This window comes from Pongo pygmaeus, chromosome 16 (genome assembly GCF_028885625.2).
Source record: "Pongo pygmaeus isolate AG05252 chromosome 16, NHGRI_mPonPyg2-v2.0_pri, whole genome shotgun sequence".
Lineage (NCBI taxonomy): Eukaryota > Metazoa > Chordata > Mammalia > Primates > Hominidae > Pongo > Pongo pygmaeus.
In genome coordinates, this window is record NC_072389.2 from 44,391,096 (window position 1) to 44,463,184 (window position 72,089).

The 72,089-nt window shown below is 38.2% G+C and overlaps 1 long non-coding RNA gene and 1 pseudogene across 1 annotated transcript; both read left to right on the forward strand.

Moving 5' to 3' along the window:
- The first annotated feature begins 19,220 nt into the window (after nt 1-19,220).
- LOC134738282 (uncharacterized) lies at nt 19,221-47,248 on the forward strand. The gene is made up of 4 exons (XR_010123944.1): nt 19,221-19,614; nt 19,913-20,028; nt 34,026-34,286; nt 41,938-47,248. It is a non-coding gene; the product is annotated as an uncharacterized LOC134738282 (long non-coding RNA).
- Nucleotides 47,249-55,517: 8,269 nt separating this feature from the next.
- LOC129013957 (putative uncharacterized protein encoded by LINC02915) lies at nt 55,518-56,074 on the forward strand (annotated as a pseudogene).
- The last annotated feature ends 16,015 nt before the right edge of the window (nt 56,075-72,089 follow it).

The following is a 72,089-nucleotide window of genomic DNA, read 5'->3' on the forward strand; positions in this document are numbered from 1 at the left end:
GACAAGATTCAGCATAAACATTATCCTGGACCTTGCTGGGCATTCTTCTCTTAACAGAGTTCACCTGAGCCTTCAAAGCATTCATATTGCTGGAAAGTTGCCATTGTAGCATCCTGTAAGCCTTCTCATAATGAACCAGACAGCCATCTGGAAGAGAGTGGGTCATCAAGGTGGAGTGACAAGCATGGATTTCATCATCAAAGATCCACCTGGGCCTTTGCTCAGTGCTCAATGAAAATGTAGGATTTGGATCCCAAAGTGCACCAGATGGCAAGGACTGGGGGTTCTGAATAATAGGTCTTGCTCTAGACAAGCCCAAGGGAGCAGGCGTGGTCTCTACCATAAGCTCTCAGCTTGGCTCAGACTTATAGACCTAACTTCACCCTGACTTCTTCATCTTCCTTCTCCACCCTCTTCTTAACTCCAAACACAATGATCGCCTTCTCCTCTCCAACACTTAATGTTTTTTCCCATTTTAGTGCTAGAGGTCTTTGACAGGTTCTGTCAAGTACTAGCCCTGCTTGTCTGCAGATCCTGAGAGCCTTAATTGACAGATTCAACTGTGCCTATTCCTGAACCAATTCTGATCAAGAAAGTGGTCCCACCAGTCAGTGCTGACAGGAATTAGTCTTTTGCTGTCAACTAATGGTTTTCAATTAGGGCAACTTTTTCCACCCAGAGATATTCATCAACGTCTGGAGACATCTATGGTTGTCACAGCTGAGGGAGTATTAATTAATAGCACCTAGTGGGTAAAGGTGAGGAATCTCATTAAACACCCTACAATGCAGAGGGTAACCCCCCCACAACAAAGAACTGTCCAGCCCCAACTGTTCATAGTGCCGAGTTTGAGGAGCCCTACTCTACCTAGTCCCAGGGATGAGGCATGGGAACCCATGCACAAACTGAGTCAAGCTTTCCTTTACTGCCCTATTGTGTTCTCCTTGTCGGTTTGATTTCAGCCTCATGTACCTGCTTCAGGCTCTGGTTTTCCCTGCTGAGTCCAGAGTCTCGCCTAGGGCCTTGCCTGTTTGTCAGATACCTTGGTTTATGGCAGACCCCTCACCTGGATCTCCAATTGGAGTTCTATCTATATACATCCACAAAGCCATAATTCATCTAATTTTCAGTATTCTTGCTGCAAGAACCCTTTCCACCAATCCCTACTTACCTGACCGTAGCCCAGGAACAAAAACAGTGAAGTCAGCCTGATTTCCAGTGCTTTTGGATATAGTATTCTGGACTTCTGACTGCTTTTCTCAGGGGTCATCCTACACCCAACCTGGTTGCCATTTCTTACCACACCCCAAAATCTGTCCCTGAGGTCCCAGAGTGACTTGAGGCTGAGCTGACCCCCAGGATGCTTTGAGGGAAGAATTTCTAAGGGAACAACACTAAGCACTATGCTTAGGGTAGCACTATGCTGGGCAGACACTTTAACCCAACCTCTAAAGCCATGATGAGTCAGTCTAAGACACTATTCTCGAATAATAATGGCAACTTCTTATAAGCCACCCAAAGTAATGTCTCTCTCTTTAGTAATTATTTCAAATTTTTATGTGATTAGCCATCCTCCAACCCTGGGTGTAGAGAACAAACCCATAGCTATTTCCCTGGAAGGGACAGCCACACACCCTGCCAGGATATCACGCTGCCCCCAGGCACTATATGAAGACATATCCATTCCTCCCTGCCATGGCAGAGAAAGTCCTTTCCAGAGAAGAACTTTGGTTTCTTGGCCTTGCTCCAGACTGAACCAAAAGAGGAAATGAAATAGACAAAGCACCAGATGGAGAGTAACTAGTCAGAATGATTCAGTCCACAAACATCTCCATATCTAAGAAATAAGCGCAGGTTTCCAGCACTCTAAGGTACATCTGGGTGGGGTGACAGCAGTAGGTGCTCATTTGAAGCAGCTGGAGATCATGGTATACAAAACCAGGCCTGGAAGTAGTATGTTACTGCAAGAGCCATGGCCACTTTGAAGTAAAATCAAATCGTCATTGGTGGGATGAGGAGGCTGTGGAATTTCAACCTGGTTGGTTTCAGCCTTTGCTCTTACATTTGCACTGCTGTTTAAAATGCTAGTTCTATTGGATTCTGAAGATACTATACAAAAAAATCCCCAAGAATAAATAAAGTAGTAGTACCCCAAGTACAGGAAATGATCATCAAAACTCATCCTTTCCTAATATAGTGAAATCAATAATTTTCACAAGGAATCTGCATCACCAGCAATCCTCCCTGGGGAATAAAATGGAAGTGAATAAACAGAGAGATAAAACCTAAAATAGGGGCCGGGCGCGGTGGCTCACGCCTGTAATCCCAGCACTTTGGGAGGCGGAGGCGGGTGGATCACGAGGTCAGGAGGTGAAGACCATCCTGGCTAACACGGTGAAACCCTGTCTCTACTAAAAAAAATACAAAAAATTAGCCCGGCGTAGTGGCGGGTGCCTGTAGTCCCAGCTACTCGGGAGGCTGAGGCAGGAGAACTGCGTGAACCTGGGAGGTGGAGCTTGCAGTGAGCCGAGATCACGACACTGCACTCCAGCCTGGGTGACAGAGCGAGACTCCCTCTCAAAAAAAAAAAAAAACCTAAAATAAGCCAACCATTTCGAATAATGTAATAATAAAATCTAAAATATTACACCCATTTGAAAGAACACAAAAATATAACCTAAAATATTGCAACAATTTTAAAGGTTTTGTAGATCTAAAGTAATGGCTTCATGCTTTTTAAATATAATTCTAAATAGCACAATGCCTCCTTTTAATTCTTTTGGATTCCTGGAGAGACAGCTCCTGGCTGAGTATCAGCTGAACACACAGGTTGTCTAGGCTTTTCAATGATGGTGATGGATTTCTTTTAAGCTATCCAAATTTTTTCTTCGAAATCAACATCCTTGATTTATGTCAGTAAAAAAGCAGCTTTCTGGGGTTTCAGTTACACCTGAGCTCTGTCCATTGCTGAGCCCATATGTACCAAGGAGTTTCAGATGCAGGAAGCCCAACAGCATGAATTTTTCTGAGACATCACCAGAGAACACAAATAGGCTAGGGCATCAGATCAGCAAGTCATAACTAAGCTTTCAAGCCATACTTGACAATGAAAATAACCCCAGAAGTCTTAAGAAGCACAACCTATAAAGCAGAGGAGTGTGCTTTTCTGGAGTGAGCATGATCCAGATTTACCAGAGGAAGCATGTCAGCTGTAAACACACTCTTAGCAGCTCCATCCTAACCAGTTCCAGGCTCTTTGGGGACTGACAATCTCATCACCTGCATAGCTTGCCACAAACTTCCACACTAAGGCATTTGCATGTAAACTGACCTTCACACTTCAGCTAATATCTTCACTGCACAATGAAATGAATGTGAACCAGAAAATCGAATTCTGTGTAAAAATAGGCAAGTCTCTTCCTGAATAAGAACAAAAGCCAAAAGTTCACCTTATAAATGAGCTTTAGGAATGAGTTTTATGCTATTTTATTTTTGTAGTTCATGAGGGTTCTGCAAATACTATAGCTAATCCAGTGTCACCTCCAACAGGATCTTCCAGGTAGTTGTGATTTATGTCTCTATTAGTCACGTTAATTACATAACAATATCTAAAGGGCTGCTTCTTGCATTCATTGCTTGTTCACACCATAGTAAAAAATAATCATCACCTGACTGGTATCACAAAGCTTTATTTCCACTACACTGGAACATTTTTACCCATCTCACAAGATGATTTCAGAAGGACTGGAAGTTCACCGGATGGGTGCTTAGCCATTTGAAGTGGTCTGTGTGTCAGTCAAAACCATTGCACCTAATCCACCTGAACAGTGTATGTAACTTCTTGCCTGAGTTGAGTTTTCTTTACCACAGCAGACTAAGCCAGGCTTTTATCCCCGTCATGGGTAAAAGCTTTAGCAACTGCTACTCTCTTTCCATGTGGAGGATCATACATTATCACTGCACTTCCGGCCTCTCACCAGAGTCCTGTTCATTCACCCCTTGACAGCATATATAAGCCACATCCTGTAACTTCAGCTTTATCGGCAATAAAGATGATGTTTTGGTGTATGATTACCTTATTCCTTTGTCTTATTTCTCAATTGTGTTTGAATTTGGCCACAAAAAAAGGACTTTCCTTAGAATAGTCTAACATTTGGTGGATTGGTTGGAAACACTGAGAAATATAACAAATGGCTGAAGTGGGAAAAATAAAACAAACATTAAAAGATCTTGAGGGGTTCTGGGCTTTGGATTTTTTTGTGTGCATGAGAGAGATGTTTTGACCTTAGTGGATTGTGGAGGCTTTTATTAGCTCATGAGGTTGCTTTCTATAATTTCACACTTGGCTTTTTAAAAATTCTATGACTTGGAAAAGGGGCCTTAGGCTTTAGGCCATAATATTTCAACCCCGACAGATAATTACAGCTTGTCCAGTGGTAGCTTTATATGGACTGTTTTTTATATGTAGTTGTTTGTTTTATAGATTGTGACAGCCTAAAGCAAGATTCCATTGCCCTCAACAAAGACGTAACACTCAGGGAAAATACCAGGACAATTCAGCTTTGACAATGTAGTGGCTGGGGGACTCAGAAAGCCCGGGGCTCAGCCAAGTCACATGTGCGGGAATGACATCAGCAGACACCAGTAGCACGAGACTTAGAAAAGGCCTGCCTTTAGTGGACGCAGGGAATCTCATGGTGAAGTCTTTCCCCTAAACAGTACAAGCCACTTGTCTTACCACACACATGCTAATGATTCAGGGACCTCAGCCTATGCTAGTAGGCAGCAAGGCCACATATTTAGTTAGTGGCTGAGCAGGGATCCGAATGCAGGCTGGATTTGCTCCAGAATACATGCTCTCAACCAACTGTATTAGTTTTCTTTTGCTGCTGTATCAAGTTGCCAGGAACTTAGTGACCTAAAACAGCACAAATTTATTATCTTACAGTTCTGGAGGTCAGAAGTCCCAAGTGGGATTTACCAGGCTAAAATCAAGGTGTTCATAGGGCTGCATGCCTTCTGAAGCATCTAGGAGAAAATCCATCTCCTTGATTTTTCCAGCTTCTAGAGGCCACCTGTATTCCTTGATTCATCCTTAAGGAAGTAGCGTAGCATCTGTAAATCTCTCTGACTCTGACCCTTTTGTCTTCCTCTTATAAGGACCCTTGTGATTATATGGAGCCTTTCTAGATAATCCAGGATAATCTGCCCATCTCAAATCCTTAATGATGTCTGAAAAGTCAAAGTAACGTATCACAGGGTCCATGGGATTAGGACGTGGATATGTTTGGGAGGGCGGTTCTTCCATCTACCATGCCAGGACTCATTCAGCCTCCCCTTCATGTTGACATTGCATCTGGGGCCATAGTTTCTGACAATATACTAAGCCCCATATTCTGAGAATGTAATTTTTTCTGGGATAATTGCTTTAGAGAGTGAGGTTTGGCTTCTTTTCTCAATATGGTGGGTGTGGCCCACCAGTGAAAATAATAACTGCTTGAAACTTTTCATCAGTAAAGTCATCAGAAACCCAGCATATATTTTCTGCAGTCCTGCAGGAACCACACCAGCCTTAAGAAGAGCGAGCCCCAGCTACAAGCCCTGGCAGGACCCCTCACTCTGCTAACACTGTGCAGACCCCTCATCCCAACCCTTAATGGGAAGTCAGTATATCATTAGTCACGTTGGGCTTTTAATTCATCAAAGCAGTAGAGTTTGATTCAGACTTTAACTCACTTGGGTTTTGTCAACATTAGACTTAAACTTGCGAAGGGACTAGTGTATCGATTTTAATTCTTCTGAGAGAATTTCACAGAGGGAGGAACTATATTCAAATCTGGGGCATCCTCGCTTTCTTGGCATTTTATTCGTGGAGTTTCTCTCTGCATTTTCACTTAATTTTATTTCATAACTTCCAGTAGGTTATATTGGACAGTTACTTCCAATAGATTATATTGAACAGTTGTAGCAGGACAGCACTGAGCAAGGGAAACAGAATAGAGAGAATATTTTTGGCCTTGGAGTCCATTTAATTACTGCATTGTTCTGACCCATTTCAAAGCCTCCTGCAGAAAAATCTCATCTCAGCAGGAGGAAGCCTGCCCAAACCAGCCCTGCTGGGTAAGTTGCTTTAAGTCCAGCAGGAATCAGTGTCTGTAGTGGTGGAGATGAAGCAGGCTGCAGCATGCTATTGCTGAATGGGTTAAAGCTACAGGACTCCAGGAGGCGTCTTCACTTTACAGTCCTCTCACCTCTCTCACCTAGGGCCCCTAGAGTTGTGACAGCCAAGAAATAAGCCACATTCTCTAATATCAGGTTTGTTCATTGAAACGGTGATACTTTGAACTCTAGCTGACCTATTATTTGTCTTTTCTTTTTTCAGTTGGATCCAAATTTAAATGAAAAATGGGGCTGTTATTTATTGGGATCCCATGGAATTCCCCCTAATTTTTTTTCTCTAGATTGTTATACTGTCCTTCTAGTGGGTCTCTTTTTCCAGTCAGTTCTTGAGGCCTGTGCTGTAGGCATTTGAGTTTGTCATCTTTTGCTTACAGCGGAAGAGCTTAACCCTTTTTCTGACAGGAACCCCTTTGAAAGTCTGGCAGACCCTGAGGACCCCTTTCAGAAATAATATCTTTAAATATGTAACATAAAATACACAAGATTACAAAGTAAAATAATCACACTGAAATACAGTTCTCAAAAATGTTTAAGAACAAAATTTACTCTCATCAGGTGATGATAATTAAGGTAGGAATTAGTGTAGCTTCAAAGAGGATATAAAACATAATTAGTTCTGTAGCTGTGAATGCTATAATTTAAAAAAATCTGCAGGGAAATCAATATAGAAATATAGAGCTTTTTTCGTGGGGGTGTGCAAATATACAATTCATATAATTTATATGGATCCTTATTATTACATTAATATGATTTAGTACTTAACCTATAAGCACCATAATTTAAATATGCTGATGAGCACAAACAATATTTCAAGATATCTCTAGCCACCATAACAGAATATGGAAAGATCTATGATCTGTATTTGTAACAAAGTCATAGGAAATAATTCAAATGCGATGTGTTGCCGACATTTATAAATGAAGAAAATGGCAAATTTCAGTTAGAGGTTAGTGAAACAAATGATTCTTTCTAAACTCATGAACTCCCTCCATGGAAACCCAAGTTTTAAGCCCCAGTCTTAGAGTGGCTGTCTATTGTTTATCTGCCATAGGAACACCCGCTATTCTACTGTCCATTATACCACCTATCTATCAGATATCACTCCAGTCTTTAACAGTTCACCAGTTTCATTCTTCATCATTCCTCAGTGCTGAGCCACTTTTATCCAAAGTAAATCACATTTTTAACTGTAATACACCAAATATTCAGATTTGCCCACATGCAATTCCTTCATCTTAAGTGATTGCTCCAAGTTCTGAGGCTTATTCAATATACATTAAATTGTACATGGTTTTGTTAATATTTCTTAGTCTATATGTGTGTATGAAAATGAAGAGTGGGTGCTAAACACTGAGCACACATGGACATAAACATGGGTTAATAGATACTGTGGACTACTAGAGAAGGGAGGGAGGGGGAGGTTGAAAAACTACCTATTGGGCACCAAGCTCATTACCTGGGTGCAGCATACCCATGTAACAGATCTGCACAGGTATCCCTGCATCTAAAATAAAAATTGGAATAAAAAAATGCCATAGCAACTTATCTTATTGAAAAGATGTGAAGACTCACTGAGTCTTCATAAAAATGTAAGCTTAGTGAAAGCAGAAATTTCACCAGTACTATTTATCTTGTATCCCCAGTTTTGGGCAGACAGAAGGAGCTCAAGAAACACTGTGGAATGGGTAACTGATCCAGTATTCAATGATAAACTCAGATTTCTTAGTGATGCAAACACATATTAAAGAGTATAAAAGTTACTTGAGAAACAAGAGTATACTCTTGAAGAAATTGGCTTTAATTCTTGGAATGTCTATTTTCATATTATTAGAAATATAAAGTTTTCTTCTTACAAATGTTGTGCAAGTATATAGGGAATGAATGATTACTTCCTTTTTTTTAAATAAAAGATGTAGTGAAAGAGTCCATCAATTCTTTTATTGCCATTAATAATGACAAATGTTTAAGTCCTGTACTATAAAACACTGTGTTCCATACACTTTATAGCCACCTCCTGTTATGATGCTTCACATACCTTAATAAGCATATTTGCTCAATGAATAATGTTGACTTTTGTTCCTTTTGTATTACTCAATAGCTCAGAGTTTCACTATTTTTCCCTGAAATATATAGATCATTTTTCAAACATAGAAAACATCAGTTAAATTTTATCTCTAGTTTTTTGAACATATATAAATAGAGCAGTTATTTCCATTGGTGGTTTCTTGGAGTGAGGATTGGCATAAATGGGTTTGTTTTTTGAGTGATAATAAAATACAAGATTAATATACTATCATTTGTTTTTAAGAGCTAAAAGCATTTGTTAAAGTTCAAGATGAGATCCCTCAGTGGGTTGTAAAATCGTTTTAGTGGGTCACAAACATGATTTTTAAAGGTGAAATAGAACAAAGTAGAAAATACCAGAATGCATTGTACATAGTAAGTAAGGAGTGTTTGGTAAAACTTTCGGTGAGAGAGCGGGAGAAAGAGAGAGAAAGAGAGAGAGAGTGTGTGCGTATTTTAATGAGTTGCAATATAAAATGTATTTATGACTATAGATCATGGTCAAAACATTTAAAATACAATAATTATGGCCATTATATTGAGTTTATAGATAGAGAAAAAAACTGTGGCTCCATACAACACACAGAGCTGGTCACAGAGTTGAGGTACTATTATATTTCTTGACTCTCATTCCAGTCCAATGATCTCCCATATAGAGAAGACTTTATTTTTATTTGTTCAGATTTCTTGCTCCATTTTCTTTTAAAATGAACCAATCATGAAGACAGAATTGTCTGTCTAAGTCACACAAGAGTCTTTATCACTCTTTAAGACCTTTTGTTTTTGTGTTTGCATTTCTTGGCATAAAATTCTTCAGCTAGCTAGACTTTAAGGTGGGCATCGAAGTTCTGTATGGAATATGCCTATAAAATGGCATTGGCAATTCTTGTATCACATGAATATTATAGAAATTAAGTGATATAATACGTGAAAATAATCAGTACAATGGCCCACTGAAAATGCTACATATATATTCAAAGCTAGATTTACATATTCTTAAGTTTGCCTTTCATGGACACTTAATAAGACAGCCAATAGCATAAGAACATAAACTTATTTCGAAGAATGAAATACCCTTTACTCATCAAATGTGACCAGTCAAGCAAAAATATGCGACTATAAAGAATGCTATTCTTCTAATATTGCATTTTAATACAATCAAGCCTATGTGTGTGGCAATATACACAACTGTATGTTATGTTTAATTACATTATACATAAACATGATTTTTTGACCATTTATTGGAGAAAAACACATTTAAAATATAGAATACTGGGCTTGTGTTTAGGTATGAGTAAGAGTTTCCTGATACAATTGTTGTTAAGCAACTATGGCATCTTCTTCCTCGAATTTTGTTTTAAGAATTGCTATTTAAAATTGACTCAATCTGCGCTGATTAGAGACTGGGGGACAAAGTATATAACTAGCATATTATTTGTCCAAGTCCATATTCTATAATTCATTTTAAAATATTTTGAAATTAAGCTCTATCTTTCAGTGTATTTTCTAAAAGGACATATTTATAAATTAATCACATTTAAATTAGAGAATTATGAATTTCTGCAACAGATTCAACAGCATCCTCCTTCAACCACCTCAATTGTCTCAAGATGAAATAGCAGTTAATCCTCCAAGAAAATGATTTTCTCTCTTAAATTGCTACACCTGGTGACTTAAAACCTCATACTGTAGCCTACTTTCACGTTTAATATCTGTTTCTGTGAATAACATGTTTCACAAGTTTAACCAAACTCTCCCTTTTTAAATTCTAATACAGATTCTTTCATTAATAAACATTCACATAAAACACCTATTGTTTGCTCTGAAGACAAATGAGAATGCTTTATAGTTCTGAGTATATAGAAATGTCACACACAGATGTAGGGTGAACCACAGAGAAAGAACTAGAAGTCTTGCAGTCCAGCAGCACTGTTCTGGGACATTATGTCAAGGGAAAAAAAAAACCCTGGAAGTCAGGGTAAGAATTTGAATCCTACATTCAGCTTTAGCTTCCAAAGTACAAATATCAACTGTAGACACCAGAAGAAGCTAGGGTCTGGCCATAGGAGGTCTCTAGTTTGTAGCTACCAGAATCTATGGAGGGCATCTCTGAATCAGGTATCTGTGTTCCGATCATATTCTGTTGCATGCCACTTGCTATCTCAAAACAAAGAGGAAGAATCGGCACCCCAAGACTGTATTTTCACAAGAGCTAAAAAGCTCATCCTTTCCCTTGAACTCAAAGATGATTTATTGTATCATTCTTTGATGAGCAGCAGACTGTGGAAATAGAGCAGTGTTTTCCCAGAGATAAACAAGGTTAATGGATATTCCATGATGAAAAGCTGCCAGTTCTAGATTCTGCCAGCTCCCATCCAAAGGAACTTATAGAAAGGTTGTCTGACTTGTATTCATTTCACCCCAAGGCATCAGATTACCCAACACAGGCAATAAACATACCTCTTCCTTTTTTTCCTGACTGCCTAACCTCTTTAGTGGGGACCCCTGAGCTGGAGGGCAGCTCCTGCCACAGCCTTAGAGCCCTGTGGGGTCATATGATATGATTTAGTCAAAGGCACCACCAGGTCCCAACAACTTAAAATCAAAGGGAAATAGAATAATTGATAAGCACCTCCCCCACACACACATCTTTTTTAAAATAGTACTTGAAAATAGCAATAATTGTAGCCAAGAAACATGAAGACTTCATCAAAAATCACTGAGGATGTGCATAAGTCCTTTATTGCTAAAGAATAAGCATTCGACAAGTTGCAACAAATTTATTCCATCAGAATGAATTACGTACTCAAACTAACACACTTCAGCCAGCCAGAGGGTTAGTGGGAGACCCTCAGGGTGATTTTACTTAATGCCTAAAAAACAACCAATGCCTTTGAGCTTTTCATAAAAACTGAGGTCCAACTCTCCAAATGAATCAGATCTCTGATAAGAAAACTAAGATTCCAAGTGCCTTCAAACCACAATCATGAACATAAACAGAAGAAAGAGAAACACCACAATTAGGCCAAGTCAGCTATAAGAGTTATCCCTTGCCTGTAGACCTTGCATAAGTTTCATTGCTTTGAATTAAAATTGGCCTATAAGTTCAAAGATGAAGGAGGATGAACAAAAATTCTAATTAATCTTGCTTGTGTAGCCATTTTATAGTAGCCCTGAGTAAGTGCTCACTAAATAGATGATGAACAAATGAATGACCTCATGCTGATGACAACTGGCACAGATCCACAGGCAATTGTGTGAGCCAAACACTCAGTTTGCAGACTGGCTAAACTTTAGGCAAGATTGTTTGCTACAGCTCTTTGCAAGGCATAAACAATTAATATGCCAGTGTTAACATGCAACCCACACTTAACCCCAGGGAGATTTTGCTTTGCTTTATTTTTATAACCTTCTTATAATTTAACCAGGAGACAGTACAACTTGCATGTTTTGTAGTTACTCAGGTCAGAGGACTAAGCAGAAGAACCTTTACACTTCTAAACACTGCCTAATACACTAGGGCTTCACCATAATTGTTTTCAAAAGGCCACACAACTCTAAACTATTGAGTATGAAACAAAATTTGGTGCCATGATCCATATGTCAGTGAGGTCAGTCTTAATGCCATGGGTAATGGTGTTACCTATTATTTCATTCAACAGTAATTGAATGCTTGCATTAGTCTGTGATTATTAATATTACGTTTCAACTTGACTGGACCACAGAGTGTCCACATATTCAGCTAAACATTATTTCTGGATGTTCTGTGAGGATGTTTCAGGTGAGAATAGCATTTGGATCAGTAGACTGAGTAAAGTAGATTGCCCTCCCAGTGTGGTTGGGAATAATTCAATCCTTGAGGGTCTGAATAGAACAAAAAAAGTGGAGGAAGGGAGAATTTGTTCTCTCTGCCTGACCGCTTGAGCTGGGACATTGGACTTCTCTTGCTCTTGGACTGGGACTTAGGCCATCAGCAATCTTGTTGTCAGGCCTTCAGAATTGGACTGAAATCACACTCTTGGCTTTCCTGAGCCACCATCTTTATAGACAGCCAATCTTGGGATCTCATCCTCCATAATCATGTGAATTAATTCCTTGTAATAAATTTTGTACACTTGTAATTTATATAATATAATTTATTATAAGGAATTATACACACACACACATCCTATTGGTTCTGTTTCTCTGGAGAACTCTGACTACAGAAGTTAGTACCAAGAAATAGAGTGCTGCTATAACAAATACTTAAAATATAGTAGAGGCTTTGGAACTAGGTAATGGGTAGAGGCTGGAAGAGTTTTTTTGAGACGCATGATAGAAAAACCAATATTGCTATGAAGGAGCTGTTAAATGTGATTCTGGTGAGGACTCAAAGAAAAGAGGAGAAAGATTTCATTTTCTTAGAGAATACATTAATATTGTACGGAATGTTCGTACAAATATGGACATTAGGTGCAATTCTGATGAGGTCTGTGGTGAAAACAAGGAACATGTTATTGGATAATGGAGAAAAGGTGATTCTTGTTATAAAGTGACAAAGAACTTGACTGAATTATATTTGTGTTTTAGTGTTTTGTGGAAGATATAACTTGGAGTGATGAAATTGGATATTTAGGTGAAGAGATTTCCAAGCAAAGTGTTGAAGGACTGGCTTGGTTCTTCCTAAATGCTTATAGTAAAATTGTAGATGCTTATAGAATTCTATAGTAAATGCTTATAGAAAAATTGAAGGCTGCAAATATGTGCTATTTCTCAAAAAAGAGAAGAATGATGTGAAGGCTACTCAGAGGTAATCAGGGCTGCCACTTCCATCACCGGCCCAGGGGTAGGGCTAGTTCCTCCACAGTCTCAAAGAGTGAGCTTGCCTCTTCCGATTCAGCAAGCATGTCCCTACCCAGTGCCTCCTCTTTACCTAAGCCAAAAGTGACACATTCCACTTCATTTACTGCCGGAACTAGTCATGTACCCCTAAAAAACCTGAAAAGAATCACAAGGATCTTTGAAAGTCCTACAGGCCTCTCTCAGAGCTACTATACACAAGAAAATGAGATAAATGCTCAGAGATGTTTAGTGTACACACTGACACTGTTTGGATTTCTGACCATGCTAGCGCTCATCTCTAAGATCCTTTCCTCTCAGTCATCCATTCATTGACTCATTTATTCTCCAAGTCACTCATATGTTTAGTATACATTTACTGAATACTTATCTGCCAAGATTTGTGCAGGATGATGGCATAAAATAGGATTAAAACTGATCTTTTTCCTCAAGAAGTTCATAGTCTAACATATAAATAAATGTATAAACATTACCATATTCATAATTCAATGTAAGATCAACTATGATATAAATGAATATTAAGTGTGATAGAAATACATTTATTCACTTCCCATTCGCTAATACTCTCCCTTAGTATGTACCACACCCCATGTTAAGAAGATAAACAAAATAATTCTCACTCGACACAGCAGGGAAGGTATTTAAAAAGATAATACTTGGGTTGGTCACTGAAGCCTGAGTATGTATTCTCCTTGAACATGAAAAATCTTTATTTAGCTCTTCAAGTGATAAAATGTACCCAACCACTCCTTACTGCAGAATCTAGTAGGTAAGAGCGCAGGCAAGTGGGATGACTGGTTGTAAATGTTAATTCATGTATTTATTAGCCATTTATTAGCTATTGACTTAACTTCTATGAGCTTCAGATTGTCTCACTTGTAAAATAACAACAACAATAAAATCTACTATCCAGACCTGTTCTGAAGCTAAAAGAAAAAAATACATATATAAAGCCTTAGCAATAAATAACAAGTGTGAGTTTGCATCACTGTGATTAGTATTGTCCCAGGAGAGGAAGGGGTCTACTAAGACAATAGTGTCTGTAATTAATATTGCAAGCTGGATCACTTTCCAAATAGATTCCACCGTGTCTCTGAACTCTATCTTAGCAGCAGTTGAAACAGATAAGCAAGACTTCCCACTAGCCTGTGAGTGTCAGAATTTACAATTTTTATTCTGTTACAGTGCCATGAGATTCCTGTAGTGCAAACTGCAGGGCCTTGTGAGTGCACGGTGATTGGTGAAGTATCAGACTCTGGATCAGGAAATGAAAAATCCTCTGCCTAGAACAACTTCTTGCCAACCCCCTACCAGTGATTCTTTCTCTTCCTCATCTAGGTCTTAGCTTTTGAATCAGTAGACTGAGTTAAGTAGATTGCCCTCCCAATGTGGTTGGGAATAATTCAATCCCTGAGGGTCTGAATAGAACAAAAAAGTGGAGGAAGGGAGAATTTGTTCTCTCTGCCTGACTGCTTGAGCTGGGACATTGGACTTCTCCTGCTCTTGGACTGGGACTTAGTTATTGCCTCCTCTAGAGAGCCTTGCTTTTCTTACCACCCCACCAAGCCCTTCATATGTTTCCTTCTGACTACCTGGGCCTCCCTACAGAAACACTTAAGAATATATACAGAGGGAAGCCCAGGGGGATATGTATATATGTATGTATGTATGTGTGTATGAATATATGTGTGTATGTACATACACACACATGTATGATATATATCCATATATATAAAAAATGTACATAGGATATGTATATATGGATGTATAAAAGGATATATATACACACATATATAAATACACATATTTTTATATATGTGTGTTATCTTTATATCCTTATATGTGTATGTGTGTAGATATATATGAGGATATAAGAATAACACACACATATATAAAAATGTGAATATATATACATATATAAAAATGTGTATATATATACATATATATCCTTATATACATCTTTATATATACACATATATATTTTTATATATGTGTGTGGGTTATATATAAGTAACACTATAGATAAAATACTGATTTGTCTGTTCCTCCCACTGGACTCTGGGCTCTGTCATAAAAAGGACACTAGTTTTAAGTCCACTACTATGCTCACAGTACTTAGAAGAGGGCCTGGTGTAGAGTAGGTGCTCAATATATTTTGAGGTCAGAAAACACAGTTACGTTAGGAATGGGAGACTATGAAATAGTTAAGAAGCTTATTATCAGATCTTAAATGAGTCTAGAGCCTCAATAAAATGAGGAGCTCTTAGGTGGGGCTCATGATAGTTGAAGTAGAGAAGAACATATGGCATAGGAATCAGGAGGCAAAGAGATTTCATGACTGAGCATCATAAATATCAAAGTTGAAGTTATTGAGTCATGGTTATATGATTTCTCCTACAAATGTGGCAGCTCAGTCATGTTTATGGGTTTGATAATTTTTTAAGCCTTTGAAGAAAATTCTTCAGGTAAGAAATTTCACCTGACTTCTTGGCCCTGCATTCAAAGATTTGACACACACTATACATATACATATACATATACACATACACATACACATACATATACATATACATACACATACACATACACATACGCATATACATGGAAGTTGTCAAGGCCAGAATTGTACTCTTTGAGACAGAAGTGTAAGTCTAAAAAACCAATTTGAATTGAATGTCAAAGTTCACTCAAGTAGACCTTGGGCTACAATTTATAGAAAATATGCTCCTGCATCTGTAATTCTGCAGTTCAGTTGGGTGTAGAGGACCATCCACACCAGCTTCTCGGGAGATGCTAATCATGAATTGTAATAGCATTACTGCATTCAGCACATAGACAGCTCTACCCCATTATAAAAGTGAAGTTCACCTCCGTCTCATCCCTCTAGCAACTTCCATCTTTTCAGTCTCTCAATTCCCCTACCTGAACTTCTCTCATACAATTCCCAGGCCTATCATCATTCCACACACAGGGAAACACCATAAACCATTGACCATTTTTCTAGAGTCACTTTAAATCAAAGTAATAATTTTCAGTGTATATTCCTCTGACCTCTAGCAATGAAAAATCATGTTAGCTGGGAAAAACCACATAACAGGATTTGAAACAATATATGAATAACTTCCTATGGAAAGAAACTGATTCTTTGACTTTTTTTTTAACATAATAGCAATAGAAAATAAAAACCCAAAGTGAAAAATATCTAATAGAAAGTTGGAAGTTCCCTTTAAATATAAGAGAAGGAAGGCTTTGGCATATTTGGGATTAAGATGACAATAATTTTTGTTTTCAAAATTTGGTCCAAGGGTCGTAGTAGTCTAAAAATTTTTTTTCTGATGTCCCAGATTGCTGGATATTTCTGACATAGGAGACTCAATTAGGAAAAGACAGAAGGATCAAAGAAGAGAAAGCAGAATAACATTGACATTGAGAATGGACTCTAGATGGGAGATCACCTAAGGATGAAAGCTTTTCTGGCAAACAATATGCAAGTATATTTATACTCTTGCTGCTCATTCCTTTTATTTAAAAATCATTGCAGGAATAAGGTGACATAAATTGTAGACTCCATTAATGATTGTTCTAGGGAACAATTAATACATGTGCCTACTCATATTACACTGAGCAACCAGGTCTACCAGCCATGGTTTTTGAATTCTGACAGCACCAGTTTTAGATATCTGGTCCATAGTGTGTAGGTAGTGTGAAAATACACAACCTATTTTCTTAAATAAATGTTCTGAATGTTTGCATATCATGAAGTTGGTGAGCAAACATAACCAACACTGATATGCAGTTTTTATTCTGAAAAATGAAAATGAAATTAATCAAGATCTGTCAGGAAGAACAAAGAGGTTTCTTGTGGAATTTGTGTGTTAAATACAGCAATGGTTATAGCTTTGTTCCTCGTATGAGGTAATGTTTTCCCAGGGATATTTAGTAATATTTAGCCATCAATCAATTGGCATTGCATCAAAAAAAACACCTGCACTCCCACTAGATTAGCGGTGTGGTTTCCTAATCACATTGACAAAGAGCTAACAAAGCATGTGATATGTGGTAGAAGAGAAAACAGAAAGCTCTGCTTTACATCATACTGTTTAGGTGTGAGGATGGACCCTAATCTGCTTACACTGCATTGAAGCTGAAAGTGCAAAATAAATTCATTATCCTGGACTGGGAGACAGTAGACACTCAAATATATCACTTGAGGGGACAAATAACTTTACACAGAAAAGGGGATATCATATCATTTAATGAGGTAATAAGAACAACTTTTCAGGAAGACGGCTGGGCAGTGTGAGTTCTCTCATAGACACAGCAGAACAGGTTTTTTGTTTTTGTTTTTGTTTATGAGGAGAATGACAGCTTACTTAACAACAGACGTTTCTGTGATTGGAGAGGGAAGAAATGAACTGCTTTGCCGCTATTGCCTGTGATGGGTACAGGAATCTCAAAGCTTTGGGAGATCAGAAGAGATGTCCAATTCCTGCAGGAGATGCTTCACAGACCCCTTAAATCATTAATCATCTTCCCTTTTTATTACGCGATTTGTATCTAAGTCCCTTTACAGTAATTTCAATGTCTGTTTAATCTTTGAGGTCCCCACAGAACCTATTACAATGTTTTACATATTGTAAGACACACAGTAAGAATTCGTGTATTGTAAGTATTGACCTAATATATCTGCACTTTTAATGTATTCAATTAAAATATAAATTGTATTTTAAGAATATAGTAAATAAAAGAAATGCTCCTATCAAGGCATTTCTCTATCGTGTGTCTATAAGTTTATTCAGATTCAAGCATGGGAATTTACATTCATCATTAGTTCATCCATTCATTCATGTATAATGGGTACATAGTAAGTATCTACTATATGCAAAGATCTCTAAGCCCTATGGTGCAATTAAAAAAAAATGTTAAAGTGTCTGGGCGCGGTCGCTCATGCCTGTAATCCCAGCACTTAGGGAGGCCAAAGCAGGGGAATCACTTGACCTCAGGCATTCAAGACCAGCCTGGGCAACATGGCAAAACCCTATCTCTACTGAAAGTACAAAAATTAGCCAGATGTGGTGATGCGTGCCTGTAGTCCCAGCTACTTGGGAAGCTGAGGCAGGAGAATTGCTTGAGTCCACGAGGTGGAGATTGCAGTTAGCCGAGATCGCACCACTGCACTCCAGCCTGGGCAATAGAGCGAGACTCTGCCTCAAAAAAAAAAAAAGAAATGTTAAAGTGAATATCTTCGTTAAGAATTTATAATTGAAAATATTTTCCATATTAGTGGAAAATCTCTATTTCAAAATTGATAACTTAATTGAATCTAAACCCAGTTGAATCAGTATTTAATTTGTGCCCACTACATTACATTTTGTTGCCTGCTCTGAATTTTGCCTTCTACTCTAGCATATTCATTAATGGGATTAGAGGGAATAACTTTTTGAGATGGGTGAAATAAGTCTGACCCAAAGAGCTTTGAAATAAAACATGGGCCAGTAACAGTTACTTACAACTCTCTTTAGCCAACATGTCCCTGGCTGAAAGGTTCTTTACCGTGGCGATGTTTTGGTCCAACAGGACAAATAACCTGTGAGATGTGATGAAGCAGAGAGAGATGAACAAAACAGAGGTAATGCACAGCCATGGATTTCCCGAAGCCCCTCTCCTTGAGGGCTCTTCTTGTGCTCCGGGGAGATGCACCACTAAAAGAAAAGGCTAACTGTTCCAGGTGAAAAAATACCACTCCCTAAAAGGAGCAAGACTTGGCTGCGTGCAGGTAATGCTATCGACTAGATAAGAATATGCTTAAACTCTCCAGAGTAAAAGCATCTATTCAAGGGAAAAGAATGCAGAAGGTCATGTGTGCCCATGACCAGAAATGTAAAGTGTTACGTGGAGCAAGGGGACCTACGCAGAGCTATGTTATGAGCTGAATGTAAAGAATGCAGCTTACAAGTGGCTTAAATTCTTGAGGGACTGGAATGGTTTTGTTCTGGGCAGCCTGATCAATGGGAGCTTGTCTTTGAGCTATTCGCTCAGCAAGTGACTCAGCAGTTGTGACACCCGCTGTGAGACAGGCTATTGGCTGGGGAAGAGAAGATCCTCTCAAGTACATCAGAATGGCTCTGTCTCAGATAACCTTCCCCTGACTTTGTGACTGAGCTTCCAGAAACGTGTCAGGGAGTTTCTAGGAAGGAGGCCAGAAATCATGCAGTTAGCAAGGGAGATCCAGCTGTGCCCACCCCAGCCTGAGAGTTTTATTCACTTCTTCTGCAGGGATCATTTTCAGCTGTTCAAAAAGTTTCCTACTGTTTCACCTCAATGGGGACTTTACTTGCTTTTCTGTGCAGGTTCTCTATTAGTTAACATGTTCCTCTACCCCATTTAACTTTTGAAGTGTGGGGCCTCTGAATGACAAAATGGATGGTGTCTTCCAATATCAAAATGGAGTCTTACTTATGATAAGTAGTTTAACAATTTTCTGAGAGTACTGAGTTGCTTTAGGAAGACCAAGTGGTTGGGTTTCAAGAGGTATGGTTTAAATCCCTACTCTGCCAATTATTACTTGGGAGATTTGGGAGGAAGTCACTTTTAAACCTCGTATTCCTCATGTGTAAAATAGGGATAATAATATCTAGCCTATTCATAGTTATTTTCATAACCCCAATGAGATGAACCGTATGAAAAGTGCCACGAAGACGGTAAAGCCCATAGACAAATAGAAATTCTTGTAACTTTTCTTCTGCATGTATCTACTATCTTTATGTAACTCTTAACCACATTCTACTTTGTATTACAGTGACTTTTAAGTATTTTTCTTTCCCCTCAGAGATACCAAGTTAAAGGAATTCACATCATTATATCTCGCAGAGGACAAAGCCTAGAACTTTCTACATTCAAGTCAGTGAATATTGGGGAGTGGGGAATCCATGAATTCATTATGTGGTAAGTGAAACTCTGCGGCACACAGTTTGTGGTTCTGTCAATTGTTTTCATTGCTTAGATTTAGAAAAAAAAAAACATTTTGAGGGAAAATATCTTATTTCCTCCTAAAGTAGTAATTTCAGGTGGTATTCCAGAAACTCCCAGATATAAAATGGCCTCAGGAATGTCATATTTCATAGCAATTGCCATACAAAAAAACTCCTATGCTAAAAACAGCAGTCTGTTTACCCTTTTAAAATTTCACCCACCCTTTCTGCCTCCCTTGTTTATTTTTCCCTAAACCCTAAGGATAGTGATTACTTTCTATAGCTGCTACCCCAACTAAACCATAGAAATCTCTATATTCCTTTTTGAACTCAACTGTTTACCTAGTTGACAACTCTTTATATTAAATTTCCTTCTTCAAATTACTAGTGTGGTTTCTACCACCTGACTGGATTCCACACAGCAGAGCAGGTACTGAGAGGTGCCCCAGTTCTCCCTCTGGAACTATCATCCCAAGAACGCTTCTTCCTAGAGAATGGGACAAAATATCTGCATCGTATACACATGTCTGGAAAAATCAAGATTCTTTTGGCAACAGGTCATAACATCTGGCAATATCCTGAAAGAACTTTTTGAGCAATTAAGAATGTCATCGGAGTCCAGCCCTTACTTTAAATTTCCACAATTTGGGCTTTATAACTACAGTTTGCTTTTTCAAGTATGTTGTTCTTTAAACAGAAACACACATTTATGCTCACACGTGTGCCACGTGCATATGAAGCATATGTGTTGTATCTATATTTGAAATGTGCAACTTTTTTTTTATAATTTTTCTAATGAAATATGTAAATCCTCATCAAATTTCAGATAAGACTAAGCATTTCTTTCCTCACAAAGCAGTGGTTCACCTAGAAGAAACTGGCAGCTCACAAGGGAACCATCCCAGGACAAAGCTGAGGAAATAAACTTTTTATTTTTTTTATTTTTTAAATTTTTTTATAGTAGAGTGATTCTGGTAGAGAAATATTAGGATTGACCCATTTATCAAATCATTGTCTTATTATTATTATTATTATTTTTGAGATGGAGTTTCCCTCTTGTTGCCCAGGCTGGAGTGCAAAGGCGCGATCTCAGCTCACCACAATCTCCACCTCCTGGGTTCAAGAGATTCTCCTGCCTCAGCCTCCCAAGTAGCTGGGATTACAGGCATGCGCCACCACAACCGGCTAATTTTGTATTTTTAGTAGAGACAGGGTTTCTTTATGTTGGTCAGGCTGGTCTTGAACTTTCGACCTCAGGTGATCCACCTGCCTTGGCCTCCCAAAGTGCTGGGATTACAGGCATGAGCCACTGTGCCCAGCCCCACTGTCTCATTAAATTGTTTGTATTTCCCTTTTTGCATAAAGTTTTCTTTTTATTATTATTATATAAGCTATAAAATGCTAGCCTGATTGATTCTTGCACAAAATTGTGAAGCAGGCAAGGATGACCTTTTCTGCTCATTTTACAAGATAGTGCATATTGGAAAGTTTAAAGGGTTTAGCTGAGATCACACAAATAATAAGAGGCAGAGTTAGCAGCAAAACAGACACTTTCTGTCTCTTTTCCATTCTCCTATGCTGCCTCTTCTTGTTTCATTTTTTACATAATAAATCAATATTGTATTTTAAGGACTGGATATTATTAATACATTCTACGTACCAGACTTAAGTCAAGTGCTTTTGTATGGATTAAAACCATCTTTTAAAACACCTACTAGGAGATAGCATAATGATTATCCTTATTTTATGGATGAGGCTTTAAGAAAATAGAAAAATTGATCAAGATTTCACAGTTGTTAAGTGCCAGAAGTGAGATCCAAATCCAGACAATCTTAATTTAGCACCAAAATGTTGATGTCCTGCACTATCACACTTCCCTTACTACGTAGATATTTGCTGTAAAGAAATGGTGCTGGGTATTCCCATTGAACAAAAGGAAGAGAAGAGGTCACAGAAGTTTATAATCTAAGTTTTAAGAAATTTGCTATTTCTTAAGACATAAATAATACAAAGTAAATAAAGTAAATATACAATATAGATATCAATCAAAATGAAAACTGATTTTTGGGAAAAATCATGCAATTCTGTTATTAAGAAATGAAAAATCTAAACTACATGTAAGAGAAATACTAAGTAAACATATAAAACTTTAAGTCATATAGGTTACAGTTTTGTCTTAAAACACTGCTATTAATCCATTTATTTTTAATTAATCAGTTTAGACACAGCAAAATAAAGGAAAATTCAGGCCAATATTCTTGACGAACATAGATGCAAAAATCCTTCGTAAAATACTAGCAAACTGAATCCAGCAGCACATCAAAAAGCTCATCCACCACAAACAGGCTTTCTCCCTGGGATGTGAGGTTGATTCAATATATGCAGATCAACAAATGTGACTCATCACTTAAACAGAACTAAAAACAAAAGCCACATGATCATCTCAATGGGTACAGAAAAGACTTTTGATAAAATTCAACATCACTTTGTGTTGAAAACTCTCAGCAAACTAGGCATTGTAGGGACATACTTCAAGATAATAAGAGCCATCTATGAAAAACCCATGTCCAACATCATACTGAATGGGCAAAAGCTGGAAACATTCCCCTCGAAAACCAGCATGAGATAAGGATGCGGTATCTCACCAATCCTATTCAACAGAGTTATGGAAGTCCTAGCTAGAGCAATCAGATAAGAGAAAGATATAAAAGGCATCCACATTGGAAAAGAAGAAGTCAAATTATCCTTGTTTGCAGATGACACGATCTTACATATGGAAAAACTTAGACTCCCCCAAAAAACTATTAGAACTGAGAAACAAATTCAGGAAAGTTGCAGATATAAAATCAACATACGAAAATCAGCAGCATTTCTATATGCCAAAGTTAACAATGTGAAAAACAACTCAAAAACATAATCTCATTTATAATAGCTATAAATAAAACTAAATGTCTAGGAATTAACATAGCCAAAGAAGTAAAAGGTCTATACAGTGAAAAACCTGAAGCACTGATGAAAGAAATTGAGGGGGATACCAAAAAATGGAAAGATATTCCGTGTTCATGGATTGGAAGAATGAGTGTTGTTAAAATGCCCATACTACCCAAAGCAATCTACAGATGCAATGCATTCCCTATCAAAATACCCATGACATTCTTCACAGAAATAGAAAAAGCAATCTTGAAATTTATATGAAACCACAAAAAAATGAGGATAACCAAAACTATCCGGAGGGAAAAAAGAACAAAACTGGAAGAATCACATTACCTGACTTCAAATTATACTACAGAGCTATACTAACAAAAGCATGGTACTGGCATAAGAACAGACATATAGACCAAAGGAACAGAATAGAGAACCCAGAAACAAATCCATGCACCTACACTGTAATGCAGAACTCATTTTCAACAGAGGTGCCAGCAACATACATTGGAGAAATGATGGTTTCTTCAATAAATGATCCTGGGAAAACTGGATATCCAAATTCAGAGGGATGAAACTTGGTGGCTATCTCTCATCATATACAAAAGTCAAATCAAAATGGATTAAAGATTTAAATCTAAGACCTCAAACTATGAAACTACTACAAGAAAAAGTCACAGATACCCTCCAGAATGTTGGTCTGGGCAAAAATGTCTTGAGTAATATCCCACAAGCACAAGCAACCAAAGCAAAAATGGACAAGTGGGATCACATCAAGTTAAAAAGCTTGTGCACAGTGAAGGAAACAATCAACAAAGTGAAGAGACAACCCACAGAATGGAAGAAAATATTTGCAAATTACCCATGTGACAACAGATTAATAACGAGAATATATAAAGAGCTCCAACAACTTTATAGGAAAAAAATCTAATAATCCAAATTAAACATGGGCAAAAGATTTGAACAGACGTTTCTCAAAAGAAGGCACACAAATGGCAAACAGGCATATGAAAAGTGCTTAGCATCACTGATGATTATCAGAGAAAAGCAGATAAAAACTACAAAGACATACAATCTCATCCCAGTTAAGATGGTTTTTATTCAAAAGACAGGCAATAAATGCTAGCGAGGTTATGGAGAAAACAGAACCCTCATACACTGTTGGTGAGAATGTAAATTAGTACAACCACTATACAGAACAGATTAGGGGGTCCTCAAAAAACTAAAAATAGGGATACCAATATGATTCAGCAATCCCACTGCTAGGTATATACCCAAAAGAAAGGAAATTGGTATATCAAAGAGATGTCTGCACTCCTAAATTTGTTGCAGCACTGTTCAGAATAGCCAAGATTTGCAAGCAATCTAAATCTCCACCAACAGATGACTGGATAAAGAAAATGTGGTACATATACACAATGGAGTACTATTTATCCATAAAGAATGAGATCCGTCAGTAATATTTACTTTAAAATGTATCAGAATTGATTGATAGATATGTAGAGGAAGAATAGATAAATGGATATGTGAGTAATTAAATATAGCCAGATATGTAATTAATATTAAATCTCAATGGTGGATATATTCTTGTTCAGTGACCAATTCTTTAAACTTTTGTATACATATGAAAATTTTCAAAATAAAAAGTTGGGATAAATGCCTTGCAAGTTAGAGAAAATTATAATAACTGCCAAAAATAAAAATAGTTTATTTAGTTAAAAAAAAAAAAAAGAATGAGATCCAGTCATTTGCAATAATATGGATGGAACTGGAGATCATTATGTTCAGTGAAATAAGTCAAGCACAGAAAGACAAACTTCACATGTTCTCACTTATTTGTGGTTGCTAAAACTCAAAACAATTGAACTCATACAGATAGAGAGTAGAAGGATGGTTACCAGAGGCTGGGAAATGTAGCTGGGGAAAGGGGGAGGAGTAGAGATAGTTAATGAGTACCAAAAAATATACAGTTAGAAAGAATGAATAAGACCTAGTATTTGATAGCACAACAGGGTGACTATAGTCAATAATAATTTAATCATCCATCTTAAAATAACTAAAAGAGTATAATTGTATTGTTTGTAACACAAAGGATAAATGCTTGAGGGGATGGATACCTCATTTTCCACAATGTTATTATTAATTATTGCCTACCTCTATCAAAGTATCTCATGTACCCTAAAAATATATATACCTAATATGCACCCACAAAAATTTTTTTAAACAATTAAAAAAAAAAACCTCAAACTTACAGAAAGGTTAAAAAAAAACCCAGAAATTATAAATATAAAATACTTTTTTCTCAATTTTTTAAAAAGAAAATTGATTCCTTAAAGCAAAAAAAGAAACATTTTAATTGGAGGGTTACAATGTACTTAAAGGCAAATATATGATAACATTAACTAATGGATGGAATTAACTTTCAATCCTAAAGTTAAATTATATATAACTTTCTCATGTTTATTTGAAGTATTACAACAGTATCTCTAAGTAGAAAGGAGTTAAGTTAAGCATGCATATTTTAAACCCTAGTGTAACCACTAAATAAACAAATGCAAGAAGTTTTAGCTAAAAAGTCAATAGAGGAGATAGGATGGGATACTAAAATACCTATTTCATTAGGCCCTAAAAGTCCCCCTAAAAAGGAAAGGAAGAACAGAACAACAAAAACATGAGAAAAATAGAAAAAAATAGCAAGCTGTTAGACTTAAACACAACCATGTCAATAATTACATAAAATGAAAATGAAGCACACTTCAGTTAAAAGGTAGAGATTGTTAGATTGGATTTAAAAAATGAGACTCAACATAGGCTGTCTACAACTGCTTAGTTTTACACATAAAGATACAGATAGCTTGAAAGTAGCAGGATGAAGAAAGGTTATAACATGCAAACAATAAGTATAAGAATGATAGTGTAGCTATAGTACTTAGTATTGCAATAAAGAAGAGGGAAATATAATGATAATGGAGTCAATCAAGAAAACAACAATCTTAATTGTTCATGTACCTAATAAGAGAGCTTCAAAAGAAATAATGCAAAAACAAACACAACTAAAGGAATAATTAGATAAACCCACAATTATATTTAGACATTTTCGCCCCCCACTTATTGATTTATAGAATACCCATTAATGATTTATAGGACAAGTTGACAAAAAAATCAGTAAAGATATAGAAGTTGTTAACAATACTATCAATCTCCTTTACCTAATTGATGTGTATAGAATATTACACTTAACAGAGAATAATAGTCTTCTCAAGAACATACGTAACATTTACCAAGATAAAAAATGCTGCCCCATTAAAATGTAATGTTCAATAAATTTCAAATAATTGAAATCTTGAAAATCAAATCAGAAATCAATACAAATTAGATTCCTACTGAATCCCCAAAGATTTGGAAATTAAACAATACATTTCTAGCTAACCCATAAGCCAAAGAATGAATCACAAGACAAATTAGAAAATATTTCAAACTAAAAAACAGTGAAAATGCAATACACAAAAATGTGTGTTATGCAGCCAATGGTTAGAGGGAAATTTATGGCTTTTAAATGCTTATATTAGAAAAGAAGAAAGGTTTTTAAGTAATAATCTAAGTTCCCACATTTAGAAGCTAGATAAAGCAGAGCACGTTAAGTAGAAAAAGGAAATAGTAAAGATATTGATGAAATAGAAAACAAATAATAGAGAAAATGAATAAAACCAACAGTTGGTTCTTCAAAGCTATTAATCAAATTGACAAACATCTAGGCAAGACTGATCAAGGTAAAAGAAAAAAAGCACGCCTTTCCAATATCAGAAATGAAAGAGAATGTATCACTACAGATCCTGCACATAATAAAAAGTATAATAAATGGATGTTATAAACAACCCTGTGGAATAAGTTGGATGACTTAGATGAAACAGATAAGTTCCTTGAAAACAACTTAACCAAGGAGACAAAAGAAGAAATAGAAAATCTGAATAGCTGTATACCTATTTAAAAAATTGAACTTGTCACCAAAATATTTTTAAAAGGAAGGTAATTATTGGAATTTAAGTGGTAAGAGAACTCCACAAAGTTATTGCAGACAAGTTGAATGGATGAATTTTGGAGACTGAGCAGGATTAAAATGAGTGGTCCCTGGGAAGGTGAGTGTATTGAGTATCTGTCGTTTGCCCTTTCTTTCTCCAACTTGTTCTCTGCCCCATAAGATTTTATTCATCACTTTGGGAGGCCGAGGTGGGCAGATCACGAGGTCAGGAGTTCGAGACCAGCCTGGCCAACATTATGAAACCCCATCTCTACTAAAAATACAAAAATTAGCTGGGCATGGTGGCAGGTGCCTGTAATCCCAGCTACTTGAGAGGCTGAGGCAGGAGAATTGTTTGAACCCGGGAGGCAGAGGTTGCAGTAAGTCGAGATTGGACCATTGAACTCCAGCCTGGGCAAAAAGGCGATACTCCATCCCAAAAAAAATAAAGAATGTAATCATAGGTTATGTCAACAGCACTATTGCCCTCTTGCTTTTCATCAGCGTCAGACCATGGGAAGTAGTGACAGAAGTCTGAAGAGGAGAATAAATTAGGATATTTATTCCACTGGCTTCTTCCCTCCAGGGCCAAGCCTGGCTGGCTGATCCCCCAAATCTGAGAGCACAGTTCCTGTCAGCTGGCCCTCTCTACACAGTACTCTCTGCCTCAGGTCCTAGTAATCTTTGCCTTGCCTCACCCCTTGAGGCCTGGAGATAGTAGCAGTACTACCATTAGCTTAAGCTTCTGAACTATTCTTTGTCATTTTTTGACATGCTACCCGTACCTTTGTAAATAACTCCCTTTATCAAATTCTCTTTGTATTGCCTATTTTTACTATCCTGTATGTTTCTTGATAGAATCCTAATTGATAGAGTTGATAAGAGATTAAGGCTTAATCCAAAGCCATGAATAATTTCCAAAATAATATTTTGGGGTTGCTCTCATGAAGAAAAATAATAAACAATTATAATAATCCATTTTCAAATCACAGGAAGCAAATCAGAAGGGTGAGAGCAGAAGGAGAAAGGCAAGGGTTAGTGTATAAGACAGCATGTTGCAGAGGGAGTTCCCAAACGTGATACTTTCAATTTCCCTCCTGTTCCAGTGCCAAAGGTATTCGGGGTGCAAAAGACATTGGTATTTGTTGTACCCATAAATGATTAATGTTTCCTGCTGAACCAGCCTGGGCAACTTCGTGAGACCCTGTCTCTACAAGAAAAAATTAAAAATCAGCTGGGAACGGTGGCATGCACCTGCAGTCTCAGCTATTCAGGAGGCTGATGTGGGAGAATTGCTTGAGCCTAGGAATTCGAGGTTATGGAGAACTATGATGGTGCCACTGCATTTCAGCCTGAGTGACAGAGTGAGATCCTGTCTCAAAAAAAAAAAAAAAAACTTAAAAACTGATGTTATAAAAATAAACTATTTATCATGCTACATAGGATTCCCCAGGTATTTTTGTTTTTTCTCATAGGTCTGGAGATCAATCTTGGATACTGCCAAGAGATAGGAAAAACCAAACTGTTTTTCCCACTCTCACACTCACCTTTCCAATATCAGAAAGCATAGAACACTTCTAACAACAGGTGTCATACTAGAAGAGCAGGGAGTTTCCCCACACAACAAGCAACTCTCCAGCTGGACCCCAGCTGAGTGTCCTACAATTTAACTCAACTCCGATGCTATTTACCTGGCATTAGATTCCACAGGTGATATGGTTTGGCTGTGTCCCCACCCAAATCTCATCTTGAATGTAGTTCCCATAATCCCCAAGTGTCATGGGAGGCACTGGGTAGGAATGAGAAAACAGGAATAAATAGTTTACCCCCATGCTGCTGTTCTCATGATAGTGAGTGAGTTCTCCTGAGGTCTGACGGTTTTATAAGGGGCTTTCCCACCTTTTGCTCAACACTTCTCCTTGCTGCCTCCGTGTAAGGAAGGACATGTTTGCTTCCCCTTCTGAAATGATTGTAAGCGTCCTGAGGCTTCCCCAGCCATGCTGAACTGTGAGTCAGTGAAACCTCTTTTGCTTATAAATTACCCAGTCTCAGGTATGTCTTTATTAGCAGCATGATGGGTAGGAAGAATCAATATCGTGAAAATGGCCATCCTTCCCAAGGTAATTTACAGATTCAATGCCATCCCCATCAAGCTACCAATGACTTTCTTCACAGAATTGGAAAAAACTACTTTAAAGTTCATATGGAACCAAAAAAGAGCCCGCATTGCCAAGTCAATCCTAAGCCAAAAGAACAAAGCTGGAGGCATCACACTACCTGACTTCAAACTATACTACAAGGCTACAGTAAACAAAACAGCATGGTACTGGTACCAAAACAGAGATATAGATCAATGGAACAGAACAGAGCCCTCAGAAATAATGCCACATATCCACAACTATCTGATCTTTGACAAACCTGAGAAAGACAAGAAATGGGGAAAGGATTCCCTATTTAATAAATGGTGCTGGGAAAACTGGCTAGCCATATGTAGAAAGCTGAAACTGGATCCCTTCCTTACACCTTATACAAAAATCAATTCAAGATGGATTAAAGACTTAAATGTTAGACCTAAAACCATAAAAACCCTAGAAGAAAACCTAGGCATTACCATTCAGGACATAGGCATGGGCAAGGACTTCATGTCTAAAACACCAAAAGCAATGGCAACAAAAGCCAAAATTGACAAATGGGATCTAATTAAACTAAAGAGCTTCTGCACAGCAAAGGAAACTACCATCAGAGTGAATAGGCAATCTACAAAATGGGAGAAAATTTTTGCAACCTACTCATATGACAAAGGGCTAATATCCAGAATCTACAATGAACTCCAACAAATTTACAAGAAAAAAACAAACAATCTCATCAAAAAGTGGGCGAAGGACATGAACAGACACTTCTCAAAAGAAGACATTTATGCAGCCAAAAAACACATGAAAAAATGCTCACCATCACTGGCCATCAGAGAAATGCAAATCAAAACCACAATGAGATACCATCTCACACCAGTTAGAATGGCAATCATTCAAAAATCAGGAAACAACAGGTGCTGGAGAGGATGTGGAGAAATAGGAACACTTTTACACTGTTGGTGGGACTGTAAACTAGTTCAACCCTTGTGGAAGTCAGTGTGGCGATTCCTCAGGGATCTAGAACTAGAAATTCCATTCGACCCAGCCATCCCATTATTGGGTATATACCCAAAGGACTATAAATCATGCTGCTATAAAGACACATGCACACGTATGTTTATTGCGGCATTATTCACAATAGCAAAGACTTGGAACCAACCCAAATGTCCAACAATGATAGACTGGATTAAGAAAATGTGGCACATATACACTGTGGAATACTATGCAGCCATAAAAAATGATGAGCTCATGTCCTTTGTAGGGACATGGATGAAATTGGAAATCATCATTCTCAGTAAACTATCGCAAGAACAAAAAAACCAAACACCGCATATTCTCACTCATAGGTGGAAATTGAACAATGAGAACACATGGACACAGGAAGGGGAACATCACACTTCGGGGACTGTTGTGGGGTGGGGGGAGGGGGGAGGGATAGCATTGAGAGATATACCTACTGCTAGATGACGAGTTAGTGGGTGCAGCACACCAGCATGGCACATGTATACATATGTAACTTACCTGCACATTGCGCACATGTACTATAAAACCTAAATTATAATAATAATAATAAAATAAATAAATTAAATTAGCAGCATGAGAACAGACTAACACAACAAGTTAAAGACTCAGTCCCACAAGTACCACAAAACTGCTCCCACTTCAGAGGCCAACAGCCAACCCCAGGTTGTGACCTGTGTTTCTGGCCAGCCAACTATAGTTCAGGGTTCCCACAACCCACTCCTTGGGTTTTATAATTTGCTAGGGTGGCTCACCAGAATTCAAGGAAAAACATTTCTACTTTTATTATAAAGGATATTGCAAAGGATAAAGATGAACAGTCAGATGGAAGAGACATATAGGGCAAGGTATGGGGGAAGGGGCGTGGAGCTTCCATGCCTGCTCCAGGACACACCATTTGCCCAGCACCTCCTTGTGTTCAGCAACCTGGGAGTTTGCCAAACCCTGTAGTTCAGAGATTTCTGTGGCAGCTTCATTACGTAGGCATGATCAATTATTAATTCAACCTCCAGCCTCTCTCCCCTTCATGGAGGATGGTGGGTGGGGGTGAAACTTCCCATCATGGCTTGGTCTTTCTGGTGACCAGCTCTCACCCCAAAGACCACCAAAAATTGCCTCACTGAAACAAGAGACACTCCTATCACCCAGGAAATTCCAAGGAATTAGGAGCTCTATGTCAGGAACCAGGGTCAAAGATCAAATATTATAACCAAAGATGCACCTAGCACCCCTATCACTCAGGAAATCATAAGAGTTTTAAGAATACTGTGCCAGATACTAGGGGCAGAGACCAATATATATTTCTTATTATATCACAATATCACAGATACTAATTGTATATAGAAAACTTCATATTAACTCTAGAAGTTAGAAACATAACAACAGTAAGATCTCAAGAAAAATGAAAGAGACAATAAAGACAAAACCAGAAATTAAGGAATGAGAAAATAGGAACAAATGGAGTGGAAAAATAAATTCAGGACATGAATAATAAATACGAGTTTGCTCAAGAAAAAAATCAAATAATTACACAAAAGTAAAATTGTGAAAGACAGCATAATCAAAGACACAGAGGATATATAAGGAATTACTCTACTCACATAAATTGAAGATATGGGTGAAATAATTTTTAAAATTTAATTTATCAAGAAAGACTATAGAAGATGTAGAAAACCTGAATATACCACAATTCTCCGCTGATAAATTTCAGGAAGAGAACAGTGGAGAAGGTGGTAAGAAAAATATAATTATAAGCTATTATTTAATCAGACAAAAGAAAGGCAATTAGAAACTCTAGGAGGAAGAAAAAAAGAAGCTGCACTTGAAGGTTACACAAATAAAATGAACAAAAAGAGAATTTTTCGAAGTTGAGGCTTTTAACATTCTCATTTGTGTGGCATAGGTTTACAACATGGTATTACATTCCCAAATCTTCAGGTTTAATTAGCTTATCTTGAACAATAGTTTGAAATTAAAATATTACAACTTCTATTTATTGGCTTTCAATTTTCAAGATCCATGTAAGGGAAAGCACAGAACCCTTAGGTACAAAAAGGACTTTGACAGAATAAAAGTGTTGCTAGATTGATGAATTTAGAGGGGTGCTAATTACTTCTTCCTACATATCGGGAATTAAAAGATAGTATCTAAATAGCTTAGAAATAAAAGTTAACAAAATATTGAATTACTTGATTAAATTAATAAATTAATTTTTAAAAAATTAACAGTGGGAATGTGGGGAGGAAAAGGGCATGTAAATGATTTAAATTCTTACTCTTCTGTAACTAGAATGGATATTAAAAATGAATAAATCAAGAAATAGAGATAAGTGCTTATTTTCTTAGAATGATGTGTAAATGATGTTTAAATATAATAGCTTTCAGGGAGGTGAACTAAAGAGGTACAGGGAGGTAAAAATGACCTAGCCCTTTTGCTCTCCGGTCCCTTCTGCCATCCCAGGACATATGGACAGCACCATCTGTAAGGGATGAATCTTCACCAGACACCAAACCTGCTGGTACATAGATCTTGGACTTCCCAGCCTCCAGAATTGCAAGAAATAAATTTCTTTTTTTAATAAATTCCTCAGTCTCAGATACTCTATTATAGTAGCGAAATGGACTAAGACAATGGCAAAGATTTTAAAACTGCATATTAGTTGGCAAATATCAAATTATTAATTAGCAATATAAAATTATGTTGGAGAGCCTACAGGAAAATAAGAATTTTCATACACCAATAATATCAATGCAAATTTTTGGAGGACAGTTTTTGTCAAACTTTAAAAAACATGTGTTACCCGACAATTCCACAATTTTAGGAATGTGTATAAAGATAAGTGTGCAAGGAAGTTCACTGTGGTATTGTTTGCCAGTTGAAAGAAACCAAAAAACCAGAAAAGAACAACAGCAACAGGGGCAAAATAAACCTACATTGTCTCCAATAGGGTACAGGTTTAATACATTTCAGTACATTCACCCAATGGCATATTGCCTAGCATTAAAAGTAATAAAGAAAATCACACTCCGCTAGTACAAACAGCCCATAAAACACTGGTAAATAAAAATGTTTCCAGGCAATTTTGTATAATATTAACCCATTTGTGTAAAAAAATTCTGGAATATTGTAAATATATAGAAAGTATATTGAGACAAAAAATATTATTCAAATGACCAGTAAATCTAACTCTAGGGAAATTGGGGAGGAGACACTTTTACTTTTTACTTCATATAATTTTCTATCTTTATTTTTCCCAACAGCTGTTTATTACATTTTATTAAAGTATTTTTTAAAAATCTCAGTGAAGAGCTGTGAAATGCAAAATTAAACAAATTATGTTGCCTGTATATTGCTTGGCAGCACTGACCCTCCCCAGCATCTAGCACAATGACTGGCGGATAGCAAATATTCAAGCAATATTCTCTGATTAGATGATAAATGAATAAATGAAGGATTGAAACCTGAAGGATTCAGCCATGTATTTACTTTTCTCTCATTCTAAAGTCATTTTACTGTTATTAAGTTTGAGAAAAACCAATTCTCAAATAAAATGAAAACACATTTATCACCATTTATGTTTTAAAGAAAGTGTGGCTCTCAAATCCAAGCTTTTAAGTATTCATTTTTAAAAAATATTTTTGATCCTGTCTGGGTTCCCTTGCTCACAAACCCAGGTCAGGTACACACTTGAAATCCCTGGGAAATAGACTCCTGATTAAACGAAAGCCCTTAGGAAATGTTTACAAAGAGGTAGTTCAGGAGACAGAATAGCATTGGAGAAAAATTGGTCTGTTTCCATTTTAGAAGTATGCAGAGATGAGAAAGAACATGTGGCCAGTAACGTGTTCAGCCTTCTCAGTATTCATTGTTTCCTTGCAGGAGGCAATTTTAATTCAGGAGATGGAAACCAACATAATATAGATCTGTTGTGGCTTCAGCATCAGGAAACAACACACTGTTCATGACATCAAACTCCAGAGGAAGCCGGCTAAGGATGTGCTTGTTTTGATGTGACATGTGCCTACGATGATTAACTCTCGTGCTCCCACAATCTCTCCAGAGCCACAGACTTGGTCCTTCCTCGCCTGTAAACAGGATCAGGATGCATCCTGGAGTTCAGCCAAGGGCATCTGGCCTTGGGTAAGACGGACTCCACAAAACACATACATTGTTTCTGGCAAGGGAACCAGGAGGGAAGGAAAAGGAGAGAAGGAAGGCAGCATGGGACACTGACATCTATTCACTTATGACAAATCACATCAGATGCAACTGTGCACATGCAACTCAGAGGGAAAAGGTAGGAATAGGCCCATGGAACACATTCACCTTCTACATGGTCAACAGCTTTGGGAAAGCAATACAGCCAAGTGCCTAGTGAGATAAAGGGAAAAGCATGTAAAATGAATGAAATGTTGACTGCAATGGAAGACATTTTAGACTGTTCTTGTTACATAACAAAGAGAGGGAGGAAACCGTGCTGGGAGGAGACATTGGGAGAGACCTGCCAAGAGAACTCCAAATGCATATTCAAATGGTGTTTCAAAGCACTTCTTCGGGCTTAAGTCTTTTTACCTATAAGATGGATTTTAATGTTTCCATTAAAAATGGAAACTGTATTGATTAGATATATGTTTTTAAGTGTTATTATTAACAGAAACAAGTTTTGTTCCAGTACCCAGGGTGGGGTGCAGTGGCACAATCACAGCTCACTGCAGCCTCAAACTTCTAGACTCAAGACATCATCCCGTCTCAGCCCCCTGAGTAGCTGGGACTACAGGTGCGTGCCACCATGCCAGACTAGTTTTTTTAAAAAATTCTGTAGAGACGGAGCCTTGATAACTTGTGCAGGCTGATCTCAAACTCCTGGCCTCAAGTGATCTTCCTGCTTTGCCCTCCCAAAGCACTGAGATTATAGGCCTGAGCCACCATGCCTGCTTAATTATCTTTTTCCCAGTCACTGGCCAGGCCGCTTTGTAAAAAAGAAAAAAAAAAAAAGTAGGTCAGTATATTAACAAACATTGTAGGTCTGTCTTGCTTTAAAAAATTATACTTCTAAAAGAAGAAAATTATTGTCATCCTGGAAATTGGTTCCAGAAGAAAAGAGAGAGAAGTTATGGGGGCAAATGACAACTGCCAGAGGCAAGGTGATGTCCTATTTATGTCGGAGAATGAAATATTTGTACTGTGCAATAACAGCCAAAAATTCAATTGGAAAAGCGTAGCCTTTGACATGAGTAACTGGTTTGGCGGACTTTTTCTGAGATTGAGATGACCGTGCAGGACAGTATTGGGCATCAGGTAAACACCTCCTTAGATATGTGACAATCAGTGAGAGATGGGACTGGGCAGAAATAAAAGTAGACTCAGAACTTCCTGAGTTCTATCTATAAAAGCCTAAAAGCATTGCTTAGGTGCTAATCAGTCTAATAATGTATATGCTACTTGTACCTTCTTGTACATTTAGTATCATGAGGATTAGTTACTGCTGTAAGTTTAAAAATGTGATTGTTGGAAGAGAGATTGCAGGTAAGGTCTGGCAGTAAGGGGACAGTGGGCAAGACAGAAACCAGAACACCCACCTTATGACCCTGACCAGTGGGCTTCCTACAACATTCACTTAAGCAAATTATCAGTGATGCAAAACTGAGTCCCTCTTATATGCTACCGTTTATGCAGGATGAACTTCTAAATCTAGGTTCTCATCTTTCTGTGCCAACAAGTGTGTGCGAGTGGAAAATATTCTAAGATATTACTTTTTGTTTTTCTATCTGAATTTCCCCTTCCCCCTTAATCAGTCTAACAGCAGGCTTTGTGTTTCAGTGCCTCAGGGAGAGATGTGACTGAGCAGAAATAAAAGTAGCCTGCAAAACTTCCTGAATTATATCTTCAAAAGCCTAAGCTCATTAAGGAAGAGAGAGTTTGGAGAAAATAGCATGGAGGTTTGAAAAAAGCAGATGAGAGACAGGAGTTTTGCCCTTCAACTAACAGAGAGGAATCTCCTGCCAGAGGCAGGGTTGCAGGACTCGGGCCTCTTCTTGGTGTGGCATATTCCCAGAATTGATCCCCAGCTGTCTCTGGGGGATGAGTCAATGGCCACTGAGAGTTCCTGCCTTCAAGAACATTCCTGTGTGTTGAGAGTGGCAGGAGCAGCGGAGATCCCCAGGCCTGAAACGTGATGTTGATAGGGACCACAGAACACAGTAGCCGGGAGAGTGCACAGGGCATATCCAGCACCCCGATGCCTGATGCTTGGCCATGGGCGATTCTGCAGCATTGGCATGACATCCATCAGAGTGGTGACAAAGACTCTCTCCTTGACCAAACTCTAGTCAGGCCCCTCTGAGCCCTCTTCTCCACTAGACTTCAACTTCAGCCTATAAAAACTACAGAAACTACAAAAACTACTCTCAATATAAATGATTTTGTCCATAGCCCCTGGTGCGCGCGCACACACACACACTGACACACGCTAGCATAGTTTCTAACAACTCAACCTCACGTCCCTAGAATGACAGCTCTACCTCCTTTAAATTCCTGCCTGGGAAAGCCCAAGGCTGCCAAAAGAACTGACTGCTTCTCCAATACCTGAAGATGTGCTGGTGTTGTCTCCCCATCTCCTAGTCTCTGTAGGAGGTTAGGAGCCTACTTTCCATAAGTGCCAGTTAAGAAAGCCAAATGACCTAATAGCATTGACAGATTTGCCTTCCTGCTTTTTGAGAATTTCCACTTCCCTGATTCTACTCAAGTCCCCACTGTTCCCGTGTCCTACTTTCTCACTCTCCCCTTAAGAACACCACACTCAATCCCATTACTGGGTATATACCCAAAGGATTATAAATCATTCTGCTATAAAGACACATGTATGTTTATTGCAGCACTGTTCACAATAGCAAAGACTTGGAACCAACCCCAATGCCCATCAATGTTAGACTGGATAAAGAAAATGTGGCACATATACACCATGGAATACTATGCAGCCATAAAAAAGTATGAGTTCAGGTCCTTTGCAGGGACATGGATGAAGCTGGAAACCATTGTTCTCAGCAAACTAACACAGGAACAGAAAACCAAATACTGCATGTTCTCACTCACAAGTGGAGGTGAAAAATGAGAACATATGGGCACAGGAAGGGGAACCTCACACGCTGAGGCCTGTCAGGGGGTGGGAGGCAAGGGGAGGGATAGCATTAGGAGAAATACCTAATGTAGATGATGGGTTGACAGGTGCAGCAAACCACCATGGCACATGTATACCTATGTAACAAACCTGCACATTCTGCACATGTACCCCATAACTTAAAGTATAATAAAAATAAAAAATAAAAAAATTAAAAGAGTATAATTGAATTGTTTGTAACACAAAGAAAGAATAAATGCTTAAGGTGATGGAGACCCTTACTTACCCTGATGTGATTATTATGCATTGTATTCCTATATCAAAATAGCTTATGTATCCCATAAATATATACACCTGTGTACCCACAAAAATTAAAAATTAAAATAATTAGAAGCTAAAAAAAAAACCCAATCACCTCTACACGAATCAAAGTTGAGCTTAGTTCACACTGGGCACTCTTCCCTATTTTAATAGTTATTACTGATTAAAATCTGTCCTTACTGCTTCAACTAGTGCCTGGGTTTTATTTATTTTGACAGACGTGACACCAAAAATGACTGAGGTAAACTGGATTCAATCTACTACCAGATTCCCATCAATTTAGCCAGACAAAAAGAACCAGATGTGAAATTAAGTTGATTTTTAGAAAACAAGTACCTGTGTTATTCTTTGGCACCCCGATCCTGTAGACTGAGACTCATACCCCACAACTGATATGCTAAGAAAATGAGTACTAATATTACTATTCAGCTTGTGGAAATGCAATTAAGAAGACAATTGGATGGAGAGAAATTATACTATGTGAAGCAAACTAAATTCAAAGATGACTTTTATATGAGCTGTACCAGTGGTCCCCAGCATCACTGATAAATAATGGCAGCCTAAAACCTCCATCAATGATAGCAGAGAAATTAATGATCCATTAAATCAGCATGTGCATTCTACCTTTGGAGAAAACTTTCATTCTCATGAATGGGATCCATACCATTAATATGAGCCTCTTACAAGTCCTAGGATAAGAGATATTTTGTTGGTGTTTAAATATTGTATTTTGATGGTGGTCAGGTTGTCTGAAAACTGTGAATTCCTTAGGGCTTTCAGGACATGTAAAAAATGCTGAAACACATACTTAAATGTATATCTTGTTATATCTTAAGATCTTGGACAATTAGGAGGGCTGCTTGGGAAGCTCTTTTTAAATATTCTCAATGCTCTTCCTCTGCAGAAAGAACCCCAAGGTCCTTCAAGGACAATAAGACGAAAAGGATTTGCTTCTGTGGCCTTTCTGTCCAACAGACAGGAGAACATTTTAGAACTTAAAGCAGACATGATTTAACAACATTACGAAATTTGGTTATGGAAGGAAAAGCTGGGTTTCTACTCCATCCCTTGAAATCCAGCCTTTTCACACATGCATTCTAGCTTTCCTAAACAATTCAAAGTGAAACTTCTTTTTTTTTTTTAATCCATTCCTGGTCAGTGGAAGGACTGAATCATTCTGAGACAGAGTCAGGTAAGTTCACTTTGTAAAAGTGAACTGTCTTTTACAAAGATGATTAAGAGATATTTATCATGTATTTGTCAAGTTTCTTTATGCTTCAGAGCCCAATTCAGCCGAAGCCTATCTTGATCAATATAGTTCTTAAAAATAGATCCAACATTGATATGGTTTGGCTCTGTGACCCCACCCAAATCTCATGTCCAGTTGTAGTAACGAATGTTGAGGAAGGGGCCTCGTGGGAGGTGACTGGATCATTGGAGCAGATTTCCCCCTTGCTGTTCTCATGACAGTGAGTGAGTTCTTATGAAATTTTGTTGCTTGAAAGTGTGTAGTACTTCCTTTACCCTCTCTCTCTGCCACTCCACTATGTGAAGAAGGTGCTTGCTTCCCCTTCGCCTTCTGCCATGTTTAAAAGTTTCCTGAGGACTCCCCCGCCATGCTTCCTGTGCAGCCTGTGGAACTATGAGTCAATTAAATCTCTTTTTTTCATAAAGTACCCAGTCTCAGGTAGTTCTTCATAGCAGTGTGAGAATGGACTACTACAAACATTTAAAATGTTTATTTTAAACATCTAGATTTATGACTTTGAAAAAAAAAATCAGGAGATCCAACAAAAGGAAGTAGCAGCCCATCCCTCAGATGGAACGCATGACTTCTAATTTACCACAGACCAGGACACTTCCTAATGCTTTCCAGCCATGACACAAAGCCACTCCCTCATAGTCATCATTGGCTAGGCCCCTTGCACATGAGGTTAACCTGGTGTGGTAGTATCTCCCCCAAGGACAGGCCAGCACTCAGGAACTACTTCCTCCCCACAAATGGACTCTGCTTTAATCTACTTCATAGTCCCAATACAGGTAATAAAAAAGGGTCTTTCTAGCTGCCTTAAGAAAATGAGACACACATGAGGAGAGGGTTATTTAAAAATTGTTTTTGAGCTTTAGGTTGGCTTAGCTTTCCTGGAATGTCTAATTTAGCTCAGGAAGTGCCTCCAACATTTTTAAGAATATCAAGGACAGAAAAGCTCAACTCAGCCATTTCCAGGGCTCTACGTATCCTTCAGGCTCCTTACAGGGATCAGGGAGACTGCACTATCCCAATAGGACCCCAGGAGGCCTGTCATCCTGCCGTGGAGTTACCACTTGTTCCCTGGCTGATAAGAGACTGCATTGAAGTATTAGTAGAATTTTCAGAGTCCTAAAGAACTGGGAGAGTATTCCCCTCGACTCTGTAGCACATCAGTGAGAGGGGTGGGTATGAATAGAGTTTGGAGTTCTAAAGACCTTGATTGAAAACTGACTCAGCACTTTTAGTTGGGTGACCTTGGGGAAGTCATTCTTTTTGAACATTGGTTTAAATTATTTTGTAGTGTGGTGGAGGAAAGGGAGAGAGAAATTAAACAAATGAGTAAGATTTCTGAGTTTCAGTTTCCCCAAATCAATAAAATAATAATATACATATTATAGAACTCTTGTGAATTCAAATGCATCTATAAAGTGCCTAGAACAGAGCCTAAATCACAACTCAATAAATTATAGTTCTTATTTATGTTATATACTTTAATTCCTGAATGAATGTAGAAACGTGAATTCTATAACTTCTTGAAGTCTGATATGGTTAGGCTTTGTGTCCCCACCCAAATCTCATCTTGAATTATATTCCCTATAATCCCTACGTGTCAAGGGAGAGACCAGGTAGAGATAGTTGGATTATGGGGGCAGCTTCCCCCATGCTGTTCTTGTGATAGTGATTGAGTTCTCACGAGAACTGATGGTTTTATAAGGGGCTCTTCCATGATTGTAAGTTTCCTGAGGCCTCCCCAGTCATGCTGAACTGTGAGTCAACTAAACCTCTTTCCTTTATAAATTACCCAGTCTCAGGCAGTTCTTCATAGCAATTTGAAAACAGACTAATACAAAGTCCCATCCAAGTTCCTGGCTTACTATCTTTCTAGGTCAGAAAACATCTGACCTTATACTTCTTTTCTTCTTTATATAAACTGAGAATCATTCATTTAATCGGTGAATTTGTAGCACTCATTAAACCAAAAGCACAGTTGGGAATATAATATTGAGCATAGAAAGGATAATCAGACAGGGATCTGTAATAAATACACCTATTCCTCTATTCCTTGCTTAAAACCTTTAATTCATTACTGAAAACTTGGTAACCAATTAAAAATTCATTAAATAAAATCTTCTATTTGACAGAAAAAATAATATGGTCCATCTCAACATAATATTTCCAAATAAGTATCACAGATAGAAAAATAGATCAACTGAAGAATGTTTGAAGATTTATATAACTAATAATTATTTAGAAGTAAATAAAAGAAGTTTGTAAATAAAATGTAATAGCATGTAGGTTTATTATGCTCACCAAATAACACACACATACAGAGAGAGCAAGAAGAGAAAGAACGAGAGAGACAGAGAGACTTGACGGTGAAGGAAAAGTCATTTTTGTGGAAGGCATATTTTTTCTCCTATATCATTTTCTTCTCCAGTTTTTCAATGTTTGCAGGGCTTATAGTCACGTTGTATCCAAAATGCCTTCAAAATAAAGTTATAGTATTAGAAAAACACAAAAGTACTTCAAAATATGTGGAAACAGTACATGTAAACAACAGATCAAAATATCTTAAAAGAGGTTACCTCTTCATCTTTCTCAGTTACTGTACACAGGCAACGTAGAACATTCGGTTATGTGGTATACAATTCAAATTTGTTCCATGTGATATTCTCTGATTAGAAACTACTGTGTTGAGTGTGTCTTTCTTTGAAATCATGTTGTAATACTAATTTTATTGTGTATTTTGTAAATTTTTGATTAATAAGTTCTTATGCCATGAAAAGAAGTTGTCTTGAAACTGGCATCATTTTCCAAGTCATTATGGCAAACAATTAACCAAATAGGTATGGGGGGAAAGTCAGTAGAGCAGCAGAAGCAATATATCATTCCAGCCTGCTTCTTACTGGCATGCTCCCCTCTCCTATGCACAGGGCAGAGAGGTCTGGAGCTGCATTCCCTGGTTGTACTGCCCACCAAGGCTGAGCCAGGGAAAGCAGCCCACTGAGGCCCATGAGGTCTGGATTCTTCATCTCGTCAAATGTCAACACCCTCATAAATGTAAAACAGACTCCAATTCTTTTCATTTTTCTTGATTGCAGAAGAAGAAAGTTCCTCTGAGATTAAGACTGAGAAAGGTCTTAAAAGCCAAGACTCCAAATGGCATCAGGAAACCCAGGCTCTTCAAAATATGCAGTGAAAAATGAAACCCTTGCAAGACGAGACATTTGATAAAGAAGAAAACATCAAATTTTCTTGAAGCTTTCCTCTCACTGTAACTCTGCCTCCTTGGATCGAAGCTACGGAGAAGAATGCAGCCTGCGGGTGCTCATGCCTGAGAATCATCTCCCCTTCTCCACCTGCTGAGCTATGTCTAAATAGACATCCTCTACCTTTGACCCAAAACTTTCTGTTCCTGAAGAGAAAGAACATTCTTGTCATATCAAGAGTTCTGGGATATTCTGGGAGCAGTTTAGAGCTTTCAATCAGTATAAAGTTTCTCTTCTCATGAAAAGATCTTGCCACAGGGGATGAGAAACAAGCTATTGAGCATCTAATATATGTGTATACCATGCTAATCAATTTTACATACTTCATTCTATTTAATTAACAGAACCACCCTCCAAGGAAGTCTTAACCCCCTCAATTAAGTAGATTAAAAACAAACGTCTTGGAGAAGATAAGGTGATTGAGCTTGTAAGACAGCCATGCCTTTTGCACTAAACTACACAGACCTAACCCCTGTACATATATCTGCCTTCCATTCCCAACATCTCTTGGTAGGGGTCTTCCAGGGATCTCCTAGAAATGTACTTAATAATTGGTTCTTCCATTATTTTTCCACCATTGAACTTGAAGAAGATGTGACTGGGGAATAAAGGTGAAGCCAAGCATGAGAAGGTAGATCTGAAACAGGAATGTTAGACATGGAATACAAGAGGAAGAGCAAGAGTAAGCAAGATAGATAATCCTGTAATCCTTCACATGGGAGGAAAGGTTGTAGTAACAACTCCATTCTAACAAGCACAGATAGTACACAGGTTGTTTTTCATTAAACTTGTGAGAGAAAGAGACACATCTCTAGATATATTATTGGAGTGGTTAAAAATGTCTTCATGAAAACAGAACTGAAAGCCTAACACATTCACGCCTAGGCCAAAGAATGTCTAGATGAGATGGCCACTGTGAGATAAACTGCAGTCTTCCACAGTGGACTATGTTTGTCCTTTATTTAAAAAAAAAAAAAGAATCTAATATGGGTGTTTTTTTTTTCCTGTACTTATCCTTACTGACATTTTTACAACAGGTTTTATGTGGTTATCTGCTTATTTATAATATACACACGAATAATTCATTTCCTCAATGCATCTACATTCCTTAAAAAGCCACATGTACTATTAAAACGTTAGTCATCGGTTTTTCATGGTTGATAAAGCCACTAACAATGAGTTCTGATGAGATAGAATCACCTGTGGCACAATTTCCCCAAATGTTTCTCAGTAAAGCACATTCACCATATACAGATTGTAGTAACAGACTCAGAGCAAAATAATATTGCAACTGTTACGTTTTCCAAGGAACTGAATAATTGTTTTACCTAAGTAAATGAGTAACATTGCCCAGTCCTGGAGATTAAAATTTTCCAAATTCATTCTGACTCAAAATTGGCAAATATGTATATAAAAATAAATTTAAAATGTGCACATATTCATTACAGTCTTTAAAAATTGCACTGGGTAGAAGCAGGACATGAAGTGTGGCCCAGTAGTCTAGATTTCCATTTATTTAGGAGAGGGTTTGCCGTGATCTAGCATGGGAGCTACAACCTAACAAAACCAGATCTGTTAGAATGCCTTGGCACAAGCTTTGTCTAGCTATTGGTAAAGCCAAAACATCTCAATTTCAGCTTTTCCCATTCAAACACTACCTTTAGTTAGATTTATTAAAGGCAAGAGTTAACTACATTGTTTTAAATGTAGAAGACTAAGGCTACAACCTATGTTGTGTAGACCCCCAGAGAAAGAGTTTAGGTCATTTTGTTGTTGCTGTTGTCCTTAACGACATGCCAACTGTCAGATCCCAAGGCTGTGAGATGCTCTCCAAGGGAGTGAGAGGGAGGTGAGGTGGTGGGGACTGAATAGTGGGCCAATGAAAACCTAACCAAGTGCCATGTTGGCACCTAGACTGGGGCCAATTCTGTGGGTGTTGGAGGAGGGATTGATAGAAACAAGAGAAAAAATAAAACTCCACCTTCTTCAGACCAGTAAAAGTTAAAAGCTTGTAACACTGTCACCCCATGGAAGTCAACGGATAGTGGACCTTCAGATGGTTTTGCTGAAAGGAGATGACGAGGAAGCAAAACTAATAGTGAAGACATAAGACACCATGCTTGTTTTTGTCTCTCTCCCATAAGACCCAAGGAGAACAGGACCAAAGCCCTGAGGAAAGAGGTCAAACAGTGCTTCCACTGAAAAGAGAGAAGGATTCTTCTCCTACAAGGTAGTCTATTTTTATTCCTCATTTACACACTTAGAGTTTATTGTTTTAAGTTAAAATATACAATGAATCCTTCATTTGAAGGCACACTAATTGGTCAGTATTCACTGTTTAAAATTTTTTCATCTTTTTCTAGTAATTTGTTATTGTGGTAAAATTGCATAACATTAAAATTACATTTTTACCACTTAAAAGTATGCAGTCCAGAAGCATTAAGTACATTCACATTGTTGTATAAACATCACCACTATCTATGTCCAGAACTTTTCATCTTTCTAAACTAAAACGCTGTGCCTACTAAACAATAACTTCATATTTCCCTCTGCCCCCAGCCCCTGCCAACATTTATTCTACTTTCTGTTCCTATAAAATTGGACTACCCTATGTACCTCACATATGTAGAATCATACAGTATTTGTCCTTTATGTCTGTTTTATTTCACTTAGCATAATGTCTTCAACATTCATCCATGTTGTAGCATGTGTCAGAATTTCATTCCTTTATAGAGCTGAATAATAGGAGTATTCTCCTTCCTATAAAAATATATCTTTACCATTTATCTGTTCTCTGCCCTTGAATATGTCAATAAATCTTTCTTAGCCTCAGTTTCTTCATCTGAAAAATGGAGAAAATAAATTACCTACCTCACTAGGCCTTTGTTAAGGATTAAATTAAGTAATTCGTGTTAATCATTAGCACAATACTTAAAAATACATAAGGGCTCATCAAGAGGCAGCATTTATTGTTGATGTTGTTATGGTTGTTGTTACCATTGTTATTATTAGCTTAGAAGTTGTCACAAGTTTTTTTTGTTTTTTGTTTTTATTTTATTTTATTATTATTATACTTTAAGTTTTAGGGTACATGTGCACAATGTGCAGGTTTGTTACATATGATATATACGTGTGCCATGTTGGTGTGCTGCACCCATTAACTCATCATTTAGCATTAGGTATATCTCCTAATGCTATCCCTCCCCCCTCCCCCCACCCCGCAACAGTCCCCAGTGTGTGATGTTCCCCTTCCTGTGTCCACGTGTTCTCATTGTTCAATTCCCACCTATGAGTGAGAACATGCGGTATACTATGCAGCCATAAAAAATGATGAGTTCGTGTCCTTTGCAGGGACATGGATGAAACTGGAAATCATCATTCTCAGCAAACTATCACAAGGACAAAGTCACAAGTTTTTAAAGCAAGAATATAACACTGCAGAATTTTGCAAACTCTTTTAGCAAAACCATTGGCTTCCTAATGGTCAAATAAATGTATCCGTGCATTTGGAACACCACATAAATTGGTAGACTTTTGAGCCTAGAAATTTCCCTAAGACATGGTGACAATATTAGATGATCACTAACAAAGTTAAATAGCCTCATGGAAGTTCTATTAAACACCTATAAATATGCAAGAAAAAATAAACTTCCTGAAAGAATGAAAGAGCTACCACAAAATGTTTCCAGTTCCTGAGTAGAGGCAGGTGAATCAGGTAAGGATGAAGTTGATTGTGCATGTCTGCCTCCATCTTTGAATCATGAGGTAATTGGGTGTATTCATGATAGGAATTTTTCTTTCTCCAGCCAAAACCAAGCTGGTAATTACAAGTGCCCAAACCACAATCTGGACACAGCCTGTGACACAATCTGGACACAGCCAGGTCTGAGATCAGACTTGGAAAGGCCCTTCCCTCCATCTGAAAAATGCCTTTGCTAGTCAGAAGAAGCTAACAGGGAGAACACCACCACATTCCCTGATCTTCCATGGGATCCTCAAGACCAGGGGCACCAGGGGTGTCCTTGATTACATTGTTCAGGAAACCAATGAGGGAACGTCTTGGCTTCTTTATAGAAACTACATAATATAGAAGAAAAAAGCGAAACACAGCCAACAAACAAAAATTCTGATAAGTCCTTTTGAAGGACAATACACAAAAGCTCAGTTGAAGCTTCCACACATAGACATGCATTTTTCATTTTTCTTCTTGGAGATGAACTTCTATGTGTCTACTTTATTTGTACTTGGGCTCCAAAATCATGTATCCTTTCCTCTTGCTGTAGGCAGTTACATGACGTCTTAAGACTACTTGGGCTGTCATAACAAAAATACAATAAACTGGGTGGCTTCAATAATAAACATTTATTTCTCACAGTTATGTAGGCTAGAAAGTCCAAGATCAAGGCACAGGCAGACTCCATGTCCAGCGAAGGCCTATTTCCTCGTTCACACATGGCTGTCTTCTCACTGTGTCCACACTTGGCAGAAAGGTGAAGGAGCTCTCTGGGGTCTCTTTTATAAGAGCACTAATTCCAATCATGAGGGCTCTATCTTCATGGCTTCATTACTTTCCTATCAAGAGTCCCTACCTCCTGATGCCATCACCTTGGGCGTTAGGATTTTGCCATATAAATTTGGGGGACACAAACATTTGGTCCATAACAGGTGGCATACTATTTGAAAGTAGAGCTGTATTTATCTAAATATTACTTGGTGGACAGATCAGAGAGGGAGTATCATACCTAGCACCCTGGCCCACAGAAGTTTTTTCCAAAGGTTTATGTAAAACTCTGAAGTGAAAAATTCCAAAAATTGTTTAAACAATAGTCACTTGATTTCAGACAGTATGCAGACTTTCAAGAAGAATAACTTGAAGCTTCCATTCTGACATACTGGTTAAGCTCTCCATCTCACTGTCTTAGGCTTAGCAGCACCCCCTTGCCAGTTGTCATTCCTGTGACTGCTAGCTCCGAAAGGAAAAGGCGGGAGATGAGGATTCTGGTCTAAGGGTGAAAGAATTATGCAAAGTTTCTTGCCTCAAAGGACACAGGAATTTTGTAATTCTTTTGAACACTTTTACCAAATGTCAAATTTCCCCAAAGCTGGATGAAGAAGGAAGGGAAAAGAACTGACATTTATTTGAGCTAATACTCTGTCATGCATTATGCCAAGCAATATGCATGGCAATTTTGTTGATAAATCAGAGGAATTGACAAATCAGAGAAATAAAGTAGCTTTCTCAAGATTACACAGTCAGTAACCCCAGGTCTGTTTCCCTTGAAATCTTCTCTATACTCCATTATACCCTAAAGCTTCATCCCTATAGCTTTTCTGAATGTCAGATGCAGAAATGTCTCTATTTGTCTGAGATCTCTTAGGTAGGTAAGACATTGCCTTACTAAATATATGACCTCATTCAGGATGTGCCAGGAGGCTGCCAAGGCAGCTGGAATAGTGAGAGTGAGGGCAGCCATATTTCCTTGATCACACCGAAACCCGCTCAACCAGACATCTCAGAGTGGGAAACAACATCCTGATTTCTGAAAAATAATCAATGGTGACACAAGATAAAGGCAAACATTTGGGTTGGCATCAGCCATTAATATGATTCCTGATGGACAGGGCCATCTGACTGTGGGAGGGGTTACTTTCTCAATCTCTTGTAGGGTGATGGCACAATGAGAGTGAGTGACATGTACCTCGATTATATTTGCCTCCCTTCATGCCCACGTGAAAGCACTGGTCTTTTGTTTGGCATTAGTACAAATCCTCTGTCTCCCCCATAACTCCTAGGTATCAATCATGAGTTAATAGAAGTGGGATCCTCCAAAGGTCACCTTGGCTTTCCCCACAGTCATCCACCTGTTCCACCTGTTTCAACAGGTGTACTCACTGCAAGCATAGAAGACATCTAAGGACTTTAGAAGTGAGGTAGCCACCCAGGACACCAAGACACCTCCCCCAAGAAATGACTCCATTTTTACATTTTCATATAATGTTCTTTTTACAAGAGGATCTTTGTAATTTACTAGACCCTTTTCTTTCTCAAAATACATGAGGATACCAGAGGAATTATCTTCTGACTTTCATTTTGACCCTTTCACCTACAAACTTGATTGGATCTGCCTAATCTCTGAGGAACTTGCTAAGCTCTGGTTGTCAATTTATATGGCCAGATTGACAGAAAGTATGAAAGTCCTGTGGAACTATGTTTACTTTCACACATGAGCCAGTGAGGTAAGCCAATTCATCGGGTGATGCATTGATGGCTCTTCTTGGTCCCCAACCATGCATGTAATAATACGCATGGTTTGTATTCATTTTCAACTGACTTGACTCATCAAATTAAAACATATTCCATGAAAATAGTTCAAAGAAATGAGATAATGTTAATGAAATAAAAACACTCATTCAGAATAACTTTTTTCTTCGTCACCACATTGGCTTAATTAGACAGGAATGGGTCCTACTTTGATTTTGTAAATGAGGAATTTAAGAAACAGCAGTAATAATAATTACTGCAATATTTTCAGCCTTTCTAGGTTGTAAATTCCGAGCACTGTAGTTATTTGCATTCAGCCCTCACCTAAGGTTGTCTCAGATGCCTGTGGTTTACATATCCCCAGTAGGGGTACCTTCCATTAAACTTAACTCACATCTAAAGCCTTCCCAACTTTAGATGAGTAGTGAAAAGCTGCCCTTAGCCTGTCATTGAAATGCCTTCTACTACCAGGGCAAGCTTTTAAGTGAGGGTCTTGATAAGAGCATTCCTCCCTGAGATGATCACTCCAAGACTTGGAGTAGGAAAGGAAATGAAATCCCAAGTTGCCTTATCCACCTCCTAGCCCCTCCTCTTGGCTCATCACAGTAGACTTCTATCTCCCCCAATTTTTTTACGCACATGAACAGGGTCTGTAAACATAAGTTGTCGCCTCCTGCATTCCTTTGACAATCACCATTTCTTCTAGGAAAAACTGTTCCTGCTCCACCCAGGAGGGGTTAGGTGCGCCTTCTCTATACCCTAACAGCAGCCTGCATGTATTTCTATTATGTCATTTGTTAAACTATCATGAGTTTGTTTTTTATAAATTATAAGAAGCTTTTCATTAATATTGATAAATGTGCATATATTATGGGCTTTATACCTTTGATGATACCATGTTCTTCTATTATTTGGTGGTTTAGAGATTCATAAAATTCAGTCTTAGCTATTTAAACTTGTCAAGAAATGTGCCCTTGGTTGATGGTAGGTAAAGAAGTTGCAAACTTGGTATCAGTAAGTCGTAAAACCTGGGTTATTCTGACCACTGTATTATATTTCTGCTGCTGAATAACAAATTATGCAAACAATGCAAACTTGAAACGATAGCCACTTATTATTGCACAGAATTCCAGATAAGCTCAGCTAATTCTTCGCTCAGAGTCTCACGCTCAAGGTATCAGCCAGCTGCCATTCCCATCTGAGTCTTGGGGACTTCTTCCAAGCTCACTGGTTGTTGGCAGAATTCATTTTCTTCTTACCCTTTCCAAGTGGGTTCTCCATCTTCAAGCCAGCAATGGTAGTTTGAATTATTCTTATGCTTCAAATCTCTCTGACTCCCTCGTCTGCTGCCAGCCAGAGAAAAATCTCTGCTTTTAAAAGCATGATTAGTTTTGCCTACCTGGACAATTTCCCTTTCACCCTCAAGTTCAGGGGCCTTGGAAGTCATCTTAAAATTATGCCTTTTACAACCATGACTCTGGCACTTTTGATCAAATATTTCTGCATTCTTCATCTTTTTGTCTATAACAAGGATATGATTTTCTACCAGGGATGTTTAGAATTGAGAAATGCAACCCGAAATGGTCCTGAAGTAGTCAGAGAATCACTGAACCAAATGGAATCAATCCCACAGTCTTGACTTCAGAGGAAAGTGTATGCTAACCAAACGAGCAAACCAGTCATCTCTACTGGGGAAGTAATAATAGAGGTGGCCCTGATTTCTGAAGTCATGCCAATGACTCCACTAAAATATTTCATTGTCCCAATAAAGTAAGGTTGTGACCACCATCTGAGTTGCTGCTGTCAAAGCACAACTTCAGTTATACTGTGCAGACTAGAATTTCTGAGCTCAATATTATTAAGCTGATTTTCTGATTATAATGGAGTCCAATTTCAGCTATTTCTCTATGCAGTTCCTATTTATTTTTATAAAAGTATATCAATCATAGTCACTGTGATAATATTGTCAGTGCTTTCTAACTTACATATTTAGCTTATAAGTTAACAAAATCTTTAACAAACCAGCCACAAAAGTTAGCTGTATGAACCAGACCTATAGAGAATATAAAGGGACATGTAACCCATAGGAAAAGGAAATTCATCTCCTCAACAGTCATGATTATTTAGGAAAGATTTATTCCTTTTCAGTATGTCCCTTGCAAGAGGAGACTATTTGTGTCTTACCATTTTGCCCCCGACAAACTGCCTAATTTCATATCTCGAACATAGTAGGTGCTCAAGAAATACTTGAGCATTTGTTAGAAAACTTTAGTAGGAAGGATTTTAATAGTAAAACCTTGAAACTAATCTAAGTGTCTAAAACTAGAGAACTATTTAATAATGTTTTAACAGCCTCCAAAATTATGAGGAAGAATAAGATATAACATAAAAATTGTGATACAAATTATAGATGAAAAATTTAGGTCACTAACAAGAATGTATAAAGTATTCCATTAATTATATATACATACATACACATATTTTACTATTTTATATATCAAAAGATATACAGCATTATACTATGTTGGTTATCTCGGGATCAGATTACAGGTTGTTTTTATTTGCTTCCTTGAGATTTTTTCTGTAATATCTGAATTTTATTCCTTTCTTTCCAAATTTGGGGAAAAAATTAAGGTTTCTGAAAATTAAAAAAATAGATAATATATCAAGTTTGGATTGCAAACCAGAGCTTTCAGCAGAACATAGTTGAGTCTTTGCCATAGACACCAACTCATTTCCTTCCTTTCTGTGGCATTCATTCCACTATCATGCATTTTTTCCCAAATGAGATGACAAAATGGAAAGACCATTTCTACACCAAGCATTGAGCCATCGGAAAGCGGAATGTCAGTCAGGGCATCTGCAGATCAGGAAATCATGTCACAGAAAACAGGACCCGTATAAGGTCTAAGTTTATGCCATTTGCTGATCAGTTACCATATTTCAAAAATTATACACACTGTAATCCCCTCTCTCTGTTCTGCAGGACCTTTGAAGAAGGCATTTTTAGCAAATGTCCTTTAAATGGAGAAAGGAGGCAGATCAATTTACTCCAAACTACTTCAGATTAGATCTTAGTCAGAATGCCTCCCCAGAGTGCCAGAGTGGAAGCTCTTCTCCAGAAGTACTTTTCCTACTGGATTCAGGTTCAGGGTTGGAACCCACAGACCCAGAATGATAGGCTGTCAGCAAAGACAAGCATGTCATTAGCATCCAGCAACCCTCACTTTGTCCTTGTCTCCTTCATCTTCCTTCAAACTTCTATTTTTTTCTTAGATTTCCTTGAAACTCTTTTAAAAATTCCTTTTGAAACAAGTGGGTGCCTGACTCATTGCCTATTTCCTCTGTTTTCCACCCAAGTGGTAAACAATGGGCTCTATTCAAATGTGGACCGTCTGTGACTTGGGAACCTGCGTGCAGACAAAGCTCCTTGTCCCAGGGCAGACTGCCAGACCCATGCTCTCCTCCACTCACCTCCTGGGCTGTTTAATAAGGGCCACTTGGCAAAATGCAACATATTGTCATGGTCCTGTGACCTTGTAGTTCTCTGTCTCCTTTCCCTTCAGCCTGAAATAATATTACTCTAAATTCTCAAGTCAATGCATTTGAGAACAGCCTTTCAAAAGATACTCGTAAGAATAACAGAAGGTAGTTCAAGCCCCAGTCAAAAGGACTACCTGGTTTTATTTATAATAATTTTAATGCCTCTGTCCTAACTCCTCCCACGTTATTAATATTTTGTCTGTAGATGTGGTTGCCAGGAAAGAGAATCTTGCAAAGTCAAGGGCATGACAAAGCTAAGAAATAGAGAAGGCTAGCCTAAGACTTTGGGAAGGCAAAGGTGAAGGAACAAAATAGTAAGAATCAGACTGAGGAACAAGAAGAACAGGACGAAGTTTCAAGTTCAAAGGGAGCAGATAAGACAAAAAAATTACTGAACTTAAATGATAGAGTAGTCTTCAGGCAAAAAAGACAGAGAGAGAGAAGAGACTAGAGAACACATTTGCTTCAAGTGCTTGAGGAAAGCATACCTCCAGTGTGTAGAGGAATCACAGGAGAAGAGTTTGCATATGGTGTCCAAACTCCCTTCCCAAGAATTTATGTTTCCTGAAGAACACTGCCAACGTCCCCCCTCCATCTTAAAATGGTAAGAAAGAGAGTTAAAGAGAAGGCAAGGGAAACAAGTAATTATGATATTCCAGTTATATTAGATATGTGTGCTTTTTAAAATAACTTCAACAACCATATGAAATTGTGGCTCTTATTCCTATTTTTTTACAGATGAGAAAATTGTAGCTTACAGAGTTTAAATAACTTGCTCACAGTCACAGAATTAGTTAGCGCTAGAATTTGAAATCAAGTGGTATGACAAAAAACCATGAGAAAATTCATTCCTTCTTTTACAAGTCACTCTCTATTGACAATCAAACCCTAGTCCTCTAGATTCTCCATGAATATTATTTAAATCTATTCTCTTCTATCCAGCCCTACTGTCCCTCCCTCATAGCTTACCAAGTTTTCCCCAAAAGCCTCCTGACCTCCCTTCTCTCTGTGTCTCCCCATTCTTTTCCTTTCTTCTTTCCTTTTCCTTCCTCTCTCAACATGTATCTCATCAGTTCCAACCTGCTTAAAACCCTTCAGTGACTTCCCACTGACCTAAGATTAAGTCATTGCCCTCAAATATGGCACTGCTTACCCATTGGTCTGCATATTATATTCTCTCTCCAACACTTTCTATGTTCCAGCCACATTGGACTTCTTTAATATCCTCAAAACTACAAGTCGTATACCAGGGAAGGGCTTTTACACAGGCTGTTTATTCACTGTGGAACACTCCCTCCTCCTTTTTTCTTAGCTCAGCCATTCTCAAACTTTTGGGGCTCAGGGCCCCTTTGTGCTCTCAAATATTATGAAGAACCCCAAAGACCTTTTCATTTTAAAAAAGGTAGATTATATCATTATATCACGTTGTAAATTAGAACCAATACATTTTTAAATATTTAATTCATTTTAAAACAACATAGTAAACTGATTATACCTTAACATAAATAACATTTTATGAAAATATAGCCACGTTTTCCAAAACCAAAAATACATAAGTGAGACTAGTAGCGCTGTTTTGCATTTTTTGCAAATCTTAGCAATATCTGGCTTACTAAAGGATCAATGGATTCTCATGTCTGCTTCTGCATTCAGTCTGTTGTGAAATCTATGTTATGCAGCTTCTGTAGAACTCCACTGTACACTTGTAATGCAATAAGAATGAAAAAGCAAATGACTTCTTAGTATTATAGGAAAACAGTTTTAACTCCCCCCTAAAAGCGTCTTAGGCAGAGACATCCAGGAAATCCAAGGTATACATTAGGAACTCTTAATTATCCTTTATGTCTTGTCTTAAAGTTAAAATTTGCAAGGATGTCTTCCCTGACTTCAAAGAATAGGTCTGAGTCCTCTTGTTATATGTTTCTATAGCATTCTTACCTCTCTGTCAAACACTCACTGTACCTATAATTTATTCAATAATTTGCATAAGGACAGGGACCATGCCAACTTTGTTCGTAGTGAGTCTCCAGTGCTCAGCACACAGCAAGGACTCAGAAAATCTTTGTGGGAGGAAGGAGGAGACAGAAGAAAGGGGGAGAGCAAGGAAGTAAGACCTCAGACTCAATAAGACCGCTCCCTGACAATCGCTCCATTCCTTCAGCAGGATGTACACATAGATGTAACTTTCTACAGCATCCGCTGCAGCTCTGGGCTCCATTTCCCTTTGAAATTGTATGGGAGAAAGGGGCAGGTAATGGACTGGAGTGAGGAGACTGAGGAGAAATTGTAGAGAATAATACTTAGGAGTACATGTGCTGGATTCACTCATTAAGGTAATCATTCGGTATTTACTAAGCAGCTACAATTTGCCAGGCTTTCTTCTGGGCACTTGGGATACATCAGTAAACAAAACAGAGAAAAGGTTCTGGCCTCAAGCGGTTTACAGGCCGACCTGAACTCAACCACAAGTCCCTCCACTTGAGTTGGCCTGGATTGCTTGTCTAATCTTCTTGTGCCTTATTTCTCTCATCAGTAAAATGTGAACAAGCCTTGAGAGTTTCCCGGTGAGAACCAAATAAAAGAATATCTTTAATGTACCCAATAGAATCAGGCACCTTGTAGGTGCCTAATGAATGGAAATCTTTCTGCTAGGAACTCTTATTCCAAAATTGATTTTTTTTTTCATGTACAGAAACTATTTGATAGATTAGAATCCAGTCACTCACGGGATATCACTTGGGTAGTTGTCAGGGACGGGGAGTGTTGTCTTTAGGGTCTTCTCAGGATTCAGCGGGGGCTGGCTGCAGTATCATTTTCCTACAGAGAAGCATCACCTCTGGCTTCCTCTCTTCTTCACAAGCCACCTGGATATGTTTACACTGAACTATGCAAGGTACTATCGTAGTCTTAAGCTATGGGGTATTTCAAAACAGACTTTCCTGAGGACTCTTGCAAAAATAATTATGCCACGAGTGTCAGACCATTTGAAAGAAGATATTCATAGCCAACTGTTTGTAAGGGACCACCTCCTTACATGGGTTTTTTGTGTATCACAGGATTGCTGGAGTTTTCCAACTTCACCCTCTGAGTTTTGTTTGGCCTTTCTGAGAAAGGTACACTGCCTTTGAAGTAGGATTACCAGGAGATCGAGGGGAAAAAAATTGTAGGGCTCTTTGACTTTTCGTTTCCCTTTCCATCTACTTACTCTTTGTGCCTTCTCCAGTTAGTATCACACTAGAGAAGTGTTAGACAGAGGAAGAGGAAGAAAGAAAAAGGGACAATCTTATCAGTTGATTTTGCTATGTGTCACCAGTCTGGTAAAAACATTTGAAGTTAGAAAGTATTCAAACATGAATAAAGTTTGGGAATTACTTGTACGGATTTAATTTCCTCAGAATACCCTCATTGTTCCTTCGCAGGAAATATTCATGAGTCAACTATCCAGAATCATAGTTATTATTCAAGCGATGTGGGTTTAAAAGGAGATTTGATGCCATGGCAAACCTCACTGACTTAGACTGTTCTTCAAGTTAAAGAGCAGGATGATGTCTGAAGTGACTGAAACACATATGGCTTCAGTGTGTCAAGAAGACCTGAAAGATCCCACATGGAAGTGAAATTCATTACTGGCAAGCACAGTGGCAGGAGACCCCAGAGGGCTGAGCCGCAAAGAATTTGCAGAGCCTTATGGCTAACTCCATGGCCTAGTTTGATCTTGAGGTTATTGTCTTGGATAATCCTCTCAAATCTGTTCCTGCACTTAAGAGCCACTCATCACATGATGGAGCTCCCTCTCAGGTTCCTTTACATCGCCCTGTCAGAAATGACTTTCAGGGAACATAGATATCATATCAAATCATCCAACAGATGTCCCTTTCAAATAAGTTGGAGCAGAACCAACTATGTGGAGAAGTCATAAACAAGGCAACAGACACCCCAGTGATTTCCAGCAGATTGGCGTTGCTCTTTGCACAGAAACCTCAGTCTCCTGGGTGGAAGAACATGAGTTCAACAGAGCATGTGTGCACTATACTGGCTGACTCTTGCCCTGCTCAGGCTCATGCTGCTGACAGGGGATAGAGGGGACACTTTGGAGTCCAAATCTTGCATCATCTCAATGAAGTGTTGTTCAACGTCACGGCTCTAAGAAGTAACCTATTTTAATAACTGGCATCAAAGGACTTAGGAGAGAGAAACCCAGTATCCAGACCTATTTCCGTCAGTTACTCTCTCCTTGTATTGGGAGGATTGGCCAGAATCTGATTCCTGTTTCTGATTTCCTTCCTCACTGGCATCAGAGGATTGCACTATAGGAAAACTAATATCTAACTGAGCTCCAAGTGCTAAATAAGAGCATCTCACGTTCATTCCGGGCCAGCAAGAGGTTCAGGGTGACCAAGTCACAGACTATAAATTTGAACATTTGATGATTTTTGCAGGAGACTGGGTGAACAAAGGAAAACCCGAGAGATGCATAAAGGTGGAAACTAGGATTTCTCATTTGAATTATTTAACATGCCTCACTCTAATGGTTATAAATATAAAGGAACTGCAGGTTCTTCAAGAAGGTGAAATGAAGTTACTGAGTTTTTTTTTAACCTACTTTAGAATAGGAAACATGCTTACTAATATTTATAAGGCACTGCAAGGCACCAGCCAAAAAGCCTGATTTATTGGCAGGATATTTTTGTTGTTGTTGTTTCTATTGTCCATATAGGCAGGCAATTAATACTTTTTAGAAAATTAAGTTGCCAACTCAACACTGCCTACTTTTGAATTTTTATTCTAGCAACAGCCCATAATTTATTGAAAATTCCCTATGTGCCAGGCACTACACTAGACATTAGGAGTATGAAAATTAATATGGTAAAGATCCTGGCTTTAAAGAGTCTTTAACATTATTTCAGCAGTTTTATTACAGGTGTATATGTTGGAATTGCCAGAACACTTAGGTCAAAGCAAGGGTTCAAGCATGACGTTGCAGAGTAGATTTCAGCTGAGCTTAAAGGATGTGAGGATAAGTATACACATTTTTTAAATTACCCAGAATGTAGTGCCTACTGAAATGCTTGAGCCTCAGTTGCTTCTAAGAGTCCAACTTCAGAACTTGTATCTTGCTAGATTGAGCTCATTGCTTAATTTCTAGCCAACATACCCCATCTCTCTTAGCTGAATACTAAGCTCATCAACTTCTCCTTTGATCTAGGTCTTGAATAGAATGTTGAACATGACAGGGCTGAAGGCAGAAACCATAGAAACTTCCATCCAGAGTTATATTCATCTCTTAATAGCTGCCTACTGTTGCAATCAGAATTAATTCACTTCTTGCCCAGTTGTGACACTTCACTCACCTTCTACTCAAGGGAGACTTTAAGACTTGTTGAAGTTGAACTTCTCAGGTTCTTATACTTAGTGACACTGTTCATGCAATGGCTCAGTATTTCTTGATTTCTTGGAACCAGCAAAAGTCACAAACTGAATCCTCAAATTAGAATTCATAAGTGACTAACTTGTAGCATAACTTTATTATACTAGGAAAGATGGGGCAAGGGACAGAAAAAATATCTATAACATCTTCTATGTTCAAATATAAGCACTTTATGTATATTTAGTCATTCAAACTCCAAATACACATTAAGAAGTAGTTATCAATATTCCACTCTCTAATTCTACAATTTCTACCTTTTTAGATTCCACATATAAGTGAGATCATATGGTATTTGTCGCTCTGTGCCTGACTTATTTTACTTAACATAATGTCCTTAGGTTCATCCATGTTTGCAAATGGCAGAATTGCCTGTTGTTTTTTCCTTAAGGCTAAATAGTATTCTATTTTGTATATTTAGCACATTTTTAAAAATCTGTTCATCAGCTGATGGACACTTAGGTTGATTCCATATCTTGGCTCTTGTGAATAATGCTGCAATGAACACAGGAGTGCAAACAACCCTTTGAAATACTGATTTAAATTCCTTTGGGTATAAACCCAGAATTGGCTATGGGGAGTTAGACAGGGAAAGGGTACACATTGGTCTACAGATACAAAGTTTCAGTTAGATAGGAGGAATAATTCTGGTGTTCTATTGCACAGCACAGTGTCTATAGTTAATAGTAATGTATTATATATTTCAAAATAGCTAAAAAAGGGAATTTTAATTGTTCTTGCCACAACGAAATAATTGTTTCAGAAAATGAATATGCTAATTAGCCTGATTTGCTCATTCCACAATGTATACACGTATCAAAAAGTCACATTGTACCCCATAAATATACAAAATTATTTGTCAATTACAATAAAACTCTTTTTAAAAAAGTAATTATCAAGGTCTCCATTTGACTGATAAAACTTAGATTAAATCTGAGCTAGAACTCAGCCAATATTGCACCAAATGTTCTTTCCATTATGTTCCTCCCTCTTCCTCACTAAGATTGCGCCCCTTCTCCTCCCTAACTCTCCTCAAGTTCCCATCACCCTTCACTAGTTTTCAAACCAAGGAAAAAATCATTCAATAAGTGATAATACTTGACCAAGAACTTTTAAAGAGTTTTGAGTTAAAGAAAATGTGACTTGGGTTAAAGTCACATTTTAAACTTGTGATTTGTGTTAAAGAAAATGAAGCCCCTAAATGACTTTTCTTGAATAGGCATTAAAAAAAAATTGACCTTTAAATCACTTAATCCTCGCATATCTATATGCTATGGACTGAATTGTGCCCCCCAAAATTCCTATTTGAAACCCTAACCACTTCTCCACAATGTAACTGTATTTGGAGATAGGGCTTTTATTTAGAGGTGGAACACTGAACCTAATTAAGGTTAAATGAGGTCATTGTCATTAGGGTGAGACCCTAATCCAATAGGACTGGTGGGTTTATTAAAGGAAGAGACTGATTCTCTCTCTCTCTCTCTCTCTCTTTCTCTCTCTCTCTCTCTCTGTCAGGTGAGGACACAGTAAAAAGAAGTAATCTGGGAGCCAGTAAGAGGGCCCTCACCAGAATCTGATCATGCTGGAATCCTGATGTTGGACTTCCAGCCTCCAGAACAATGAGAAATAGATTTATGTCATTTAAGCTACTCAGTATTTTGTTAAGGCAACTTCAGCAGACTAATATACTATATAATCTACAGACCCCCTCCAGGAATGCCATTTGGACCATTTTACAAGGACAGTATATGAGATTCAAAGGGGTCATTAGGACATATGACGAGGAAAGTTGGTTATTCCAGGGTTTTACTTACTAAATTCCAGTACATAGTTCGAACCACTATGGTACACAGTACATTTTCCCACAGGAATGCCATAGCCTACTATTCCAACAGGATCAGGGAATCAAAAGTGAGCAAATTCAGGGGGTGCAATTGTACTATATTGGACAGATGGGCATGACTCTGCGGTTGCGGGGGAGCACCATCTGTTGCAGACACACAAGTGCTTCTTGCTCTCCTTGGGAAGACTCACAGATGTTTCCATAACAGGTGTGTTTGCTTCCCCCATGTAGCTTTCCCAGACACGTCACACACAGCACTTTCACTGAGCTACCTTTTCTACTCAGGCAAAGTAAGCAGAGAAATGAGACCTCTGGCTTGATCATTTAATTTAGAGGGAAAAAAGATGCGACTTGGTTGCTTCTGAGGTGCTTGAATGTACTTTTGGCAGAGAGTGTGGAAATAGAAAAAATACCAAATACTGAAGACAGCATGTTTCTTAAACTGTGAATCATTGTTGAATTCTTTATTTTTATAAGTTCCAGGGTACATGTGCAGGATGTGCAAGTTTGTTACACAGGTAAACGTGTGCCATGGTGCTTTGCATCTATCAACCTCTCATCTAGGTATTAAGCCCTGCATGCATTAGCTACTTATCCCAATGCTCTCCTTCTTTCCCTCCTTTGCGTGTGGTTCTTGAGTAATAGAATCAGGACAGGATAATGTGCATTATGCTTCCTGAACAATCGATTAGTAGGCTGAGGCTTGAAAGGTAAGGCAATATGGTGCCAATGAGCTTATTATTATATTCAATATGTTGAGTTATTGAGCATATAATTATTAAAAATGAATTATTAAACACACAATGAACTCAAATGTGACTACTAAATTCACAATCTTAGATTGTCTTTAACCTATTGTCCCCATGCATTCTACCAAAAATTTTTAGTATCTAACTTTTTCATGAATCCAGTGAAAAATACAGACAAAACTGAACTTTAAGGCATACCATTTTTTTCTGGTATATAACTGACCTGTGGTTAATTAGAAAATTTGGAGATGTTTGTCTTTCAATCATCATGTATAAGAATGTAATCTTCCACAAATCCTGAATTTAAAATACTCTACGTGTCCAGAACTCTTTTCTAGAGAGTAGCATAGAATGGTGGAAAGTCATATGTAACCCTAAAAGGAAAGCCTCCATGTAATTACCTCTAACTATAAAATTGCATACAAAGAGAACCAGTCTACCAAGTGTAATTAAAAGCAGTTCAAATTGTAATTATTTTTCACAATTAATGACAAACACAGAGAGATATACCCTTACTGCAAAAAAAAAGGGGTCTTGAGGTTATATTTCCAATTATTGCACTGGTATTCCGCCTATGAATTTATCTATTACTCTATCATGTGACCCCAAAATCTCACCTTTCACAGATGTAGCAATTTTTCATTTTTAAAATAATTTTTAAATAATGTTCTAAGATGAGAATTATCTGTGTAATTGTGTAATCATCTATCTAGCTGCCCAGAGAATTTTCTGTTCAAGAACATGCACCTCCTTTCTTAAATAAATAGAACTTATTTTAAGATCTCTCCTCTAGATAGAATGAGTTGACATTTCCTCTTTATAAACTTGCTAAAATTAGCACCCCAGGCACTTGTCACTTAAATGAGATAGGTATTTAACCAAGATAATAAAATATTAAAACTGAAAAATTGTATGTGTCAGCCACACATACGATCCTGGGGGCAACTCACAGACTACTGCATCCCCATAGGAGATCTATGGCTCCTAACCTGGTGGGCCCTACTAGCTTCTGGAAGGTGGAGGAGAGCTGTCCTTAGAATTCTGGAGAATTTATCACTGTCTACACCTACCTTGTTTATCTGTTTGTTCATATGTATATTGTCTGCCTTATCCACCACTAGATTGTAAACTTGAAAGTAGGGACATGTTGTCTTTTCAGCCTTGTAGTTATAGCTCCCCGAACAGTGATTGGAACACAGTAGATATTATAAAAGTGTTTTGAATAATTAAGTGAATGAATAAATGAACCCATGCTGCTTAAAATACACCCTTCCCCTTTGTTCCACCTTCCTGTGCGGACAGGTGCAGGGATTCCTCCAATGACAAACAACTGAGCAAAGAGTTATGGAATCAGACATCAAAAGCAAACATAAAAGAATGACATATCTTCCAAGGAATAGGATTCTTGAGAAACATGTCTCTCCTATCCAAAGGGTGCAATTAGGAAATTTCCATGATTATGAAAAGAAATTTACTGGCCATTCTTTAAACTCAAAATGACTAATGCCTGGTGTGTGCGTGCATGTGTGTGTGTGTGTTTATGGGAAGCAGTTGGGGAAAAGCATTTAAATTGGCTCTCAGAGATGCTTTTTATGACAAGAATGTAAGATAATTATAAACCAAATTTTTCCCCATAATAAATGAGTTATAGTCAATAGTAGACAAGCAAATACCTATTGACTAGGAATTATATGCTGAATAATGTATTCATCTGATAAGGCTATTGTTATAAAATATCACACACTGGGTAGCTTAAACAACTTAAATTTATTTTTTCACAGTTCTGGATGCTAGAAGTCCAAGATCAAGGTGCTGGAAAATTTGGTATCTATATTGAGGCTTGCAGACACCTGCCCCCTCTCTGTGTCCTCACGTGAACTTTTCTCTTTGTATGCAGAGAGAGAGAGAGAGAGAGAGAGAAGGAGAGGAGAGAAGGAGGGGGAGGAGAGAGAGAGAGACAGTTTACTGGTGCCCCTTCCTCTTCTTATAAAGACATCATTCCTATCATATTAAGCCCTACTCTTATAACCTCATTTAACCTTAATCACCTCCTTAAAGCTCCTGTCTGTAAATACAGTCTCAATGGGGGTTAGGGTCCCAAATATGAATGGGGGAGGGCACAATCCAGTTTACAATAGATGATAAAGGAGAGAATATAAATGAGACACTGATTTTCTCAAAAATGTTTCAATCTAGAGGTGGGTTGGGGAGTGGAAACCAATGCTCCCCATGCAGAACTTTAACACCTGACCTGATAGGAGTTCCAAGAGAGATGTGAAAAACAATTGCCCTGAGACTGCCAAAGGAAAAGCTAATGAATTTGATTTAAAATTATTGAGAAAATCTACGTAAAGAAATATTAGAAAATCCCACAAATATGAGACTCCATAATAGCTTTCTTCTGAGGCAGATTTCAAAAGTAGCAATCTGGAAGAATTTAACAATAGGGGAATGGAATGAAACCTCTGAAAGAAAACAAGATAAGATCTACGAAAAACAAAGCTTTAAAATACTAGAAAAAAATCCCTGTTTGACAGAACTCAATAATTGGATATATGTGCAGGTAGCTGCTTTCTGATTTATTATAAATGTCTGGTTCACAGACCTCAGCAACAAGGTCTTATCCACAAAGAAGTAAGTCTAAACAAAAATTGACAATACGTATCTCAAAATAATAAGAGCTATTTATGATAAACCCACAGCCAATATCATACTGAATGGGCAAAAACTGGAAGCATTCCCTTGGAAAGCCAGCACAAGAAAAGGATACCCTCTCTCACCACTCCTATTCAACATAGTGTTGGAAGTTCTGGCCAGGGCAATCAGGCAAGAGAAAGAAATAAAGAGCATTCAGTTAGGAAAAGAGGAAGTCAAATTGTGCCCATTTGCAGATGACATGATTATATATTTGGAAAACCCCATCGTCTCAGCCCAAACTCTCCTTAAGCTGATAAGCAACTTCAGCAAAGTCTCAGGATACAAAATCAATGTGCAAAAATGACAAGCATTCCTATACACCAATAACAGACAAACAGAGAGCCAAATCATGAGTGAACTCCCATTCACAATTGCTTCAAAGAGAATAAAATACCTAGGAATACAACTTACAAGGGATGTGAAGGACATCTTCAAGGAGAACTACAAACCACTGCCCAATGAAATAAAAGAGGACACAAGCAAATGGAAGAACATACCATGCTCATGGATAGGAAGAATCAATATCGTGAAAATGGCCATACTGCCCAAGGTAATTTACAGATTCAGGGCCATCCCCATCAAGCTACCAATGACTTTCTTCACAGAATTAGAAAAAACTACTTTAAAGTTCATATGGAACCAATAAACAGCCTACATTGCCAAGACAATCCTAAGCAAAAATAACAAAGCTGGAGGCATCACGCTACCTGACTTCAAGCTATACTACAAGGCTACAGTAACCAAAACAGCATGGTACTGGTACCAAAACAGAGATATAGATCAATGGAACAGAACAGAGGCCTCAGAAATAACACCACACAACTACAACCATCTGATCTTTGACAAACCTCACAAAAACAAGCAATAGGGAAAGGATTCCCTATTTAATAAATGGTGCTGGGGAAACTGGTTAGCCACATGTAGGAAGCTGAAACTGGATCCCTTCCTTACACCTTACACAAAAATTTTTCAAGATGGATTAAAGATTTAAATGTTAGACCTAAAACCATAAAAACCTTAGAAGAAAACCTGGGCAATACCATTCAGGACATAGGCATGGGCAAGGACTTCATGTCTAAAACACCAAAAGCAATGGCAACAAAAGCCAAAATTTACAAATGGGATCTAATTAAACTAAAGACCTTCTGCACAGCAAAAGAAACTATCATCAGAGTGAACAGGCAACCTACAGAATGGGAGAAACTTTTTGCAATCTACCCATCTGACAAATGGCTAATATTCAGAATCTACAAAGAACTCAAACAGATTTACAACCCCATCAAAAAGTGGGCAAAGGATGAAAGACATTTCTCAAAAGAAGACATTTATGCAGCCAACAGACACATGAAAAAATGCTCATCATCACTGTCATCAGAGAAATGCAAATCAAAACCACAATGAGATACCATCTCATGCCAGTTAGAATGGCGATCATTAGTCAGGAAACCACAGATGCTGGAGAGGATGTGGAGAAATAGGAATGCTCTTACACTGTTGGTGGGAGTGTAAATTAGTTCAACCATTGTGGAAGACAGTGTGGCGATTCCTCAAGGATCCAGAACTAGAAATACCATTTGACCCAGCAATCCCATTACTGGGTATATACCTAAAGGATTTTAAATCATGCTGCTATAAAGACACATGCACACGTATGTTTATTACAGCACTATTCACAATAGCAAAGACATGGAACCAACCCAAATATCCATCAATGATAGACTGGATTAAGAAAATATGGCACATATACACCATAGAATACTATGCAGCCATAAAAGAGGATGAGTTCGTGTGCTTTGCAGGGACATAGATGAACCTGGAAACCATCATTCTCAGCAAACTATCACAAGGACAGAAAACCAAACACCACATGTTCTCACTTATCGGTGGGAATTAAAAAAATGAAAACACTTGGACACAGGGCAGGGAACATCACACACTGGGACCTGTCGGGAGTTGGGGGACTTGGGGAGGGATAGCATCAGGCCAAATACCTAATGTAAATGACAAGTTGATGGGTGCAGCAAACCAACATGGCACATGTATACCTATGTAACAAACCTGCACATTGTGCACATGTACCCTAGAATTTAAGTATATATATATATACACACACACATATATATATTCACATACATATGTATATGTATACGTATGTGTATATATATATATTTATGTATGCGTGTGTATATATATATACACATACGTATATATATATATACGTATGTATATACGATGACAGCCCTTGCCTTGTCCACTGCCATATCCCTGGCACCTCGCATAGGCAGTCTCCCCTTGAAGGTTTTCAGCCTTGGTCATGAGTCTTCCCAATAGCCATTTTCCAAAGTTATTCATGCTTTTGTTTGGAAAACTTTCCAGTCTATCACCTGGACAGGAAATCTTCACATAATGAGTATGTTCTTATGCAAAAAAAAGCAAGTTGATTATAATATTTTAAATTGAATGCATCTGTTAACTAAATGATAACAACAGACAAATAGACAATTGAATGCATCTCTTATAATTTGGTATGGCTTAGCAACAAAAGCTTCTGCCAATGAAAAGTATGCAGAACAGTGAATGCAACTTCCAAGAAGCTCCTTAAAAAGAGGAGTTGCTTTACCAACCCACCTGCCTCCTTCCAGCTAGCTGGAATGTGGACCTGATGGCTGGAGTTCCTGTAGCCATTTTGGATGATGAAGTTCTTTGAGTAAGAAAGCCATGTCCAGTGAAACAACAAGATAGAAGAACCCTGGATCCCTGATGCAAAGAATCACTGACTACCTTTCCTACCTCCAATTCAGACTCCTTTCATGTGAGAAAATAACTGCTCTCTTGTGTAAACGGCATTCTTTTGTTTTATTTTGACAATCATGGCCAAATCTAATCCATAATCTTAGCGTCTGAGAGCAGTTTATCAGTCCAGTATCTCTCAGGAGATATTAGATAATTTATAATGGTTTCATAAGGGCCTTTGGGGAGGAATTTATTTTAGTGCTATGCAAAATGTTATTCATGGACCAGTGACAATCCACAAGCTATTTGTTGTGGGTCTGTGACAAGATAATTATGAAATTTGAGAGAAAGCGTTTAGATGCTTTTATAGCAATTTCACACTTATCGTTGAAACAGCCTGAGTTGTCACCCTTTCCTAGTGAGTCACATGTAATGCAAGCTGCCTACTAGTCATGTACAATAGGACTGCATGAAGTGTGACTTTTAAGGATACTTTTGTCAGCTGTTACCCAAAAGTGTTTAAAAATCAGAAAAAGTATAAATATATATGAGATATGTAACTTTTTGCTTACACTAATTTTAATTTTAATCAAGTCTGTCTGAAATCTACTTTTATTGTCATTAGCTATATTAGAGAACTGAAATTCATATTATTAATGGTAATCCCAATTTACAGATAGAAAACAAGCTTCACTAAACTATTTTGTTAAGAAAAGACTGACCTATACTGATTGTACTTGTTAATTAAATGATAACAATAGACAAGATTCTAAAAACGTGGAACCCATGAAGCTGTATTAGTTTTACTTAGGTACTAAAAGCCCCACAAAGAACTCACTTTAGGCTGAATCCCTTACAAGCCATGAGGGTGTCCAGTCAATCCCAGCATAGTGTAGCAATGATATCATTATCTAGTGGTGGTTCCATTTAAAGAAATGTTTCATTCACTGGAGGGATGGGGAGGTCTGGGGTGGTGGGTGGGGGTATGAGTTGCATTCATTGTGGGGCTCTTAGTACCTAAGAAGTATGATCTTTCATGCACTGAATGCAGTTTTGCAGCCATATTTGGTACTTACATGCTAAAATAACAGTGTGTTATTTGAAGAGATGCATTTACTAATGAATCAATGAAAACATTAAAACCTAAGGCGTGTTGACCTCCAAATTATTAAAGTAATTCAAAACCAAAAGAATCATTTAGAAAATAAAGCGTATTGCATTAAAACGCCACCAGAAACAAATGTGCTTAGTGGGCTTCCTATAAAAGAACACTTTGAATTGCTAAATCTAAAGACCCACATACATTTGTTGAAATAATAAAGGACTGCATCAAAGATGTTGGATTGGAAACACTAAGAGAATCTCATGAGGCAAGGTAGCACAACTGCCATTTTCCAGTGACACCATAGCACAATGTTATGCAGGCCAATAATAACAAGCAAATATTTTTTTAAAATACAGCTAACAATGTAATTTTCCTGGCAACTGGACAGGTGCATAAGTATTGCTAAAATGTCAATACCTTTAACATATGTGCAATCTGAACATGACAGTAACATAAAGAATTTGTTTTCTAAGTTTCATTTCCAACAACACAACCAGGTCTAAATTACATAGAACCATGATGGAATAATCAACGAATGTGACCTAGAGTTTAAATTTTGGGATTATGTTCAGATGGCATAGCTACAACAGCAGAAAAGCATTCTGGAATTGCTATACCACAATATAAATCAATGAATTGCTTCCTTATCAAGAAAGTCGTGATACAAAACAAAAATGTTAGCAGGACTAAAAGGTGTATTTAGTGCGATTTGTAAATCACCTAAAACCTAATGCACTAAATTTGACATTATTCTTTTTATTTGTAATGATATGGAAGCTGCTTACACACAACTACTGGGACATGAGTTATCAAGGAGAAAGGTTTTATCAGTAATATATGAACTATTCAACAACCCTATTGTGTTCCAGACAAGATAAGAAACAAGCCCCAACATTCCAAAGATATGAATTAGACAGTCTGTCATGCTTATTTGTTTCGTAACGTTGATATTTTTTAAAGATCTTAATACCTCCATGCAAATAAAGAATGTGACATGTTTTCAATGGCAGATAAGATTAAAGTGCGAAAAGCTAGAAGCCTGGACAAACAGAGTTTCTAAAGAGTGCTGAAAGTCCCATAAGTTAATAATAAATAATAATGAAGTAGGTGATGATCTTGAAATTATATACCTGCCAGGATATTGCCCTATACCTTAGAAATTTTGTAGAAAGTTTCAAATTTAACTTTTCATTATAAGAATATTTTACAAATAGGAAATTCATAAATCCAAAATCCCTTTCTTTCATTAAAAGTAAAGTTAATTTTAACTTTAAAGGATAAATTGTTCAAATATGCTACTGGTGAAGGATTAAAGGTGAGTTTTGGAAATACTGAATCACTTTCTTCATTTCTATAAAAAGTTAAAAATGAATATCCTGAGTTTACTGAAGTTACTTTGGTATTTATTCTCTTTCATGTCCAGGTACCTCTGTGAGACTGGACACAAGCTACTCTAAATGTTACTGAACGAAACAGAAACATCTTCCACATGAGCGGTGTCATTGTCAATCCAGCTATGCTGCAACAACTGACAAGCGAGAAGCATGCTTATACATTGCATTGGTTCAACCATTGTGGAAGACAGTGTGGCAATTCCTCAAGGATCTAGAACTAGAAATACCATTTGACCCAGCCATCCCATTACTGGCTATATACCCAAAGGATTATAAATCATGCTGCTCTAAAGACGCATGCACACGTATGTTTATTGAGGCACTATTCACAATAGCAAAGACTTGGAACCAACCCAAATGTCCATCAGTGATAGACTGGATTAAGAAAATGTGGCACATATACACCATGGACTACTATGCAGTCATAAAAAATGATGAGTTCATGTGCTTTGTAGGGACATGGATGAAGCTGGAAACCATCATTCTCAGTGAACTATCACAAGGACAAAAAACCAAACGCCACATGTTCTCACCCATAGGTGGGAACTGAACAATGAGAACACTTGGACACAGGAAGGGGAACATCACACACTGGGGCCTGTCATTGGGTGAGGGGAAGGAGGAGTGATAGCATTAGGAGATATACCTAAAGCAAATGATGAGTTAATGGGTACAGCACACCAACATGGCACATGTATACATATGTAACAAACCTGCACATTGTGCACATGTACCCTAGAACTTAAAGTATAATTAAAAAAAAGAACCTTAAATACTGATATACATTGTGTTCATTAAAAGTATGTCTATGGGTATTTAACATGATATATTCCTATTTTACTCATAGTTTCCTTAGTTTATAATTGCAGAGAGAAAAAGGGCTATTAGTATGAAAGTGATCCTCTATAGTTACATTATATTTGTATACATCAAATGCACCATGTTTTTAAATATTTTCTTTTTCCTATGCTTATTCTGATCATGTTTGTTAAAATGAATTTTGTGTCTATAAAATCTAATAATAAAATTTTCTTTGTATCTTATATGTCTTCTATCCCTTTTATTTTTGTAGGAATTAGTGCATATTGCATTTTACAAAAGCACAGATCTGGGATGGATTGCAAAGCAACAAACAAACTGCTCCTTCTCCACAGATGATCTGAGAAGCACATACATTATTTATCTGCCTTTAGATCATTTCTAAGCTATCCTAAAATCAGGATTCTACTTTTCCCAAATTACCCCTGCCCCACCCTTCCTTGACTCCTTGCCTACCTGAGGAACATCACCCATAAAATCAAGATGAAGTAAATGCAAGCTGTTCTTGTGACTCTTCAAGGTCAAAGACCCAAATGCTCACAGAGGCTGGGCTGGGAGAGCACATGGGTTCAGGAACAAGCAGCGTGCAGGGGTACCTCTGCTTCAGATCAACGGGCCCAAGCAGGAGCATGGCCTGGGTTGCTAGATCCCTCGCAGTTTTTCAAGAGAAACCAGAAACCCAGATTTTTACAGGGTACTACACTCATTTAAAAATGTTAAGAAGTAATTCAGATTTTTACAAGCCACAAGGCCAGCTAAAGAAAATGCATGTGTGGGCTAAAATTGGCCCAGGAATCCCACCTGAGGACTGCTGGGGCTCCATGTGCTACTGATAGAAAAAGTGAGATCAGCAAATGCGAAGGATTTCTTTCAAGCACAGCCTGCAGGTGGATTTTGCCAGTTTCCTATCAGCGTTTTTCCATCTATGGAAAACAGCTGCTGGTGTGAGCCAATGCTTCAGGAGCACTCCTCCTGCCTCTGTCTAGCCTGAGGCAACCCTCAGGACCAAAAAGACTCCACACAGGAGATGTTCAACAAGGGGTCCCGTGATTTCAGGGCCACTAGTCCAGAAAAGGATATTCAGTCATGGTGCAAAAGAAGAGGGTATATGAGGACCTCTTTGAAGGGAGCTGGGAGTGAGTATCGTGACCCCACCAGCAGGAAGGAGGTGAGGTGCCACCTTTTCCCTCAATCCTAGTGGAGAGAGGGATTTCCCGTGGGAAATGTTAGAGAATTTCATATAATGTTTCTTCCACTGGGAGCTGTGGAGGACTGGTGCTTGGTTCACACAGGAGACAGCTGAGCCTCCTGATAGATTTGGCCATGCTGGGATTAGCCTGTACTCCCAGTTGGGCAGGACAAGGGATGCACCAGTGTTTCCTGCCAGTGTGCCCATCATCATTCTCAGAAATAGAAGGAGACCAATGTGCATTCATGGTCCAGGAGGAGCATGTGACTTTGCCACCTGATGTTTACAAAAGAGTTTACAGTGCTGTATAAGTGCTGAATGGCATTGCTCTTCCACAGGGCTTTCATGGACAAAATGAAAGAATTCCCTCTCTGCCTTCGAGGGCCCTTCCCAGCCCCTTCTTCTTTTGTCTGTCTCATCCACAAACTTAAAAAGTATCTGCCCTGAGATCCTGAGATGGCCTTTCCCTTTAAGCCTCATTATTATTCACCTTCTATGGAAAGAACTCACTTTAGGCTGAATCCCCTACAAGCTATGAGAGTGTCCAGTCAAATCCAGCACAGTGTAGCATTGATATCATTATCTAGTGGTGGTTTCATTTAAAGAAATGTTTCATTCACTGGAGGGATGGGGAGGTCTGAGGTGGTGGGTGGGGGTATGATTTGCATTCACTGTGGGGCTCTTAGTACCTAAAACAAGTGGCTTGTGTTTCTGTGCTGGACTCTGCTTTTCTTTCCCCCCCTTCCCCCCACACCCAGTAGCTCCCAATTCTGTATCCACAAGATCTTTAAAACCCAATGCAAGTCAAACAATAGAACCCTCAATTTAGAAACTGTAACTCTGGATTCAGGGAGCTAAGCCAACATTCAAACCCTCCCTGACTTTTCACAGCACTTACTGCTTGTGTCATGGGTTTGGCACTTGATTATATTCAATTTAGCACATAATTATATCCCTACTCTCTCATGTTTTTCTTTCATTGCTTGTAAGTGTTCAGTTTATTTGTCCCAATCATACAGTAAGCCCCTGGACAGCAGAGACCACTTTTCACCCTTCACCAGAGATCCACATACTTAGCAGTGTTGGGCCCAGAGCAGATAGGCAATAAACACCAGCTGAGCCGAACAGAGTGGAACAAGCCACCAGCTCCACCTTCCAACCTGCCATTGATGGGGAGAAAAGGCAAAACCACCTGAGCATTCAGCTTGCCGCTGCCTTTCCCTGCTGGAAAGTCATAAGCTTCTTCTCTGGGCTTCTTATGGGAAAGGCATGGTCTTCTTGAGAATTCAGCGTAGGCACGTCCTCGGGGAGCACTTTCTAATGGGAAGTGTGAGTCTGGGTGGATAGTGCCCATGACTCATTGTAAAGTCTATGTGGGAGCCTGGGCGGCTATAGTCTCACATGAAAAGTATTTCTGCTCCATCCTGCTCCTTCCCACGCTCAACCTTCCTGAGCCACCCTGTTGCCATAAGCATCTGTACAGTGCCGCAAGCCTCACTACTAAGTGTCATCCTTGGACCATCAGCATCACCAGAGGGCCTATTAGAAAGGCAGGATGTTGGGTGACATCTCAGACCTAATGAGTTAAGGCCTTTTTAACAAGACCCCCAGGTGTGTCCTATGCATGGTAAAATTTGAGAAGCCCTTCCCTGAAGAAGACCTTGTCAGGCATCCTCCCTGAGGAGACAGGTTTTTTGAGCTGTCTCCAGAAAAATCTGGAGAGCTGTCCTGGGTATAAATGATGCTTTCTTCCTCAGGGGGAGGAGAAGCTCCACAAAGGAGCAACAACACAATTTGTCTCCAACCCACAGATAGGCACAGAGCTCAAAAGAAATTAAGTCAAGCCAAATGGAAAGCAGGATGCTGTTAGTATGAGTGGTAATAGATAGCTCCCTATGTCCTGTTCTGTCATTCTGTCTGTTGCTATACGTGCTCCAGGACATCCTGCCCTTAGCAAAACATGCTGGAATGGGTTTACAGTGGGTCCAAGGACATATTCTAGTGAAAGACCAAAGCCTTGCCAGTCCTCTAGGCACAGTCGTTATCTCCCTGGACAAATGTGTACAAGTCACTATAGTGGGTCCACTTTCCCGGCATGAGCTCTGAACCTCAGGTTTGGTCCAAGCTACTATGCAGTCTACTACTATGCAGTTAGTTCTTCCCTTCCCTCCACCCAGGCACAGTCTGTACAGGTTTCAAGGCCCAGCTCAAATCCTGCTTCCTCC